The sequence below is a fragment of the Crotalus tigris genome, unplaced genomic scaffold (genome assembly GCF_016545835.1).
Source record: "Crotalus tigris isolate CLP2741 ecotype Arizona unplaced genomic scaffold, ASM1654583v1 scf7180000017628.32516253702:7417878, whole genome shotgun sequence".
NCBI lineage: Eukaryota > Metazoa > Chordata > Lepidosauria > Squamata > Viperidae > Crotalus > Crotalus tigris.
The window spans coordinates 4,981,044-5,037,320 of record NW_024096523.1 but is presented as its reverse complement, the minus strand read 5'-3'; the positions used below and the strand labels follow the sequence as shown (position 1 = coordinate 5,037,320).

Genomic DNA, 56,277 nt, shown 5'->3' with positions numbered 1-56,277 from the left:
CAGGTGTCTCTGTTGAACCCCCTGAATATCCAGGTTTAGTTGAAGGTAACATGTGGGAGATATTAATTAGAGCTGGTGGGAAGAGGACTCTTGAGGCCTGCTATGATGGCTAGGAACAGCCAAGCCCACCTCTATCTTCCCCAGCTTCCAGACGGGCTCTGAGCCTGCTACCATGTATGTACTGATTGGCTACGGAGGCTCGTGATTGATGGCAAATAGCAGAAGAATTAGCTGGTGAGCACCAGGCTGAGAAGACCAGGGGTCCCCAACCCCCGGTCCATGGACCCGTATCAGGCTGCAGCATGTCAGCAACCAGGCCGCACAAACCAGCAAAGCCCCATCCGCGAGATGCAGGCAGCACACAAAACAACGCACCCTCCGGTCCATGGAAAAACCTCTCTCCACAGAACCGGTCCCTAGTGCCCAAAAGGTTGGTGACCTCTGGAGTAGACAGTTCCAAAAGGCAATTACTACATGGTATAGCGGTATTTCTCAACCTTGGCAGCTTTCAGATGTGTGGACTTCAACTCCCAGAACTCCCCAGCCAGCATGACTTTACAGACCTTTATCGACAAGGTGATGTCTCTGCATCTAAAATGTTTGTTAACAGACTTTGGTTCAGTTGCCATGATTTAATCTTTTTAGATACTTTTGGCCTGGATGATTGACATACGTCTCTGTTTTTTGTTGTTGTTGCTCCCTTTAGATCTAATAATAATAGCATGCTTTGGATATTAAAAAGCCCATTATCCTGGACATGCTCTGCTCTCTTTCTCCTTCTGTTTTTTTCCTGGGGTGATTTTGGCATGTCCAAATGAACAAGGAACTTTCAAACCTACAGAGAATATCTAAAACACTCTAAAACAGTTGTTTTAATCTCTTTTGCCCTGCTTTTTTTAAAAAAATATTAATACTGTTCTGGTGCACAAAAGCTGCTCCTGTTTTGCCACCAGCATTTCTAATGACAGTATATGGGGAGACTAGCCCCCCCCCCAGCCCCCAGCACTGAAACGAGGGGATGTAATAACTTGTCATGCTTCTCCGATATTCTTGCACAACTGAGCGAGATTCTAAATGGTAAAGTGGTTTAGCAGCATGCATCCCAGCATCAATTCAAGACTTGCAATTCCCCAGGAAATAAAAAGGAAACTGAACGTCTTCCTATTTCCTGCATTGTGGAATAGAGAAGTGGGATTCAGATCCCAGTCAGAAGTAGAAGCTTTTGAGTGGGAAGATTCTCAGTGTGCTTTTGGGGATGATACATGGAGTTTTGTACATACCTGTCCTCTTTCATGACGGAGAAGGTGTGCTTCTTCCTCAGCTCTCAGACACAAACTGAGACTTACCTTAAAAAAGTGAGAGTGGGTTTTGGGTGTGTCCAGATACTTTCTATGTCATTTCGATAGGCTAGACTGCAGAGTTCCTCAACCTGAGCAACTTCTAAGACCTGTGGACTTCAGTTCCCAGAATTCCCCAGAGAGCACAGCTGGTTGGGGGTTTCTGGGAGTTAAAATCCACACATCTGAATGGTGCTGAGGTTGAGAAACACTGGTTTAAAGCAATTTTCTCCAAGTGAATGTTTTTGATGCAGTTGGCTTGCTGGGTCCAGATAATGGGAATAAGAAGCAATTCATCAAAAGGAACATCAATAGGCTTGGTAATGTCCATACTTGGTTGCAGGGTGTGGATTTGCAGGGTGCGCTCAAAGAAGTTAATATGGTGGCTGGGACAAAGAGAGAGAGGCTTATGTTCAATTGTACTGTTGTGTTGCCATTTTGGCCTTTTTAATCACACCCTGTAAAGTCACCTGGCTTGGACCAGGAGAGGGGAATTTAAATCTTGGATTATATCTCTGAAGTTGATCAGGTGAGCTGAGGTCAACCCTTCTGGTTCCCTCATCTACTTTACACAGTTGTGAGCATCTTCCCCTAAGCAAGGAAAAGAACTCAACGAATGGAATAAACTGCAGAAAGAACAGAATAGCCAAAATGTTTTTTAATTGAACAAGACACTAAGCTGTCTTGAATTGCACATCACACCAAGCCTCACACATGTTGGCAACAAAGTGCATCAGGGTTTGATGTGTTGTGTGAGAAGAGACATTGGGGCGAAAGTGGTTAATCTGAACAGTCAGATTTGTCTGATGTCTTCATAGATTTGCCATCTGAAGGCCTGGTGGAGTGAAGTAAAGGTCAACCATGTATTTCTAGGCAGCATCCCAATGCTTAACTCAGGGCTGTGGGCCTTGAAAGAGTCCAGTCTCAAGATTCATGTTATTTTCACTTGCAACATTGCACTGATTTATGGAAAAGGCCAAGGAATCAAATTGCCTTTGCCTGCTAGAAAGTTCTATTCTGCAATGAACATACAGTGGAAGGTCCTGCTGGGAACTTAAGGTGGTGTTTACACAACATACAGTATTTATAGATAGTCCTTGACTTACAACCACAGTTGGGATGAGAATTTCCATTCCAGTTAAGTGAATCATGCAGTCCTTAAGCAAATCTGGCTTCCCCCTTTGACTTTTGTTTGCTGGAAGCCAGCTAGGAAGGTCACAAATCACAGGTCCCTGGGATGCTGCAATCATTGTAAATACAGATAGTCCTCAACTTACAACAGTTCATTTAGTGACTATTAAGTTACAACAGGGCTGAAAAAGTGACTTATGACCATTTTTCACTTACAACCTTTGTAGCATCCCTATGATCATGTGATCCAAATTCAGATGCTGGTTCATATTTATGACCATTGCTGTGCCCCAAGGTCATGGGATCCTCTTTTGCGATCTTCTGACAAGCAAAGCCAATGGGGAAGCCAAATTCACAACCGGATTTCTAACTTAACAACTGCAGTGATTCGCTTAACTGTGCAAGAAAATTGGTAAAAAGGGGCAAAACTCACTTAACCAATGTTTCACTTAACAGAAATTTTGGGCTCAGTTGTGGTCGTAAGCCGAGGACTACCTGTACATGCACTCTAATTTTTATCATGTGACTGGAGGGATGCTGTGACAGTTGTAAGCACAAGGATGGTTGTAAGTCACTTTTTACAATCCTGTTGTAACTTTGCACTAATTCCCACAGGGCAAAACTCTCCTTGATAGGCAAGTGTCCCATTTCCAGATCAATACCAAGGTCATTGATCATATGAGGATCTTGGGGCAATTATTAAGGGGTGAGCAACATGGCCCTGTAAAATCTGACTTGGAAAAAAAACTGTTATGGTTGGCTTGGAAATTTAGCAGCTGAGGCAAGGCTACTCCCCTGCAGGCTACATCAGTGAATGAGCAAACAAAAGCCACTAATTGTAGGAAATGCTGCTTCGGATTGTAGTTTGGTTGGGTTCACTTGATAGGCTAAGATGTGTTTGGCTAGTTTACTGGCTCAGTTTTCTCTCCATCTGTAGAGTTATGATTTAGTGTGCCGCACAAACCTAGGCAATTGAGTCAATTCAACGAAGCTAATCGTGGGTTAATGTGTTGTGTGAACTCAGCAATTGCCAAGAAAGATCAGCAATAGCAGACAAGGATTTTCTAGGAGATTTGCCCATTCATTGGAGACTGTTAGAACTTCAAAGGAAACCCGGATAAAATCCCAGATACCGTCACCTTCTCAATTCTCCCGAAAGAATTTCAAAACAAGCAATTTACAGTTTGGGAGTAATCAGTGAAAAGTGCAACACTGTCATGTTTAAAATTAGTGTTATTTAAAAGATTGCTAAATGCCTCCCATTTAGGATATTAAAGGATATTTCAAAGTTGTTGTGAAACTATTGACCATAATGAATTTAGCAAGAATAATAATCTGGTTTCTCACTTAGGCAAGGCATAGTCTGTGTTTAAAGAGATATCTGAGCAAAGTTAGTCTGCATCCCCTTTTCTCTCTGCTGAGCTGCCTTTAATGTCAGCACTGAATAATACTACCAACACCGTAAGACTGCATTCTACTCTCCCAACAAGTAAAATAAGCTGCTCTAACAGGGCATTGTGGGAGTTCAAGATGGCAGCTAGGCCAAGGCTGGTTCAGGTTGGACTTTTATTCCTTTTTTAACAAAAGCACAGAGGGCAGCCTTCAGCAGAGGCCAAACCTGATTGCTGATACATTGGCATTGTCCAAACATTTTTCTGATTTATCTAGCTGGAAGCACTTCCTGGTGGGGAAAGATACCCCAAATCAGTCTGATTCCAACGACACCCCCCCCCCCACCTTTCCCTTGGCTCCACTAAGCAGGGCTTAGATAGGAGGGCATGAACAATCACCCATCCCTGCCCTTCCTTCAGCTTTTATTCTCCCCAGTGTAGAACCCAAGACTCTTATGCTGAAGCCTGCTCCCACCTGTTTCCCCCCTCCTTCTTCTGTGCTGTAAAACTCACCCATATATACGCACACACAACAAGAAGGGAAGAAGGAAGAGAGAGAGAGAGAGAGGAATTAATGCAAAGTTGCTTTAAATTAGCAAAAATCCTGACACAGAGAACAATTCTAGCCGGCGCTGCTGGTGGGTCTTGGCAGCCGGTAGAAACTGATGCAATCAGCCGTGATTAACAGTGGGGAGAGGCCGCGTTTGACAGCACTCCCCCACCTGTGTTTGCCATTGTGTTCCTCTTAGCTGTTGCAGGTGTTTGCTGGCGCCAGCCTGTCTGAGCTCCCAGTCTCTGCTCCTTCCACCGCCCCGCCCTGCCTGCCGCCGCTCTCAGCCTCTCGGTTTCCAACTTTCAATGCGCTTCTCTCTTTCTCCCTCTCGCGTTCACACGTCTGCAAACAAGGCTCAAAGAGAATGGGCCAGCGAAGCCTCCAGCCGTCCTCCCCCCCCCGCCCGCTTTCCCTCTCTTCTAGCCCTTAATAGCCTCATTACAAAGGCCATCAGTTATTCTTGAAATGCAAAATCCCTAGCAAAGGCTTGCGTTTAATTTTTTTTAATGGCATCATCCTTTCTTTGCAGGGTTATTGGGGAGGAGGGGGGAGATGGAAAGTCGCCTCTTCTTCGGGGGCCTTTCCGTTCTCTGTTTATTTCTCTCTCTCGATTTGGACCGAGAGGATTGAAATGATTCTCCTCCTTTCCCTCCCACGCCGGTTTCCTCCTTCCTTTTCCCTTCCCGTCAAATCTTTCAGAGAGGAAGGAAAAACCATCCGGGCTGGGTGATTTCAGTTCCCACGTGCATCAGGATCTGTTTAATTTAATCGCTGTTTAAAAATGTGCTGAAGGGGAAGAGCAGGGAGGGTGGTGGTGGTGGAAATGTGACTGAGCCCAGCCCTTAAGTGATTTAAAATCATTTCCAAGAAGATCGAAGGGGGAAAAGTATGTTAAACAGGGTGGCGATTACGTTTTTCCCCCTCCACCCTTGGCAGAGAGATATGCTGTGTCTTCTGACAGCTGCACAAGATGAACTTCCAATCAAGAGCATTTTCCCATTGCTGCATCTCCAGTGAAAGGCAAAGGACAGATGTGTATGTGTAAATAAATAGGTGGGTGGGCTGGTCCTTTGTTGCATTTTTGCTTGCTTTTCCAACAGTTGCTCAAACTAGGGCCTGAAGGGGTGGGATATACTATTAAATTATTTGAATGGGGTGGTTACTCTGGTTTGATGGGTTGGGTCTGAGTTCAAATCCTGAGTTACACAGCTCCCAGGGTAAATGGGCCAGTTCTTCCATTTAAAATCTACTGGGATTGGGATTGTGAAGATTAAAAAAAAAAGTGTGTGTGGGGAATGCTTCTGGGAATGTCAGCTATTCCTCTGGCTGTAGTAATAATTAACTAGACGGAAAAGGGTTTTTTGTTTTCTGCTGTCTCTTTGCACATTTATGTATGTGTGTGTGTACAATCGGCACAAGAGAAGAGAGTTTTGGAATGTGTGAAAATACTGGTTCATCCCAGTTTGGAAGTTTCAGTAGTTTGGGCTAGGATAATGTCATAGCCTACTCTCCAGGTGCCTTCATGCACACAATGAATTGTGCCACCAGAAAGGAAGGAAGAGAAGACTGAGCTTTAGCAAGCTCAGCATGTTGTGAGCCACTGAGTCACAAGGAGCCAATCCTATTTTAGCCTAATGTACTGTGTGAACCCAGCTGAGACTGAACTGCTTACTTGTATTATGCTAACAGAAAAAGAGGAGAAATGCTTAGAAAATAAGATTCAGCTAGTGTACTTCATTACTTCTCAAAAATAAGTTTGTTATAATAATATCAGGGAATACTGGGGTATTGATAATTGGAGAGCAAGACAATGTTGCTAATAACTCCTCCCATCCTTGGTGCTTACCCATAATGGTAGTCCTTGACTTATGGCCACAACTGAGCCCAAAATTTCTGTTGCTAAGCAAAACAGTGAATTTTGCCCCTTTTTATGACCTTTCTTGTCACAGTTAAATGAATCACTGAAGTTAGCAATACAGTTGTTAAGTAAATCTGGTTTCCCCATTGACTTTGTTTATCAGAAGATCTCAAGAAGGGATCATATGACCCGGGGACATTGCAACTGTCATAAATAGGAACCAGTGGCCAAGCATCTGAATCTTGATCATGACACTTTTTCCATTGCTATTGTAACTTTGAATGGTCACTAAATGAATTGTTGTAAGTCAAGGACTGCCTGTAGTTCACCATTTTTCCCATGCTTAAAGTGAGCTCAGTTAAAAACAAAGTTTTTAAAGGTAAGTGGAAGGGAAGGGCCCTTATTAGCCAGGTTGAAGATCATAGAATGCTGTCATACCAGCTCAGACTATGAATCTAAATCAGGGGTGTCAAACTGCCGGCCCATGGGCCAGTTTCATCATACCGGAGCCGCGCCCACCCCATTGCCGGCAATGGTGAAAAAGCTCCGATACGTCGCGCGACGTCACGAGTTTGACATGCCTGATCTAAATAGAGAAGTGTTCTTCTACCAGTAAGTCCTTGACTTATGATCACAACTGGGACCAAAATTTCCATTGTGAAGTGAATTTCACCTGATTTTACAATCCTGTTTGCATCGGTTGTTAAGGTGAAATTGATCACACCGTCATTAAGTGAATCCAGCTTCCCCCATGGGCTTTCCTTGCCAGAAGTCAGCTGGGAAAGTTGCAAAGAAGAATGGCATCCCTGGGACACTGCAACCATCATAAAGACATGCTGGCTTGCCAAGCGCTCGAGTTTTGATTATATGACCATGGGGATGTGGCAATAGTTGTTACATTTTTTCAGTGCCTTTGTAACTTTGAACGGTGGCTAAATAAATGACTATAAGTTGAGGACTACCTCAAATTAGATTAACATTTACACTTTACACTTCAGTTTACACTTCAGTTGTAAACTGTTGTTCAGAGACAGAAAATGAGCTGTTTCAGGAACCAAGATATTGCACGTAAACTGAGAACTTCATGCGGGCTATACCTCAAGAGTAATTTCAAGGTAATGAGACTTCCTTCTGTAAAACTGAAAGGTCGTTCTAATGTGAAATTGGCAATTTAAAGTCAACATTTGGAATAGGGAAATTCTGAGGTGTGCAACTTTCCTTTAGAGTGGGTAGAGATGATCTTTGTTCTGTAAATCATAGTTTGTAGGATTCAGGGGGCTGCTACTTCTACTTGTTTGATTGAATTTTTAACCTCATGCCTGGAAGCAGTGATGGACTGTGCTTAGAAGTTTAAACCAGGGATGTCCAACCTTGGCAACTTTAAGACTTTCAACTCCCAGAATTCCCCAATTGGCAAGGGAACAAATATGGCTGGCCAGGGAATTCTGGGAATTGAAGTCCACAAGTCTTAAAGTTGCCAAGGTTGGACACCCCTGGTTTAAACACTCTCCAGATAAACCCATATGAGTTTTATGTTTCTTGACCAGTTTCTACGTAAAGTTTGCTTCTAGATAGACCTGGAACACCCTCTGCATTAATTAGTGAACTGGAACTGCAGGGACCAATTTCCCAGGTCAATTAACTGCAAAATGTTAATCTAATTTGGGCCCTTGGAGCTTTCCATCGGAATGAAGTGTAACTCTTTGTCACCATCTACTGGATGAAACAAATATTGACCCTTAGATCAATATTTCAGAAAGAGACATTGGTTGTTTTTTTAAACTTTATTAATAGTCTTGGGGATAGATTGTACAGGTCACTTTCTTCTGAAACACTTTTACAGCATAAGATAACATAGTAGTTTCATTGGGTCTTGAGCTGATCTTCTGTAAAATGGGCATAAAATATTTATGATTGTATCTTATGATTTATGAGACACTTTGTTATTTGTATGTACCTTGGGAGCTTCTGCACTGGGGACAAATTCCTTGTGTGTCAAATCACACTTAGCCAACAAAAAATATTCCTATTCCCATAAAACAATCCAGGCATTCCCCCCTCCCCCACCCCTGCACTACTAATCTAATTCCTTGCTCTTTTTTTTTAATTCAGTCTCAGATAGATAAAGAAAAAAACCTGTGTTGGATTAAACAATTGAGGGGGGGAAATAATGTGGCAAAAAGCTAAGATGCTTTTGCATGAAGAAAAGTTAAAATCACAGTGAAATCATCTCTGCACCTGCCAGATAGTGGTTCGCCTAACCCGCCTGTAGTGAATTAGCCCTTGTGAGTTAGGCTTAGGGATCATACACAACCCATGCATCAGACTTTAAAAACTGGAATGGCTTGGCTTGGGTGACATAATTCAGTAGGCCACTTTTTTTAAGCCACTTTTTCACATCTGGTTAGGATCAGTGGAATTCAGGAGTCGGGTTAAAATGCTATGTAACTTCTGCACCTTGTATGTGTGTGTTTATACACACATACCTATGTAATCTCAGCCCCATTCTCCTGCTGTCTTACAGTAAGGATATACCTTATGGTGGACACCACAAATAATAAATAAATTATAGCACAAGCTACTAGTTGCAACACAAACTTTCCTTTGCAACCACCCATCCTCTGGTCCTGTTTTAGATCAATTGCCTTCCATTTTTACCCACCCGCTGGATCCCTCCCGTAACCACGGTTACATGGACCAGGCAATTAATTGCCCCTTCAGCATGCAGCTGCAGGCATCGTTAACACAGTGGCAGCAGCAGGGGAGGAATTAGAGATAATTATAAGTCTGGGTAGTGTCCCAGCTGCAGAGGGTTGTGCCACCCAAGTTAACAGGCTGGCTGCCTCTTCCTGCTCACTTGAAAACAGTTTGCAAAAGTTCCTTCTGAAAAGCATTCTACTTTTTCTTCTTCTTCTCTCCCACCCTACCCCCTAAATATCACCCCACCCCAACTGCACTTCCTTTCCCAGCAGCAAGAATCCCACCAGGCTAGCTATGAAATCTTGAGCAAAGAAGAAGGAGGGATGGACTGTGCCAAAATGTTGGGTGCAATAAAGGCACTGGAGATAAAACATTCCTTGAAATATCTGTGAAGCTTGCCCTGTTGGTCTTCTACAATATGGTGACACAGATGCAGTCTTGAGACTAAAACATATAAAGATCAGTTGCTGGAATTGGGTATGTCTAGTTTAATGAAAAGAAGGATTGGGAGAGACGTGGTGGCAGTGTTCCAGTATCTCAGTGGCTGCCACAAAGAAGAGGGAGTCAAGCTATTCTCCAAAGCATCTGAAGGCAGGACAAGAAGCAATGGATGGAAGCTAATCAAGGAGAGAACCAGCCTAGAAATAAGGATAAATTTCCTGACAGAACAATTAATCAGTGGAACAACTTGCCTCCTGAAGTTGTGAATGCTCCAACACTGGAAGTTTTTAAGAAGAGATTGGTCAGCCATTTATCTGAAATGGTATAGGATTTCCTGCCTGAGCAGGGGGCTGGACTAGAAGACCTCCAAGATCCCTTCCAACTCTATTATTCTGTTAAGCTCACTGCTGATAGCTCAGGAGGCAGACGTCCTTTCTTACAAAGGAGAATATTTGTAGCTCATGGTTGAAATGAGGGGTCCTTGGTGCTCTCTGAGTTTGGTTGTTTCCTTGCAGACCTTTCATTACCCAAACTAGGTAATATCATCAATGCCTTTCTTCCCTGATCTGAACAATCTGAGGGGGAAGTCCTGATGCCCTCAAATGAGCTTTGAGATAGGATATATGCAGGGATTGTCCTTCTGCCCAACTCACCCCATTCATACTGTTGACAATGAAAATACTGAAAGAAATTTCCCAGGATGTTAGGAGAGATGCATGGACAGGGGTGCACTCAGTCCTTTGTGTCCTCTTCAAGGATTCACAGATGTTCAGACAAAGCATTGGCCTGAATTTTCAGCTCAGTACTAAGGACTATTGATGCCTCTCTTTGTCCTTCAGACAATATCCTTTCATTTGATTTTTTAGGAAGAGGGAAGGGCTTATCAGAGATCTCCATTTGAAGGTGGGAGAAAGATAAATTTAAGACATTCCTCTCCTTATTTATTGCTGACTATAGGGTGGTGCTAAGGCAACCCAAATGTTTCTTGGGGAATTTTAGTTTTCTCTCTGTATGCAGGCCTGTATTTCTTTTTCTTTGGATTTGAATGGGTGTAGGACTTTTACTTAGGCCACTTTGGGTAATTCTGATTTAATTTCTGCAGTACAAAGGAAAAGGTGCCATATCAACCCAGAAATCCCCAGTCTTGGCAGAAGTGACCAAACTAGTCGCTTCTCAAGGATGACAACTCCCAACATCCATAAATATTGCAGTCCTCAACTTGCAACTACAATTGAAACCAACATTTCAATTGCTAAGCAAGACAACTGTTAAGTGAATTTTGCCCCATTTTACAACTTTGTTTATCCCAGTTGTTAAACGGATCGCTGCAGTTGCTAAGTGGCTTCCCCATTGACTTTGTTGTCATAAAGTCACAAGAGATGATCCCATGACCCCCCCCCAAGGACACTGCAACCATCATAAATACATGCTAGTTGCCAAGCGTCCTAACTTTGATCACTTGACAGTGGAGATGCTACAACCATCGTAAGTGAAAAATGGTCATAAGTCTTTTTTTTCAGTGCTGTTGCAACTTTGAACTGTCACTAAATGAAAGGTTATAAGTTGAGGATTGCCTGCATTGCTTAGGGCAGATGTACAAGAGGGCTTCTATAAACACTAAGCCATAATTGGCCCCAACCTTCTTATCCTTTCATAAGGGCCTGGCTTTGCCAGTCGGCTTGGGGCCCCAATGGGGGAGTGGAGGTGGTTGACCAAGTAACAACAGATCCAGCCTCTCTCTATTCTGCCCCCGACACCCCCCTCCCCCCATGTCATTAGATTTTAATGTTTGGTTTTAATTTATGTTTTAATCAGTGGTGGGATTCAGCCAGTTTGCACCAGTTCAGCAGAACCGGTAGCTAATTTTTTGTTGCCCAGGCTCAGAATGGATTTCTGGAAGTGGCCTCCACACAGAGAACCAGTTGTTCACATATTTGAATCCCACCACTGATTTTAATGTACATGTATAAATACATTTCTCTGAAGTCGCCCAGTTACCCTGCGGTAAGATGGGCAGCCAATACATTTTATAAATAAATAAATACAGTTAAATAATTGGCTATCTTAGTATGATACAACATTGTCTATTTCTTCCATTGCAAACTCTTCAGCTTTATATTGCTTGAGGTGGGACGTATGTACTACTGTGTGTTATGCTGAACAACTTATCTAGTTGCTTCATTAATAATTGTGTAATTGCTCCATTGGACTTGACTCCAGAAACAAAATCCAAGTTTGAACAAGACCTCATTGATTTCTGGCATACCTTTATTGGAATGGGAAATAAGTACTGAAAGCTCACCCCCCATTATTTAAGCAAATTCCCTTCCTTCAGTTAATGCCAAATTCCCCCCTACAAAAAAAAAAAATCTGGGCCTAGTTGTATTGTTTACAGCTACAAGCGCTTGAGTCCAGTTCTGTGTGTCACTGCAGTTTCCAACTCTGGTATTCAGTATTTTGATGTTCTGCCCCAATGTAGTTAAACCAGAAGACCCTTGTGGAAGAAAAATTAAAAAAGCATTTTGTTGATAGTAATTGCAGGAAACAGATGTCTCCCTAAGCAGTGAGTCTCAGAATGCATTAATGGGAACCAACAGCCAATCCCTGAGGTTTTTTTTTTAAAATAAACCCTTAAAATTGTAGCATACAAAGCTGCCTTTCCCTCAATCAGGTTTATCTAACTGCAGTCCCCATAGGTGTCCCTGCTGGCTGGGGAAGATGGGGGTGGTAATCCTCTCCAGCTGCAAGCCACCTGGTTGGTGAAAACTGAATTAGGGATCATTACAGTAACCTTGCTAATGTGTTAGAACTGCCTAAAAGGTAACAGGCACAATACACTGACACCTGGAGCTTTATATCTGGAGGACACTGGATGGAATAAAACTGGTCTATGCAGTAGAGATCATTGTACAATTGCAGCTGCTTTCCATTTTGTTGGGGTGTTTTATTATCCAATGTGCTAAACTTTGACTGTTTTAAGTAGTTTTGGGTGCTGAATAAACTCATCTGAATAACAGAACAGAATAACAGAGTTGGGAGGGACCTTGGAGGTCTTCTATTCCAGCCCCCTGCTCAGGCAGGAAACTCTATATACCAGTGTTGGCAAACGTTTTAAAGACTGAGTGCCCAAACTGCAACCCAAAACCCACTTATGCATTGTTGAGTGCTGGGTGGGTGTGGCCCATTGGATGGGCGTGGCTGCAGTGGTAATGGCAAACTGGATGGGACTAAAAAGTTCAGTCAATCAATTCCAACTTTGCAAGAACTTTTTTTTCCCCCGCAAGAAGTTGAAATTGACTGATTGAACTTTTTTTTTTTGCACATGGCGGCAGAGGCCTAAAGCGAAAAGGTTTTATAAAACCTTGCTGAAGGTCTAGGACTAGGGCGACGACACGCGTGCCCACAGAGAGGGTTCTGAGTGCCACCTCTGGCACCCGTGCCATAGGTTCGCCACCACTGTTATATACCATTTCAGAAAAATGGTTGTCCAATCTCTTCTTAAAAACCTCCAGTGTTAGAGCAGCCCCAATTTTTGGAGACAACTCATTCTACTGATTAATTATTCTCACTGTCAGGAAATTTTTCCTTAGTTCTAGGTTATTTTTCTCCTTGGTTAATTTCCATCCATTGCTTCTTGTCCTGCCTTCAGGTGTTTTGGAGAATAGGCTGACTCCTCCTCCGTCGTGGCAACCTCTTAGATATTGGAACACTGCTAACATGTCACCCTAGTCCTTTTTTCATTAAACTAGACATACCCAATTTCAACAACAGTTCTTTATATATTTTAGCCTCCAGTCCCCTAATAATCTTTGTTGTTCTTTTTTGCACTCTTTCTAGAGTCTCAGCATCTTTTTTACATTGTGGAAACCAAAACTGGATGCAGCATTCTAAGTGTGGTCTTAACAAGGCATTATAAAGTGGTATTAACACTTCACCTGATCTTGATTCTATCCCTCTGTTAATGCAGCCCAGACTGATCTGGTTACTGTAATTTAAGGCTCAGTGCAAACCCTGAAGATGGAACAATTTATACCTGGAGTTAGGATTGTGTGAAAAGAGTAATGAGCAGACACCTATGGGGCAAGTCAGCACTTTGAAGGCTCTCAAAGTCAAAATGAGTTATATTTTTTAAAAGGAAGCTGATGGTTACATCACAAGAATTGCAGCCAGTCTCTTTCCTGCTTTCAAGTGAAGCAATCTGTGTATATATCTGTATAAGCAATGTTAGGTAGCAATATCCTGGTCTGTTCCTTGTGCACTTTGGGAGCAACAGGCAAGTGGCATGTCTCTTTGGGAAAGATGGGATTAAATGCATCTATGGTTAGGAGCTGCCCCAGTCCTTTATAAATGGATCTTCACTAATTTTGTCTCCTAATATAACATATGCAGTGTGCGTGTATAATATACATGTAAAAATAGGGGCATATACATATAAAAAGGTAAAGGAGTCCCTGTGGATTTTAGTCTGTTAGTCATTGCCGACTCTAGAGAACAGTGCTTATCTCTGTTTCAAGGGCCATTGAGCCAAGTGCTGTCTGAAGACCTTTCCACAGTCATGTGTCCAGCATGACATCACGGAACATTGTTACTTTCCCACTGAAGTACCTATTTATCTACTCGCATTTGCATGCTTTCGTATTGATAGGTTGGCAGGGGCTGACGTGAAGATGGGAGCTCACCCCGTTGTGTGATACTTGGGTCTTGAACCTGGGCTGCTGGCTTTCCAGCCAACAAGCCCAACATCTTAACCACTGAGCTACTACGTCGTCCACATATATATATATATATATATATATATATATATATATATATATATATATATATATATATTCGTTACTCACCCTTATAGTTGGTATGTGTCTTCCTCAACTGCGAGTCCTCTATCAGAAGCCTGGGAGTTTGAGGATTCTGCATGGTATTTTGTTCCTAGTGCTGTGCTTTTCTGGACAGAGAGCTGTGACTTTCCTGGGGTCTGTTGGAGCCCCTTTCCAGGCTTAGGAGTCACAGCCCCAAATGTTCCTACCACCACTGGGACTACATTGGCCTTTACTTTCCACATCCTCTCCAGTTCTTTCTTCAGGCCCTGATACTTCTCCAGCTTCTCATATTCCTTCCTCTTGATGTTGCTTTTGCTTGGCACCGTTACTTCTATCACTACTGCTGTCTTCTCATCCTTGTCTACTATAGCATGATGCCTGGTTGATTGGCCAGTGCCTGCCTGTCTGTCTGGATCTGGAAGTCCTATAGAATCTTAGCTTTCTTATTCTCCACAGCCTTTTGTGGGATCTCCTATTTAGACCTAAGAGGGTCTAGACTGTAGCCCGTATTCCGTACAGATGTTCTGGTACACAATGCCAGCTACTTGGTTGTGCTGTTCATTGTATATTATTCCTGCCTGCATCTTACCCCATGACATTTTGTGCTGGACCATCTCTCTCTGCATAGCCTGCACCTTGGGCCCTGTCTAGTGTGGTAGATCCTTGATTCTACGGATCTGGTGGTTAATGCTTGTTCTTGTGTTACTCTGATCAATGCCTCAGTGCTGTGTTTTAGTCTTTTCCAGACACTGGGAGGGTTTCCCAGTGTCAGCCACCTCAGGTACCTCTGTTCGTGGTATGTCCCCATGCAGTGTCTTGTCTTGCTGTGACACTTCTTTGGCTTGATCTTCCTCCCCATCTGCTGTTGCCTTGGGCATTTTCTCAGCAGCTCATCTTTGGGTGCCATCTTGCTGATATATTCCTGGATCCCCCCCTCTCTCTTTCCCTCTCCCTCCCTCTCTCCCCCTCCCTCTGTCCCACCTCTCTCTTTCTTTCTCTCTCACACACACATTTTGGCTCCTAGACTTTTGCTCTGTGGGTGCACTGTGTGTGTGTGTGTGTGTGTGTATTTTCTGCATTTTAGACAGCATTCCTTCTTGTTGAGCAAAGCCAGAGATTGAACCTACAACTTTTTACATGCAAAGCTTGTGCTTTTCCACTGAGCCGTGTCCCTCACAGGCCTCTCTTCTTCAATTAACTTCTCTGATCAGATCACTCGTGCTGATTTTTCCCGATTGAACACCTGTTTCAAAGAGTGCCTCACCAGCATGCTGAGAGGACTCGGGCATTACATGAACATTACAGAGGACCTATGAATATGCGCAGGCACATTCTTGACTTGGGCACAGTGTATGGCATGTATTTATAGTCCGTCTCATATCAGAAGGTTAAAAAAAAAGGAGAATGTTAACTGATTTCTGGCAGAACAAATAGGAATAACCCACATAATAAAAAGTAATTTTCTTAGTAACTGTCAGGTTTCCTTGCTAGTAATATGGAATGGGAATAGTGCACCCACAGAGTCTCTAGGAGACAAGATGAGTAATATTTTTAAAAGCAGCAAGTCTCCTGCTTTCAAATGAAACAATCTATGTATATACAGGTAGTCCTTGACTTACAACTGTTCATTTAGTGACTGTTCAGAGTTACAATGGCACTGAAAACAGAGACTTATGACTATTTTTCACACGACCGTTGCAGCTTCCCCATAGTCTCATGATCAGAATTGAGATGCTTGGCAACTGACTCATATTTATGACGGTTGCAATGCTCCAGGGTCACATGATCACCTTTTGTGAGCTTCTGGCAAGCAAAATCAATGGGCAACCCAGATTCACTTAACAACCGTATCACTAACATCAACTGCAGTGACTCACTTATCAAGTTGGGCGAGAAAGGTCGTAAAATGGGGCAAAATTCACTTAATTAATATCTCACTTAGCAACAGAAAACTTGGGTTAAATTGTGGTTGTAAGTTGAGGACTACCTGCAGCTCTATAAGCAACCTTAGGCAACAACACTGTGGTCTGTTCCTTGTGTACTTTTGGGGCAACAGGAAAGTGGCTCATCTCTTTGGGAAGATGGGTGAGACATCTCTGTGATTCGGAGTCACTCAGAATTTGTTATAAGATGGGCAGACATATACATGTTCTAAATAAATAAATCTATTGATTGTTTGAATAACTGCTAAACTTACCAATTCTCTATTATTATTATAAGGCTCTTGGCCCTTTCTTCTTCAGAATATTTCCTGACTTATTGTCAAAGGCTTTTGATTTTCAACAGCAACCACTTAGAGAAACTTGGATTATTAAGTGGGGACCAGCTTTGTTCACAATAGCACAGGCTGTGCAAACCCTGAATAATTCCTATGCAATTAATTTGCCAAGCTTAGTGCTAACGTTAAAGATCCCATCCTAGGTTCATACTGATAAACTTGCTAAAAATAGGTGTAATTTAGTTGAACATCTGGGGAGTGATCATCTCAATTCTTCTGAAGAGTTCCATTTGGTGAAATTAAAATAGATATGCCTTTATTTTTCATATTGTAAGATTCAAACTGGCGGTATCATGGACTTTGGTTTCAGCTTTTCCCATGCTTGATTAGGACTGTGTGGGCTAACCTGGAAAGGCCCAACCATATCTACAAAAGTGGCATCCATCCTGTTTCTTAGTTCCCTACCACCGCTGTGTGGTCAAAAGGCATCAGTGCAGTTTCAGCTGACTGCAGAATGAAGAAACATTTGCAACAAAACAAAACAAAAACAGTTTTAAGAGGGTACTTCCCAAACCTTTTTCTTCCTTACCCTAAACTGCTGATCAGAAACTCTTTATTTAAATATCCTTTTTATGATTGGGTAATGAGTTTGTGTGTGGCTACCCAAAGGAAACCCACTTTTACTCAATTTGGAGTAATTTTTCCAGGGAACACGCTTGGACTATTTCCAAAGTTGAAATTTTGCTCAACCGCAATAGTAAAACTGGAATATTACTTATGTTTCCAGGTAATGGATGTTTCATGATTGACTATGCCTGTCATGTTAGCCAATAAGCAAGTCTGCTTATTCTTTTTTCTTTTTCTATGGGCACCCTGATATGAAATTAAATTTAAAATGGGCCCAATTTACAATGCTAAGATGGCAGCATTATCAACTAATCAAAGCCCCCCCATTATGTGCACTGTGCCACACACAAAGCTAAGTGGTGGGACCTGGGTCACAAGCTTATGAGCCCCATCTTGACTTTTCTGAGACCCCCTGCATGTGCACGTGCCAACCTCTCTGAAGGATTATTGAGGAGAAAAATTGGAAGAACGGGATGCTGTCACCTGGAGCTCTTGAAAGAAAAACCCCTGCTATATCTGTATAAAAAAAGACATTAAGATATTCCTTTCTAAAAGCCTTTTCTCTTTTTTTTCAACACAGCTCTACACAGTAAATATGGGTGGCATTATATTACTGATTTATAATGGAATACATTCAGTAATTTGCAGCTATAATTTTGGTCAGCATTTTAGGCTGATTGAAGTGAGTTAAGCACCAGGTGGAACTGGAGGGAAAAACCCCCCCCAGAAAGCTATTTCTGCACTAATTATATTTAGGAATAAGCCTTTACCTAAGAAGCTCTTCAAGGGTAAGTAGATAAGGTTTTCATGTGAAGATGCTTATAATAAGGATGATAGGAAAGCTAGGCATACATGAGCTGGTCTATAAGTTATTTTTCTTATTTAACATTTATGTTTGTACTTCAGCTTGCCTTTTTTTAATATGAGTTTGGAAAAAGATTCATGAACATTTTCTGTATTAGTTTATATTCTTTGTTCCTTGCTATAATTATTTTCTTTGGAGCGGGGAGTACTATAAGAAGCTGATCTTTGATAGAATATAGATTTTCCCTTTGTTATTTGTTGAAATACTTGAAGGTGGGGCAAGGATTTGAGGATGCCTCCATGACATGTTGGATTCAGAATTGCAGTTCAAACTGCTGGTTGTCATCTATAGGTCCTTTCGTAGCATTTCATTTTTTGGAGGGTGGAGGGTGCTTTCAAATCAGTGTTGACTACCGGTGACTGGATAAATCCCTGCAATTTTCTTGGCCTGGTTTTGGAAGTGGTTTGCCATTGCCTGCTTCCTAGGGCTGAGAGAGAATGACTGGTCCAAAGTCACCCAAATGGTTTCATGCCTAAGGTGGGACTTTCTTATGGTCTTCTGTTGCTGCCTGCTTCCTAGGGCTGGGAGAGAGTGACTGGCCCAAAGACACCCAGAATAGCTTCATGCCTAAGGTGGAACTAGAACTCACAGTCTCCTGGTTTGTAGCCTCATGCCTTAATCACCTGGTGTCAATGAAGCAGTAAGTGGGGTTCAGATGACCTTTTTATGCCCAAGGAACCCGTGGCCTGGGGTCCTACAACCTAACACAACCAGTGAAACATCCATCAGCTACTTGTGTAGAATATGCTTTTGATTAGTTTTAAATGATAAAGTTTGTGGGGGGGGGTGTGTTTATGCATTGCAAAAGCATTGGCGAGTTTGTTATTTTATGATTTAGTTCTCTACGCAGATTCAAAAAAGGAGCTGGTTCAGGAAGCTGGAGTAGGCATGTTGTCTGCCTACAGCAAGAAGGATGTTGAGGGTTGTACAGAGATTAGATATGTCACTGTTAAAACTTTTTCTAATAAGCTTTTTCTGCTATTTGTGGTATCATGCATGCATAAAGAATATCTGTTGGTACCCAACTGTGGTAAGCATGGAAATCTTCCCCCACAACCAAGGTGATCCTGACTGAGCCAAGATGCACCATCCTGTAGCTCAGGGGTTCTCAACCTTGGCAACTTTAAGACGTGTGGACTTCAATTCCCAGAATTCCTCAGCCAGCAAAGCTGGCTGAAGAATTCTGGGAGTTGAAGTCCACACGTTTCTCCAGTTCTTGGATGAGAAGTGAAATGTTTTCAAGGAAAAAAAACAAGTTGCCTATTGAAAAGCACCTTTGGGACAACTATGACCTGGACAATTGAGAATCTCCATAGATATCACACAAGGTGAATTGTGTTGCCAGTCTATGTATGGCTGGTACACAAGTTGCCTGTGTCATGGTTCCGATAGATGAGATCATTTAAAAGAACTTCAAGGCAAGAAATTCTTCCTTCAAGAACATTTTTATTTGGCTACAAAGGTGAACCCAAGACTAAATTCCCTTCCCCTTGGTTATAAAGTTGCAAGTTGCAATTTCCATCCCAATTTGCTGTCATAAATCACATTCACCAATGAATTCAGCAAAATGCAGGCACTCCTCCCAGCAACCGGCCAAAATGTTATCAGCAATGACCTTGGTTTCCATACATATGAATTATTTTGGCTAACTGAGAATTACACCCCCCTCCTCCTCCTTCTAACTAAATATGTGGCAATCAATTATGTGGCTTCGTTTCGGTTTGTCACAGGGTTGACAGCCTGACTTATTCACCAGGCAGAATCCCACCTCTCCTCTATGTATGAAAAATGTTTGTAGGAAATCCCTTCCTCCTCAATTTTTTCCTCCTGGCATCTGCTGCCTTCTTTCTTTCGTCATGTTGCCGGCCCACCTGCATTGAAGGGAGCTCTGATGTCTGTGAGGTCACACTCACCGGGTTCTACAGGAGTGGGATGTTCAAGTGATAGTAGAGGTGGTGGACTTGGCAGAGAGAAAAGGATGGAGAACCCTTATAAGGGCTCGCTGGTTAGAGGCTGCTTCTTGAATTGAATGGGTGATGGTGGTGGTGGATGGGTGCATCGTCTCCTTCCTTGGGTGATAGCAACAATTTCAAACTTCATGAAGGGTTTGATGAGCTGAAGAGTTTGGGAACCTCACTTCTAAATCGTCCATAGTCTGCCATGGCACATGGTTTATTTATTTGTATCCCACCCTTATTATTTTTACAAATAACTCAAGGCGGTGAACGTATCCAAAACTCCTTCCTCTTCCAGTTTTGCCCACAACAACAACCCTCTAAGGTGGGTTGGGCTGAGAGAGAGAGAGAGAGAGAGAGAGAGAGAGAGAGAGAGAGAGGGGCCCAAGGTTACCCAGATGATTTTCATGGCTAAAGGGGAAGTAGACCTCAAGGTCGCCTGATTTCTAGCCCAGTGCCTTAAGCACTAGACCAAACTGGCTAACTTTAAGGTATTTAGTGACTGATCCCAGGAAATAAGGATCCCAATTCCTCCACCATCCCTGCACCCCAAATTTTTAGAATGGGCTGCAGCATGTAAACGGTGAAAGTTTTCTTTCCCACAGCAGAGTGATCAGTATTATCGGAAGAGTTCCCTTAATGAACTGGAAACGCCTCTGATTAGCTGCAAAGACATCATTCGGGCCCAGGTATGCTGTTTTCCCCTTGTGGCTTTCTTTGAAGGGCTCTTTCCTCCTTTCTTGGTGTGTTTTGGTGATGGAAAGAGGATTTGGGAAAGTGATTCATTACATGGGATAGTTGTAGAGGGAGAAAACAGACAGCTGACACTAAGACTAAAGGGGTCCCTTTGCTGCAGCAAAGAAGATGAAAGGCTCAGGAGGGTAGCTTTCATCCAGGCAACACAATAATAGAGCATTCACACATTAAGAGGGCTTGATGGTTTCTTCTTTTTTTTTACACAAGTTTCACTACATCTGTGCAGTATTGTAGGCTGACTCTGCCTGCACAGTTTTGATTCTCACTGGCTCAAGGTTGACTCAGCCTTCCCTCCTTCCGAGGTCGGTAAAATGAGGACCCAGATTGTTGGGGCCAATGTGCTGACTCTAAGTGCTATTGCTATTAGCAAATTAGCACTGATGATGTTACCTAGTTTGGTAATGAAACTACCAAGTTCAAAGAGCACTTGGGATCCCTCATTTCAACCCGGAGCTACAGATATGCTCCTCTATCAATATACTAAAGGGGAAGGCAGCTAAAAATATTTCAGGGTATGCCCTGATTCTTGATAAGAACAAGGAAAGAGATTTTTGATTGGAGAAGAAATAAAACAGAGAAAAAAAATCATTTCCTGTCTGAGCAGACCTGGGATGCTTCTTTAATTTGCTGTGATGGAGGACAACTTAATTTTATGTGTTCTTTTACATATATCATGGCTCCAAGAAAGTCACACCCAGTTGTACGGCACACATAAATTTAGAGTCCCTTACCATTCTATTTTGTAATTTCACTGGGCCAGTTGTTCTCTTTCCTATGTAGGAACACTATCACTTAGTCTGTGGTTTGCTTTTCTTTTTTTAAAAAAACTAGGCAATACAGATAGTCCTCAAAGTTCGACCACAATTGAGCCTAAAATTTCTGTTGCTAAGCAAGGTGGTTGTTAAGTGAGTTTTGACCCACTTTATGACCTTTGAACAGTCACTCAGCAAATGGTTGTAAATTGAGGACTGTTTGAGCAGGGGTCTTCAAACTTGGCCCTTTTATGACTTGTGGACTTGAACTCCCAGAATTCCTCAGCCAGGGACGCTGGCTGAGGAATTCTGGGAGTTGAAGTCCACAAATCATAAAAGGGCCAAATTTGAAGACCCCTGGTCTGTAGTAACAGGACTTGGTCTCCTATGTTAAATCGCTTCACCTTCTGCCCTTGATCTTAATGTTTTTTCTGGCTTTCTCTGGCAGTTGCTAAATGTTCCTGGACAAATGTGTCCTAGGGCAGCACCTCTCCCAACCTTTTGGGCACCAGGGACCAGTTCCATGGAGAGAGGTTTTTCCACAGACCAAAGGCGTGGTTTTTCATGCTGCCTGCATCCCATGGATGGGGCTTCACTTGTTTACGTGGACTGGTTGCTTGCATGGTGTGGACTGGTGCCCGTCCACAGACTGAGGGTTGGAGACCCCTATGCTAGGGCTTTCAACTTATTACTTTGCGTTCAGGCGAGTCAGATAGGTTTTTCAGCCTTCTAAGTTTCCACACCAGCTTTCTTTAACGATGTCTAGAACACCACAAGGTTGTCTTCCATACACTAATTCAAAAGGGCTGAATCCTGTGGATGCCTGAGGAAATTCCCTGTAAGCAAACAATAGAAAAGGCAGCCATGTATCTCAATGTTTTGGGTCATGCCCTGCATATTTCTTGAGCATACCCTCTAGAGTCTGCTTCATCCTTTCCATAAGACCATTGGCCTGTGCATGATAAGGGACCTTGGAGTCTTCTAGTCCAACCCCTGCACAAGCAGGAGAACCCATACCATTCTGGACAAATGGCTGTCCAATCTCTTCTTGAAAATTCCAGTGTTGGAGCAGTAACAATTTTTGAAGGCAACCTGCTCCACTGGTGAATTGTTCTCATCAATAGGAAATTTCTACAGTAGGTTGCTTCTATACTTGATTAGCTTCCATCCATGACTTCTTGTTCTGCCTTCTGGTCCTTTGGAAAATAGCTTGACTCCCTCTTCTTTGTGGCAGCACCTCAAATATTGGAACTGTCAATGCTGCAAATACTGTATATTCTTGCTTTGACAATATGCAAAACTGTTTGGCATTTATTGGGTTAATACTTAGCTTAGACTGGGTGGGGGAAAAAGCCCGGGAAAGAAAGAGGAAGTAAACTTTTGACCTTCTCACTAATTGGATAATGTGACCTGTGACTGCATGAGAAGGGAGGGGTTGAGCAAGGAAAGCTTGATGCCAGCGACCGGAAGTTCAGATTCTGGCATCAACTAGTCCAATGGTGACCGGCATAAATTGTAGCTCTGCAAATAAAGACTTTAGGAAACATGCCTGAAAGTTCTTTGAAGTGCTTCTTTAGTCGGAACATGTGACATCATGCCAGAATCCACACTTTTTTCAAACGATCTACGTCCCGATCTATCAACAGCTGCCTTTATGCCTGAAAGGAGGTGGCAAAGTTTCGGGGGAGATCTCATCATGGAGAAAGAAAGATTGCCTGAAACCAGCCCCGTAGCTGCAGCAGTTTCCCCGGGGGGGGGGGGGGGAAAGCGACAGCCAGCAAGCTGGGGGAGAGAGAAATTTGGCAGATTTCCCAGCTGAGAGCGAAGACTTCAAAAGCAGCATGGACAGATAACACAGTTATGGGTGAGTCATTGGAAAGATTTCAAAACTTAGAAATGAGAAACAGAAAACAGTCCCTACAAAGTGAAACCTTCATCCCTAAGAGAGAGAATCCCAGTTTGAATCCTCTGCAACAAAGGGGAAATTGGGTTCCCCAGCAAGTGGCTGATCCACGTCCTCTGAACTTACCACAGCCAATAGAGGCCTTGCAATGTCTTGGGGTGGTACAGAAGCCAGGAAATCAGCAGCTGGGGGGAGAACAGCCACAGCAAGGAGGTTGGCCACAGCCCCCAAACGTGCAACCCCTGGGCATAACTCTGCAGCCAGGTTGGGGCCTACAGCAACTGGGGTGGCCACAGGAGCAGTGGGGAGCCCAGCAGGAAGCCTGTCAGACCCTGCCTTTGCCAGTCAGAGACCCCAACCCTGAAGAGAGGGTGAGTTCCAGTCTGAGGCATCTGCAGCAATGGGTAGATGGGTTTCCCCAGCAGATGAATGATCAGCAGCAGCAGAGGGCACCACCACCCCCTGCAGTCCAACAACAGAGAAGACCACTACAACCCCCACTTGCGCAGCCACCATTGGGAGGCCTACAGCAGCAGGGGGTACCATCCAACCCCGCTGGCCAGCAGCAGAGGGCCCAGCAGCCATGGAACCAGCCCCAGTGGGGGCCACAGCAGCCTGTGTTTGCACCACCCTTCAATGCAACGTTCGATGGGGACCCAGAGAAGCTGATTTTTTTCCTCAACCAAGTGCGTTCTCATTTAAATCGCTGGGCCTATCTCTATCCAGAACCAGGGGCCATGGTTGACGTCGTTGGGGCCAACCTGGAGGGAGAAGCATCTGAATGGCTGAACAATCTATATAGCGAGCAAGCCCTCGAATTGGAGGATCCCCATCTCTTTCTCTTAGGACTGAGAGAACGATTTGAAGACCCATCCATCGGCCTCAAAGCAGCAGGACAAATTCACAAAATAAAACAAGCAGGGAGGCCTGCCCTGGAGTACGTGCGAGAGTTCCGCAAGATGGCAGGTCGAATAGAGGGGTGGCCTGAGCAGTCCCTCATCCATCACTTCATTGAGGGATTAGATGATCACCTCTCCCAGGCTTGCATCTATCGAGAAGTACCTGATCGGCTGCAGGAGTGGTACCAGACGGCCGTGAAGCTGGATGTTAAGCTCTCTCGCTATAAAAAGCCTCCCCCACAGGAACCCGAACAGCAACCAGAGCTACCTGAACAGCAATCACCCCCACGAAAGCCTTCAACCACTGCGAGGGCTGAGAGAACCAGGCCATCTGCACACCCTTCCTTCGGGTGTTTCCGGTGTGGACAAGGAGGACACCGAGCGGCCACCTGTCCAGTCCCCTACCCTCGACTGCAGAGCAAGCCAGGACCGGCGAGGCAAAAGAAACCTGCTCAGCGGCCAACAAGAGAAAAATCCAATCGACTCACGCAAGAACCAGTTGCCCAGGTTACACCCCACACACAGGAGGATGCCAAGACTCCAGGTGGACCTGCCCCTGCTCTTCCCTTCTTTGATAGCGACGATGAAGGAGAAAACGACCCAATGGTGAGTCAACAAATCCCGCCTTTTTCACTGCCCACCAAACTTGTAATCCCTACGTCTGGAGCACAAATAGACTTAAACGTACTAATTGATTCGGGATGTACCCGCTGCATTATTAGTCTGGCGTTTGCCATGAAAATGGGCATAAGGGCAAAACAGCTTTCCAAACCGATGAGATTTGAGCAAGCCAATGGCTCCCTGATGGGAGGGACTCTTGTTACACAATTAACTGAGCCTTTACGCCTAGAAATAGGTGCACACTGGGAGTTTATTCGTTTCCTGGTGGCTCCAAAGATGACCGAGGCAGGGATCCTGGGACTAGCCTGGTTGGACAAATGGAAGCCATTTATCTGGTGGGAGAAAGGAATGAGAATTGTGAGACTACCTATAGGGCCTGATCCCCCCATTGATTCAACAGATGTTACCGGGCATCTCAGACCACCCAATGAGCGAGCGCACATGGCCGTCTCACTGACCCCAGGTGAACCAGTCATCCCCAAAGAATACTTGGACCTGGCGGAGGTGTTCAGTGAAAAAGAATGTGATGCCCTACCCCCTCACAGACCCAATGACTGCTCCATCGAACTGGTGCCCGGAGCCAAACTCCCACGTCCGAGGATGTATGCTATGTCCCCCCTCGAAATGGAGGAGATGCAGCGATATGTGAACAAGAACCTAGCGAGGGGGTTTATTGAACGGGCCAAATCTTCCGTGGGAGCCCCTGTGTTGTTCAAAGAGAAAAAAGATGGGTCTCTTCGTCTCTGCGTAGACTACAAGGGACTCAATGCTGTAAGTGTGGAAAATAAATACCCCCTCCCCCTCCTAAAGGATTTATTGACCCACCTGGCTAAGGGGAGTGTCTTCACTAAGTTAGACCTAAGAGAGGCATACTACCGGGTGAGAATAAAAGAGGGAGACGAGTGGAAAACTGCCTTCAACTGCCCTATGGGGAGCTATCAGTTCAAAGTCATGCCATTTGGACTACAGGGGGCCCCAGCTGTATTTATGCAGTTGATTAATGAGGTTCTACATGATCACTTGTACAAAGGGGTTTTGGTGTATCTTGATGATATCCTGATATACAGCACAAACATGACTGATCACATAAAGCTAGTGAGAGAAGTGTTAAAGAAGCTATTGAATGCCAAGCTTTATGTCAAATTGTCAAAATGTGAATTTCACCGAACCCAATTAGACTATCTTGGCTACCGAATTTCCAATGAGGGTATTGAAATGGATCCGGCCAAGGTAAAAACTATAATCGAATGGCAACCCCCAAGGACTCGCAAACAGCTCCAAAGCTTTCTGGGTTTTGCCAACTTTTATCGTCAATTCATCCCTTCTTTTGCCGAGATTGCCCTTCCTCTTACAGAACTACTCAAAACAGGCAAAGGAGGAGGGAAGCCACGACCGGGCCAACCACTAGCATGGACAATGAGCTGTCAAACAGCTTTTGAGAATTTAAAGAGACTATTTGCCGCTGAACCGGTTCTAAAGCACCCCTGCCCAGGGGAACCCTTTGTGATTCAAGCCGACGCCAGCGATGTGGCGGTTGGAGCAGTGTTACTTCAAAAGAACAAAAATGGGATCCTGCAACCCTGTGCCTACACCTCTAAGAAATTCACTGAGAGCGAGCGAAGATGGGCAATCTGGGAAAAAGAGGCCTTCGCAATTAGGTGGGCGCTATTGAACTGGCGACACTATCTAGAAGGGAGCAAGGTGCCATTTGAGGTATGGACTGATCACAAGAACCTAGAGGCATTGAAAACTCCTCGCAAATTGTCACCAAAGCAAGTATGGTGGGCACAGTACTTTAACCGCTTCAACTTCACTCTAAAGTACATACCAGGAGGAAAGAACTTTCTAGCTGATGCGCTATCCCGGTTACCCCAGTACAAAAGTGAACGAGAGCAGGTTAACGAGGCAATTATTCCCAATCCACAAACTGTCACTCAACTTACACCTCGCAGGGTCCCCAATCCGGATGACCCTGGAGTGAAGAAAATAAAACGAGAGCTCCTCACTGACCAATGGTTCAAAGATAATCAAGCGTCCCTAACATGCAGGGATGGCTTGGCTTACAAAGGGGGGAAGTTATATTTGCCAGAAGCGCTCCGTCTAAATGCTCTCAACCACAGCCACGATGTAAAGCAGGCTGGACACTTCGGATATTTGAAAACCCTACACCTCACCCGCCGGCAATTCTGGTGGCCGGGGCTGAAAAAGGATGTGGAAAACTATGTAAAAAGTTGTACAGTATGTGCTACAATGAAAAGAATCCCGGGGAAAACTCCTGGGTTACTGCAACCCGTGGCAGACCCTTCTCAACCCTGGGAAGAAATAGCTATGGACTTTATAGTGGACCTACCTGAAAGTAAGGGAAATACTGTCATTTGGACTGTGATAGACCTGTTCTCGAAACAAGCTCATTTCATCGCCTGCAAAGGACTCCCATCCGCCCAACGCCTGGCCAAATTGTTCCTGAAACATATCTACCGGCTGCATGGTGCCCCTAAGCGAATAATCTCAGACAGGGGGGTGCAATTCACAGCGAAGTTTTGGAGAAATTTCCTTACATTGATTGGATCATCTCAAGGGTTATCATCTGCTTTTCATCCAGCCACCAATGGGGCCGCTGAAGCCGCTAACAAAATGGTGGAGCAATATCTTAGGTGCTACGTTTCCTACCAACAGACGAACTGGACTGATCTCCTCCCTTTTGCGGAGGTGGCATACAATAATTCCGTGCACAGCAGCACCGGCTACACGCCTTTCAAAGTAGCCACAGGGAAAGAATTCAACCCAATACCTGAATATCCTCAGTTGCCCTCCGCTTCACAGACACTTGATCAATGGGTGAGAGGATGGGAAGAAGTTTGGAAAAACACAAAAACTGCTTTAAAAAAGACTTTTGAAACCTATAAAAAGCAGGCTGATAAAAAGAGGGCTCCCCAAAGAACATTCCAAGTTGGGGAAAAGGTCTATCTGTCAACTAAATATCTACGCCTCAAATTGCCCAGCAAGAAATTGGGACCAAAATTCTTGGGGCCTTTCCCCATAGTAAAGGTCATCAACCCAGTCACAGTACAACTAAAACTCCCTAAACTGTTAGGGAAAATTCACCCAGTTTTCCATTGTAGTTTGTTGAAGCCTTATCGGGGCTCCACTTTGAGACCTCCTCCAAAGAAGGCACCTGGACCCCTCGTAGTGGCAGGGCAGACCCACTATGAAGTGAAACGTATTCTTGACTCCAGAATCTTTAGAGGGAAATTACAGTACTTGGTACAATGGAAGGGATACCCATTGTCTGAAGCCACCTGGGTGAAATCTAGTGAAGTGAACTCTGACAGATTGATCGAAAAGTTTCATGTGAAACACCCCAACAAACCGAAAGATAACCCTTAACATATGCTTTTGTTTACTTTACAGGTTCTGTCCTTCTTGTAAGGGGGGCCGGATGTCAATGCTGCAAATACTGTATATTCTTGCTTTGACAATATGCAAAACTGTCTGGCATTTATTGGGTTAATACTTAGCTTAGACTGGGCGGGGGAAAAAAGCCCGGGAAAGAAAGAGGAAGTAAACGTTTGACCTTCTCACTAATTGGATAATGTGACCTGTGACTGCATGAGAAGGGAGGGGTTGAGCAAGGAAAGCTTGATGCCAGCGACCGGAAGTTCAGATTCTGGCATCAACTAGTCCAATGGTGACCGGCATAAATTGTAGCTCTGCAAATAAAGACTTTAGGAAACATGCCTGAAAGTTCTTTGAAGTGCTTCTTTAGTCGGAACATGTGACAGGAACACTGCTATCATCTCACCCCTAGTCCTTCTTTTCACTAGACTAGCCATACCCAATTCCTGCAACCGTTCTTCATATGTTTTAACCTCCAGCCCCCTGATCATCTTTGTTGCTCTTCTTTGCTCTCTCAACATCTTTTTTATATTTATATTTTTTACCATTCAGTTTACTTATAATTATGTGGACTGTGTATATATGTTTATTTCTCTTCTGACATGTTCTCATCGTATGCTAAATTAATAATCAGAGAACCACACCACTCTTTCTCCAACAGGATGACTGGGATGTGGAAGAGTTTATCTCAAAAACCTGCATGGGCAGGTTCCTGCATCATCCAGCTTTCAAGATTCTGTTAGCGACTCTTGTAATTGGCAACGCCATCGTCATTGCTCTCCGAACAGAGCCAACACTAGAAGAGGTTGGTATACTGTGCCTGGCAGGAGAACTGCTTCCTGCTAAAATGTGGGAGGTGGGAGAAGACCTGTGCTTCTCCAGGGACTGTCCTGTGTCTTCTGATGATCCTTGGACTGCATAAACTCCCCCAGTCCCATTTTTGGGGCCACAAATGATACAGAAATTTGATAGCAAAAGATCACTCTCAGCACTGCAAGTTTGAAATGTTTAGTAAAGACTCAATATGGGCGACATAACCTCTTCAAGCTAGGCTGCATTAACAGAGGGATAGAATCAAGATCACATGAAGTGTTAATACCGCTTTACAATGCCTTAGTAAGGCCACACTTGGAATATTGCATCCAGTTTTGGTCACCACAATGTAAAAAAGATGTTGAGACTCTAGAAAGAGTACAGAGAAGAGCAACAAAGATGATTAGGGGACTGGAGGCTAAAACATATAAGGAAAGGTTGCTGGAATTGGGTATGTCTAGTTTAACGAAGAGAAGGACGAGGGGGGACATGATAGCAGTGTTCCAGTATCTCAGGGGCTGCCACAAAAAAGAGAAAATCAAGCTATTCTCCAAAGCGCCTGAAGGCAGAACAAGAAACAATGGATGGAAACTAATCAAGGAGAGAAGCAACCTAGAACTAAGGAGAAACTTCCTGACAGTTAGAACAATTAACCAGTGGAACAACCTACCTCCAGAAGCTGTGAATGCTCCAACACTGGAGATTTTTAGGAAGAGACTGGACAGCCCTTTGTCTGAAATGGTATAGGGTTTCCTGCCTGAGCAGGAGGTTGGACTAGATGACCTCCAAGGTCCCTTCCAACTTTATTATTATTGTTGTTGTTGTTGTTTTTGTTGTTAACATGTTTATTTTGATTTTTTAAAAAGAAGTTCTCTATAACTTTCCCAATGTAATAAAACAGTAAAACACATGGATCCCATGAGCTGGCAGAAAATCTTATCCACTGCCGCCCTGGCAGGCTGTTCAGAAATGTGCTCATTACCTGTAGAAATAGTGCCTATCCCTGCAATAAGTAAATAATGGATGGGACGTGACTAATTAGTTGACCCCCTCCTCCTCCCTGTGCTTCCTGCTCCCCCTCTGCCCATCTTCTAATTTATATTATTGTACTCCCCTTGTGTATTTTTATTGTTTCAATGCTTTGCTATTGTTATGTGTACATTTTTTAAATTATTTTTTTCCATTTTACTGTTATAAATATATATTGTCTCATTCTGCTATATATGGAATGAGACAATTTGGCGTGGCCAGCTCGGCGTGGTTAACTCACCACTGCCAAGTCGCTGCAGGACAATCCCACATGGCCAACTGGCTCTAGGGACAACTCGCCATGGGTGGCCCGGTGCTCAACATGGCGGTGGCGACAGGTATGAAAATGGGAAGCTCCTGGCTGCTATCAGCGCTCCGCACTCCGTCCACCCACTCACTCACCTGCCCGTCCAGTTCTCCCTCTGGCTGCCCACAGCGAGTTGTCCCCATGGAGAGTTAGTTGTGTGGAGTTGTCCTGTAGTGACTTGGCGGCAGTGAATTGGCAGAGGTGACTCGGTGGTGGCGAGCTGACAGTGGTGAGCTGGGCATGCTGAGTTGTCTTAAATCTTCGCCCAGCGTAGCCCGATGGTGAGATGGGTGGCAAATAAATTTAGCAATTAAATAAATAATCAGCTTACTGCTCTATCCTGGCCTCATTAGACGCATGCAGATGTAAGCATTATTATGCAAATGAGGTTAATACCTAAGCATTAAAGGCAAAGTATGAGAACTTTAAAAAAATGTTATAAAAATGGAGGCATGCAAATCTCTTTTCGTTTTTCTTTTCCTTGCACAGAAGTACTTTGGCTTATTCTCTGCCATTGACACGATTGTGCTGTCTTTTCTGATCTGTGAGGTCATTCTCAACTGGTACTATGGATTCTGTTTGTACTGGAAGGTGAGGGGGCCAAGGGTTTTGTCTTAAGGCTTAGTCCAAAGAAACCTTATTCAGGCATTGAAACTTGGTGCAAACAGATACATACAGGTAGTCCTCAACTTATTGCCACAATGGAGCCCAAAATTTCTGTTGCTAAGCGAAACATGTTAAGTGAGTTTTGCCCCACTTTATGATTTTTCTTGTCAGAGTTGTTCTTGCCACAGTTGTTAAGTGAATCATTGCAGTCAGTAAGTTAGTAACACGGTTGTTAGTGAAACTGTCTTCCCCACTAACTTTGCTTGTCAGAAGGTCACAAAAGGTGACTCCAAGACCTTGGGACACTGCGACTATCATAAATATGAACCAGTTGCCATCTGAATTTTGATCACATGACCATGGTGATGCTGCAACACTTGTAAGAGTGAAAAATGGTCCCAAGTCACCTTTTTTCATTGCTGTTGCAACTTTGAATGATCTCGAAAAAAATGGCTGTAAGTCGAGGACTACCTTTAATGTCCCTCTCCCTTGTTGAAAATTTTATTGATGATATATATATATAATGTCAGAGCATGCACAGTCTTATTGTGCTGAGATAACCCAGGAGAAAACACAGTAAACAGTAGTCTATATTAAATGGTGGTTTACGCTATCTACAATATTATACACCAGGAACAATATACATACACATGGTAATACAGCAGGATCCAACACACAGCAGTTACAGCAAGCAAACGGAACAGACAGACACTCCAGCAAAAGCCTTCCCTTTTATACTCAGGCTCTTAAGAGACCCTGCTTGCTCGTTAAGAGACACAGACCCTGCTGAATCATTCCTATCATTGCATCATCCACCTTATATTACATTACATCATACACCTCACATTATACAAGCTGGTTAGCTGTTAAATTATTACCTTGACATATAAGATATTTGCTCTGCTATAACCCACATGTGATAGAGTCTTGGTGCAGAGAAAGAAAATTCTGCATATTTGGTAGCCTCCTGGCTGTGAGCACGGAATGAATCAACTCCCCTAAGGTCTTCTTAGGAAATTCTATCTAGAACCCTGATGTTGGATTACTCCTGCCTTCCTTCCAATTTGGATCTGAAATTCCTAAAATTGCCTTACTCCCGGACTACAGAATTTGGAGAAACGTCATCCTTCCATATACCTAACCTTCCTTGTCTCTCAAGAGTTTGTTCTCTCCCCTAAACAGGATGGCTGGAATATCATCAATTTTTGTATTGTTTTGTACCTATGCATCGGTTTGATCATTCCTCTATTGGAGAATGAGACAGTTTTTCGAATGGTCAGGTAAGCACATAAAATAAAAAGGTAAGATGAGTGCTATTGGATCAGGCCAAAGATTTATTTAGTCCTTGTTCTGTGTCATCCAACGCTCAACTCAATGTATCTGTGAAATTTATAAGGACAGACACAAAAACAAATGGTCTCTTTAACCAATATTCTTAGCAACTGATATTTCATGCTGGTTTCGATTCAGAAGATTCTCAGATAACTCCCAACCTCTTTTTATACCCATATAAAGATACATCTTACATTCTTCCAGATGGACTGATCCAATGTAGAGTTGAAATAGTGTCAAACTGGATGGCAGTAATGTAACAGGCAAGAAGCACAGCTCTGTGGAAGAATACATGTTTTCCATGTATTATTCTTGGATTCAATTCCTGGTTTTGTCTGCTTAAAAAAAAAAAAGAAGCAGTAAAAGATTTTCAATGGGGAAGCCAGATTTGCTTAATGACCAGGTTATTAACTTATCAACTGCAGTGATTCACTTAACAACTGCAGCAAGAAGTGTCATACAATGGGGCAAAACTCACTTAACAATGTGTCTCACTTAACAACAGAAAATTTGGGGGTCAATTGTGGTCATAAGTCGAGGACTACCTGTAATTAAGGTTTTGTCAGTTTCCAGTTTCTCCTGCACAGTATAATATATTTGTCAACACTGTGACAATTGAGGAAACTGTAGCCATTTTACCTTTTGCTTTCATTGTGCTTATTTCTGCTTTTTGGAATTTTAGATGTAGAAGGGGGGTAGAGGGAAATGTTTGAGCATTTCCAGTTAGCCATAACAATTACAGCTGTGTGTGAACTCAAGGGCAATATTAGATAAAGTTTTGGTGGGCTGAGAAGTTGAGCCCCATTTTGGATTAATTGGTGAATGTGATTTATGACAGCCTTTCTGGGGTGGGAATCGCAACTTGTTACTTTGTATCCTGGGGGAGGGAACTTTAGTCTTGGGTTCAACTATGTAAGTGCCAATACTTTGTTTCCTGAATAAAATGTTCTTTAAGGAAGAAATCTTTGCCTTGAAGTTCTTTTAATTGGTTTCATCTATTGGAACCATGACAATATTATTGTGTGAATTTCAATGAATGATCTACTGTGCGCCCCAGAGTAGATGAAATATTAATTCCACATCTTCTGTTAAACTAGTGTCTGTGCTTCCCTAACATTGTCCTGGTAGCCAGTTACACCTTAATGGTTGGATTCTGAAATATGTCCGTTGACTGTGCTGGTTGTGACAATGGGTGCTGAAACCCAGAACATCCAGAGGGCATCGGATTGGGAAAGAATGATTTAAGACCAGCCACTCCTTGGAGCTGTCAGCTTTATGTAAACGTACATGGACACATTTTCCATTTTTCCTTCTAGAGTCATGAGGCTGATACAAGTGTGTAGCTTGGTTAGTGGCCTGGCAAGAATGATCCAGGTGATCTTGCAGTCCATTCCTGACATGGCAAATATCATGATCCTACTTTTTGCCATCATGCTGGTAAGATGCCTTCATCAGATCTCCTCTCCATACCCCAAGCTAAATTCTTTTGTTTGGAAATGAACTGACAATGGAAAGAAGGACCAGAGGTGACATGATAGCAGTGTTCCAATATCTAAGGGGTTGCCATAAAGAAGAAGGGGTCAACTTATTTTTCAAAGGACCTGAAGGCAAGACAAAAGCAATGGAGGGAAACTAATCAAGGAGAGAAGCAACCTAGAACTAAGGAGAAATTTCCTGACAGTGAGAACAATTAATCATTGGAATGATTTGCCTTCAGAAGGGTCAAAATTAAATGAGTCATCAGAATCATTACATTCTAACGAATGATCTAAATCCAACTCTTCTTGAGTTCCATTAACCCTTATCTGGTGCCCATTTAGTATTGAACTATGGTTGACTAGACTCTTGTGTGTAGGCTTGACCAATAAATCTTCTGAACTACTTAATGTAATTAATTGAACAACTTAATATATGGTCTGGATTCTTCACACCTGGCAGAAGGTATCAGAGAGGGAGAAAAAAATGGCTCTTTAACTTTGCTATTAGTTGCTTTCTTCTGCCTACAATGCAGTCCTTAGCAGAAAAAAAATCTATGTCCTTCTCCTAGCATGGAAAATAGTCTGAAGAATGATATGGTTATTTCAGATGGTCTACAACAGAGGCCCCCAACCCCCGCCGCTGGGCTGTAGCCTCTTTGCAAGTTGATCTGTGTGCCCATGTGCACATCGTCCTGCCACTCATGTGCCCCAGTTTCCCTCTTCCCCCCTGTGCTGGGCTGCGAAGCCACAAAAGTTGGGGACCGCTAGTCTACTATGTTCTCTTGTGATTTTCCAGTTCAAGGGGGAAACTGTGTCCCAGAAAACAGATATTTTTGCACCATTCTCACTGTGTATTTTTGCAGGTCTTCTCTGTGTTTGGAGTGACTCTCTTTGGCACCCTTGTTCCAAAGCATTTTGGGAACCTGGGAACGGCTCTTTATTCCCTTTTCATCTGCGTCACCCAGGATGGATGGATTAATATTTATAATGACTTTGAGTGAGTAAAATCTTTTTCTACATCTATCTATCTATCTACCTATCTATCTGTCTGTCCGTCTGTCCGTCTGTCCGTCCGTCCATCATCTATCTATCTATCTATCTATCTATCTATCTATCTATCTATCTATCTATCCATCCATCCATCTTCATCATCATATTTTCACACATTACAGATGGTCCTCATCTTATGACTGCAATTGGTCTGGTCATAAGTTGTTGTGGTCATAAGTTAAGATATCTCGTGACCTGACTTGATTTTATGACACTTTTTGCGGAGGTCATTAATGGCACAATGCAGTCTCTATAATTACACACACACACCTCAGACAACTTCCTATAAATTGGAGAAATGAATTACAAAATGGTTTCAACTTGGAACACTTTTATCAAAAGATCAAATGAAATATAAGCTTCTGCTGAAGTCATCACTTCAGATATCACTGCTAACCAGATGAATGCAAGGATAAAGTAGTTAAATGAAAGTGAAGTGAAACATGACTCAAGTAGCCCTTGAATCATAAAACTGCCCCAAAGGATTCCATGTTCATGGCTGGCTAGCACTCCTTTACCTAAGATTACATTTAACCAAAATTAGTATGTCAAATAAATTCTCACCCAGCTTCCATCTTTTTTTTTTGGATCACATGGCTATCTTTTGCATCTGCTGTGCAGTCCTTGGAAAGATTATACTGGATTTAGAACATAGAACATAGAATAACAGGGTTGGAAAGGACCTTAGAGGTCTTCTAGGTCAATTCCTTATTCAAGCCAACAACTCTGTACCAGGGTTCCTCAAATCTGGCCACTTTAAGACTTGTGGACTTCAAATCCCAGAATTCCCCAACCAGCCATGGCTAAGTTTGAGGACCCCTGCCCTATACCATTCCAGACAAATGGCTGCCCAATCTCTTCTTGAAAATCTCCAGCTTGCCCACAACTTCTGGATTCAAGCTGTTCTGCTGATTCAGGGGTGTCAAACTGCCGGCTCACAGGCCAGATGCGTCATCCAGAAGCCATGCCTACCCCATTGCCGGCAATGGCAAAACCGTCCCGATACATTGCGCGATGTCACAGGACATCGCGAGTTTGACATGTCTGATTGATTGTTCTCACTGTCAGAAAAATGTAGGTTGGATTTCTCTTTAATGATTTTCCACTCACTACTTGTCCTACCCTCAAGTACTTGGAAGAACAAATCAATCTCTTCTCTGTGACAGTCCCTCAAGAACCAGAAGACTGTTATCACATCCCCCCTAGTCCTTGACTTTGTTAGACTAGACACATCTAGTTTTGTTCATCCTATGATTTAGCCTCCAGACCTTTAGCCTTATCATCTTTGTTGCTCTTCTCTGTACTCCTTTTAGAGGCCCAACTTTTTTTGGTATCATAATGCCCAGAATTGGAGAGAATTTAATTTAAGGATTAAATTTAAGAAGCATTCGAAAACCCAGCCAATGTATTTAGTCTGAAGGAATCAAGTGCAACTTGATATATGCAACTTTCTTCTCCAACAGAAAGGAGGGTCTTATCTCTTGGTCACCTCCCTGTCCATAAAGATAAGGCTGGTCCTGAGCCCCAGGAGGGATGAACAAGCCTGACTCAAAGCCATATTACCTTGAGATATTTACAAAAGGCTCCTTTAATGACTGCATGTCTTCTTTCCCTCACAGACATGAAGGTAAAGCCTTAGAGATAGGTGGGGCCCTCTACTTTTTTATCTTCATCACTTTTGGGGCCTTCATCTTTGCAAATCTGCTGGTGGCTGTGGTGACAACCAACTTGGAACAATCTATGGCCGCGTATCATGAGAAGAAGCAATTGAAAACCAATTTTCCTTCCCTTGGAGGCTTTGCTGGATTTGATGTGAGTTTGTAATGTCAAGACTTGGGGAAGCCAAGTGGGGAAAAAAAGCACTGCATGTAGGGCAGTATGCCTAGTCTCTGGACCCTGAAAATGGCACAGGAGCTTGCAAGGGTCAGATCAAATAAATTATATGTAGAAGCCGCTCATTCAATAGAGGGGCAGCCCTACTTTATGGTGTTTGGATGAGTTGAGGGCTGCCTAATCGTATGGATTTTTGAGCAGGATGGCACCGATGATGACTTCACTGCATCCCAGTCAGAAGCGGTGCATATAAAGGAAGTTATTCAGGGAACACCCATGGTCCATCATCAGGAGTTGCTCAGCTTTGGCAATTTGGCCAACTTGAATGAGACAACTTGTGAAGATCTCTGCCTTGTCTTGGAAGCGATCCATGAGAACTTAAAGGAATATCAAATGATCAGGGATGAATTGGACCAGTAAGTCCTACTATTCCTTTGTTTTTTCCCCACCTTAGAATGGAAGCTATTCTAATGTAGCCAGCTAACAACAGTTATCTATAGTGCAATCATACCACAACTTGATTACTACATTGAGATCTCTGTGGAACTGGACACATCATGACCTGCAAATGCAGTAATTATATTTAGTTAATCGCAACATGAAGCTTAGTTTATGTAAAGCCAGATTTTAGGTTTAATTTTATTTAATATTTTTACCATTAGCCCTTATGGTAGGAAGTTGGGATACGAACTGAAAAAAAAAACACAGTAACATTCTTCCAAATATATAACTCTACTGGGCACTTAATTTCCTTTTCTATATAAAATTCCTTTCCTTCCTTCCTTCCTTCCTTCCTTCCTTCCTTCCTTCCTTCCTTCCTTCCTTCCCTTCCCTTCCCTTCCCTTCCCTTCCCTTCCCTTCCCTTCCCTTCCCTTCCTTCCCAAATGGGCACATCTTGGTATATATACATAAATTTACAAGTTTTTTTGTGCCTTTGACTCCTGGCAGCCACTTGGACTAATTGCTGCTGATGTTTTTGGGGGACAAGATTCCAAAAGTGATTGGCCATTGCTGCCTTCTTTCTAGGGGTGAGATGAATACTTCCCCTTTGCTACTACACACAAGGAAGGAATGGCAGAAAAATAAATGTAGGACGATAATCTATCTTTCACTAATCTAGATTTAACTTAATTTTTTAATCTTTAATTTTGCACTTTAGCTCCTAGTACAAATAGAGAAGACGATCAGCTATTTCACTATGCTGTTCCCCTTTGGTCTTGAGACCCTTATGAAAGGAAAGGAGGGTTGGGGCCAACCTCACATGGGGTGAGTGTAAGATGTTACAGAGGGCAGGAGCAACAGCAGAGAAGTCCCTCCTCCTGGACCCCCCAGCCAGAATAATTGGGCTGATGGGACCCGTAGCATGCCTCCTCTGCTGGCATGATGGGAATGAATCCCCTCTCACCCTAGGGGGTGGAGAGAGAGGGCTCTGGGGAAAGTTCAACACACATCTGAGCTTGCTCCAAGGGGAACAGGACCACGGCCAGTTAATTCAGGCCAGGTCTTTGCCAAGCAAGCTTGTTGTGTTCTTTTTGCCATGAACTCTAATTAACTGAGTTAGAAGTCATGCTGGTAAGATTAATTTCTGTTGCTCAAATTCTATCTCTTTTGTAGACATCTTCACATTATAAGGAGCACATGTGTTGATTCCAACTGACATCAGAGTTGCTCCTAGCAATGGAAATGGAACTGAGAAATGTTATATAGATGGTCATGGACTCATGGGGAATGAGTCATAGGAGAGGGATTAGACAGTCTACTCTAGACATGCAAGTCTATTTTAAAATGTCAAAGCATTGCCCAAGTTTACATGCTATTTGGTGCCAATGTAATTCATGGAAATCATCCCTAGATTTATTTGATTTTGGACTTTGATCTCCATAGAATAGTCCAGGAGGTGAGGTCCCTCAAATTCAATGTAGATCAGGAGCAGGAGATTGTGCTTCGAAACATCCGTGGGGCAAACATTTCAGAAACAATGATTGCCAACAATACAATTTATGCAAAGACTGGTGATGTTCTGTCTACGCTGATGAACCTGGAGAAGGTAGAGTTTCAATCCTATGTCGAATGATTATATTGGGAGCAAAGTAATTTACCCATGGGCAAGACGCATTATTGAACAACTGAGACTACACAGTACCTACAGCTAATTACTGAATTAATTCAGCTTCTAGATGTGTGCATGTATTGTACCACACACGAATTAAGGGGGCTGGAAAACTGAAACCAGAAATTCACATGATATACAGAAAGTCCTTGACTTACAACCACAATTGGGACCAGAATTTCTGTTGCTAAGCAAGATGATTGTAAAGTGAATTGTTACCCAATTTTACTTTTGTCGTCTTATTAAGCAAATCACTGCAGTTGTTACATGAATTGTGCAGTCATTAAGTGAATCCGTTTCCCCCCCCCCATTGACTTTGCTTGTCGGAAGCTGACTGGGAAGATCACAAATGACAGTCATGTGACCCTGGGATATTGCAGCCATCTTAAATACATGCTAGTTGCCAACCACTTGAATTTTGATCAAGAGACCAGAAGGATTCTTGACAGACACTGTGAGGACCAGTTGCAAGTCACTTTTTACAGTGCCACTGTGACTTTGAACAGTCACCAAAGAAATGGTTATAAGTCAAGGACTACCTGTACTAACTTACCTCCCTAGTTAGCGCTAACCAGCTATAATGTTGTGCTAATACAGGCACTGGGTTTATATTTTACTTGGTTCAATATATATACTTTGTCCTATATTGCAGAGGTCCCCAACCTTTTGGACACCAGGGACTGGTTCCATGGAGAGAGGTTTTTCCATGGACCAGAGAGTGCGTGGTTTTGTGTGCTGCCTGCATCCCATGGATGGGGCTTTGCTTGTTTTGCGGACTGGTTGCTGGCATGCCGTGGCCCGGTACTGGTCCACGGACCAGGGGTTGGGGACCCGTGCTATACTGTACTGTATATAGTTTCTAGGAGCTCAGTATGTTGCATGAGCACAACCATTGGCGCTTCAGAATAAAAAATGCAATTATATTTTTCATGTATACCATCTTGGATCCCTTGTTCACCTTTTTTCCCTTGGGTATCTTTCTTGCACAGTCACACTTACTTGATAGAGAGTACCAGAAAGGAGAGATAAAATCAGCAGCCATGAGAGCCTTGCGACAATCTGCAGTAAGTAGAAGAGTGGGCTTGGTTGCCCTGCCTGGGTTCAATTCACATTGGCACAGGCTAATGTGGGGTGGTGGCCAGGACTCTCTAATTCTATAATGACCCCATCTTTGTGTTCAGTTCCTAAAGCAGTGATGAAATTCCCTTTGGTGCCTGGGGCTACACCTTATTTTTGGGGGGGAGAAGGAAGGCCATGGGCATCGTCTGGGGGACAATTCATGTCACATGTATCATCACCTCACCTCACATTACTTCATTTCATTTCATTTCACTTCATCCATGCATGCATGCATGCATGCATACATCCATTCATATCCTATAGCTGCCCAAGTCCATCAAGTGACTCTGGGCTTCTCTGTGGCAAAGGTCACAATCGATGGGGCAATAATTCAAAGTGAATAATGCACTTGTGGGGTTTTTTTGGGGGGGGGATACTTTTTCTCTTTTAAAACCATATTGAATATACTGCAGTGCTTGCATTACAGATGTTGTATTTTCTGCCTCAAAACAATGGGAAAGATGAATGACTGTGGTCAGGAGCTTTTGTGGGTTGCAAAAGGAGATGGGACTCTGTACATGCTAGTGAGCATAAGGTTTCATCCAGGTCCTGTTCACCAAACAGTATATGGAGAGCATTAGAACTCAAAGGGATAAGGATGATACACTTCACGTTAAGTCCTGACATCTCTTGTTCTCTGCTTTTCCTACCCTGCAGCTGGACGAATCTACAACGGGACGCCGACAAACTTTGGTAAGAATATTGGACTGACTTTTGGGCTATTTTTGCCTTTCTCCTATTGGTCTGCAAAAAGCCCAATGAAGCTGGTGACACAGCAGAAGCTGTCCATTTTTCTGCATCCAAAGGCAGATGAAGTTTCAATTAAGCTGATTTGTTGCTAAAGGCCTATGCTCAGGAATCTTTTCAACAGTTAGCACCTGGTTAGAGTTAGATAAAGGGAGGGTTGCACTTAATTTGCTTGTGGCTATGTAGGGATTCTAGGCTAAGCCCTTTTTTTCACCCCTCCCCGGGTTTTCCCTTTCCTTCTCCCATAAGAAATGAATGGTTGTTTGGTCAGTTGCTGCTGATTTTCCTTACTGAATTTTAGATTTTGTAAGTCACTTGGAATCACAAGATAGAAATGTGAGGCACGCACTTTTTAAAATTAAAGGATGATGAATGGATGGATTTTAGAAAATGTGCATGTAAACTTAGGAAAGAGGTGAAATAGGAAGTAGTATTTAAGCCCTGGATTCAGCTACCCAGACAGCCCTTCCAGAGAAGTCTCATTTGTACCAATGTTCTTTGCCACTTATCAATTTCATTTTCACTGTTTCTCCCTTCTCTAGCCAGCAAAATTCGACAAACAACAGAGGAACTCGGTAAGAATTTCCTGGGTGGCTCTCCCTTCAGCCATTGTGGGAGAGATGCACCACGCTTAGTTCCAGAGGAAATGTAGTCTCTCAAAATAGACGTTCCATGCATGTTCATGACGACACGGGGATTTTTCAACTTGTTGAGTTTCATTCACTCCAACTTGAGAACACTGAGCATTGATTCACTAAATCTTTTATGAATAAAGATAAGGCCTGTTCTTGGCCTTTAGAGGGGCTCTAGGGTCCCTACTTGGTGTTTTGGGATGAGGAGGGATTCCTTTTCCACCTCCTCCTATGGATTTCTAGCTTATCTTTCCCTGAGAAGCTCAAGGTGGCTTCATAGTCCTAAACCCTCCCATAACCAGTTGTGAAACAGGTCAAATTGAAAGACTGACTCTCTAAAATCACTCATGAGTTTCATGGTTGAGGCTGACTAAAACCTGGGTCTTCTCGCTTCTAACCTAACTGCATCACAGAGCCTCTTAGGGATTCACATGGAGTGTAAGGACCCACCCCACTTTGCATTTTAAGAAGACAGAACTCTTGGAATAATTCTTCCAACAGGAATCCTTTATTAAGAGAAAATGGTTGCAGGCATTCTAGACAGGACTTGGGGTCCAAGCTCTCCAATTTAAGGTTTTAAGGGGTTCCCCAGTAGTTCCACCCAATCACCCCCCTCTTCTAGTGACAGTTTCAGGCATCACAATCCCACCCCTTTTTTCCTTTCTGCCGGCTGGATGGAGACTTCAGAGAAAACTACATGAAAGGTAAATAGCCTCCTTTGTTATGATAAGGCCTTTTGGTGCTATCCACATTCAAACCCTTTGAAGTTGTACTGAAGGAAGTGAGGGCCATAAAGCCCCTTTGTTCACCCCCTTCTCTTTCTTTATGACAGAATCCAGAGAGGGCAGAAATGGGGTTTTCTATAATTGATAACTGGGGATGAAGTATAATTGGATTCTGATATCTGGCCCCCTTAAAAATAAGAGAGATCCACCTGAAAGAAAACAAAACAGGTATAAAAGTTAGTCAGGCTTGTTAGGATACTCTGTGTGAAACTTCTTCAATAGCTTCGGGGCTCTGACATGACGTTTATGGACCCACTCGTTTTGTGAGGGAGGGAGATGTTTCAGGGCAACTAGGTACTGAGTCGCTCCATGATATCTCCTAGAGTTAAGGATTTCCTTTATTTCGAAGTGTTGTTCGCCCTCCACCATGATTGGAGGTGGTGGTGGGGGGGATTTTTGGCCGTAGAGGTGACTGATGCTCTCTTTTCAGCAAGTTGCAATGAAAAATTGGGTGTATTTGCCTGAGATTTTTGGGTAATTCTAATTCTACTGTTACTGGATTTATGATTCTCTTAATTGGAAAAGGTCCTATATAGTTTGGTCCAAGTTTTTTACAGGGCTGTAGGGATTTTAGGTATTTTGTAGATAAGTACACCATTTCTCCTATAATGAATGATGTAGGCTCAACACTTTTTTTATCGGCTTGTGCTTTGTATGCCTGCATAGCTTAATCTAGTGCTTTTCTAATTATTGGCCAGGTGTTTTGTAGTTTTTCCATCCATTCTTTCAGTGAAGGGATCGTTGGTTCGTTTGGGGTTAACTCTGGCATGGGGTTGAAACTTTGACTGGTAGCTATTTGAAAAGGAGTGTAACCTGTGCTGGAGTGGACTGCATTATTGTAGGCAACTTCTGCAAAAGGGAGTAAGTCCGCCCACTCGGTCTGCTGGAAACTAAGAAAACATCTTAAATATTGCTTAAGTACGGAGTTCATTTTTCAGCCCCCCATTTCCTTGAGGGTGGTGGCTAGATGTCAGTCCCTGAGTGGTTCCTAAGAGGGATAAAAATTCCTTCCAAAATGCAGACGTAAATTGCACCCCCCTGTCAGAGATGATGCGTTGGGGTGCCCCATGCAATCTGTAAATGTGTTGGATGAAAAGGTTTGCTAAGGCTTTTGCAGTGGGAATCTTTTGGCAAGGGATAAAGTGCACCTGTTTGGAAAACAAGTCCGTGACCGTCCAGACCACAGTATTCCCTTTGCTTTCTGGCAATTCCACTATAAAATCCATGGCTATTTCTCTCCAGGGGGCTGAGGGACTTGCCACTGTTTGCAATAGTCCTGGCGATTTCCCTTGCAACCTCTTTGCAGTGGCACATTTTGGACAACTGGCCACATAACTTTCTATGTCCTTTTTCATGGATGGCCACCAAAATTGCCGTTTAATTAAATGTAAAGTTTTTACAAATCCAAAATGCCCTGCTGATTTTGTGTCATGGCAAAGCTGCATGAAAGTGACTCTTTGGGTTGTTGGTATATATAACTTTTCCCCTACCCAGGGCAACCCTTCTCTCATTGTGCACACATTTTTTGTTTTTCTGGAACCATTCATCTGTTTCCAAACTTTTTCTGAATTCAATTCCAGTTTGGCTGTCCAGTTGTGGTTTTAATTTGGCTTGGGTTCTTGTGGTTACTGGTGCTGCCAGTTGTGACTCTGCCATCATTGGTTTAGAGTCTGTGGCTCATGTGCTGTTATATTGGGGTATGCAAGATAGTGCATCTGCCAGGAAGTTCTTTCTCCCTAGTAAATGTTTGAGCTTAAATTGGAACTGGTGAAAATGCTGGGACCAGCGGGCTTGTTTGGGATTGAGTTTCCTGGACGTTTTCAGGGCTTCCAAATTTTTGTGATCAGTCCACACCTGGAAGGGGATTTTGTTGCCTTCCAGGAACTGTCGCCATGTGAGTAATGTCCAACGTATCCCTTATGCCTCCTTCTCCCATATGGGCCAGCGCTGTTCTGTTTCCGTGAGTTTCTTGGATGTATATGCACAGGGTTGCAATACTCCATCATCATTTTCTTGTAATAGAACAGCCCCCACTGCCACATCACTTGCATCTGCCTGTATTACGAAGGACTTGTCCATGTCTGGGTGCCTTAGTACTGGTTCAGCAGAAAAAAGTCTCTTTAGTCTCTCAAACGCTGCTTGGCACTCCATTGTCCATGTTAGTGGCTGGCTAGGTTTTACTGAGGATGCTCCCTTCATTTTTAGTAAGTTAGTGAGGGGCAAGGCTATCTGTGAAAATGAGGGGATGAATTGGCGGTAAAAGTTTCCAAAGCCCAGGAAACTTTGTAGTTGCTTTCTTGTGTGGGGTGGTGCCCAATCTAATACTGCTTTGACCTTCTCTGGGTCCATTTCAATGCCCTGGGGGGATATGCGATAACCTAGGTAGTCTATCCTTTCCTGGTGGAATTCGCATTTTGAGAGTTTGGAATATAGGTGGGCGGCTCGCAGTTTCTTTAAAACTGCTCTGACAAGGTTGACATGTTCCTCTTTTGTTTCGGTGAAGATAAGAATGTCGTCCAAGTAAACAAGGACCCCCTTAAACAGGTGCTCTCTTAGAACGTCATTGATTAATTGCATAAAGACTGCAGGGCCCCCTTGTAATCCAAATGGCAAGACTTTGAATTGATAGCACCCCATGGGGCAGTTAAATGCGGTCTTCCATTCGTCCCCTTCCTTAATTCTCACACGATAGTAAGCTTCCCTTAGGTCTAGTTTAGAAAAATTTTTCCCTTTCGATAGGTGTGACAGCATGTCCTGCATGAGGGGCAGAGGGTATAGGTTGCTTTCACTGATTGTATTCAGGGCCCTATAATTCACGCATAAACGTAAAGAGCCATTCTTCTTCTCTCTAAACAGGACTGGGGCAGCCACTTTAGGCTTGGCTGGCTCAATGAAACCTCTCTCTAGTATTTTTTTTATGAATCTTTCCATTTCCTCCTTCTCCTTTGGGCTCATGGAGTATAATCTGGGCTTCGGGAATTTTGCCCCAGGCTTGAATTCAATGGTACAGTCCGTGGGTCGGTGGGGGGGGAGCTCATTTGCCCTCTCCTCACTGAAAACTTCAGCAAGGTCTCTATATTCCTCTGGTATTTCTGTTAATCTTTTTTCCTCTCCTATGGATGCTTTTTCTATTCTTGATTCTGGTAGCCTCCCTTGGGGTTTTAAGTCCATAGGGTCCCCTTCGGGAATTTGATTTCTGTCATCCTCCAATTTACCCAGGGGTTCCATTTTTTCAACCAGTCCATCCCTGGGATCATTGGGCATTCCATGCCTGGGGTCACCACAAACATTATGTCCTCCTCATGTTTGCCCAGGGAGAGGTGTATTGGTAGAGTGGCTAGGGTAGCTGGAACCCCCCCTGCTATGGATCCATCTAACTGGCCAAATGAGATTGGTTGTTCCAGCCTCCTCGATTGGATGCCCAGATTCCCCACTAGTGTTGGGCTAATGAGGCAGCGAGTGCAGCCAGAGTCTATTAAGGCTTTCACCTTCACAGCTTTGGGCATGGGGGGAATTAATATAGTCATTGTCTTGAGGATGGGTGTGATGTGTCCACTTACCAGGGGTTTGCCCTCCGAGCTGTCATCTGAGGCATCCACCGGCCCTGTGGTGTAGGCTGGAGTTCTTTCCCCTTGGTGAGCAGAAGTGGGGGGTTCCGCAATTTCCATCATTCTCATGGCAGTTTCTTTTGGCTTAGCTGAAGACTTTCTTGAATTGTTGATTGGGGATCTGTCTGGGTTGTGCTGGGAGGCTTTGGAGCGGCATTCTACAGCTCGATGCCCTTCTCTTCCGCACTTGAAACACCCCATTTGCTTCTTGGCTGTAGCCGATGATTTCACCGGTTCGTGTGTCAGCTCAGGCGGGGGGGCGGCTCCATTGTTTTCCTCAGCGGTGTCTTTTCAATATGTCGATCTCTGTTTCCTCTGCCAAGATGTACCATTCCTCAAGTTGGTGTGGGTCCCCTCGGGGCAGGCAAGCGTCATATAGATCATAATTTAGTCTGTCTTTGAAATGGCTAAGGAGGATGTCTTCTGGCCAATTCAGTTTGCTTGCAATGGCCCGGAATTCTTGTGTATATTCAGCCACCGGGCGTTTGCCTTGCCTCATCGTTTTTATCCTTTCACGGGCTTTGCGATCAGCCAGGGGGTCTTCAAATCATCTTCTCAGAGAGGACATGAAACGGTTGAAGTTACTGAGTTCTGGGGCCTTGGAGTCATGCAAGTTCACCACCCAATCTGCAGCCGGTCCATCCAGGGCAGATTGCACGATCCGGATGCGGGCTTTGTCGCTGGGAATGTCCTGCCCGTGTTCCTCCATGTAGCTGAGGACTTGGGTTAGGAAAAACCCCAAGCGTGTTGGCTCCCCTTTGAATTTCACCTCCAACGGCGGACGTCTTGGAATGGATCGGTGCCTCTGTTGTTGGTGGTAGTGTCTTCCGTCCAGATTGCCTGGACTACTGGATCAGCAGATGTCCCCGGGGTTGCAGGTTCCACGTCCCCCTCGGTATCTCTCCCTTTGCGGCTCCAGGAGCTGGGGCGGCCGTAGGGCTCAGGATTCTCCTCTCCTAGGGAGCTGAGAGTTCTCTTCATCAGGTCAATAGCTTTCTCTAGGATCCAGTCTGAGTACGGTGCCCAGCTTTCTCCCTCTTCACTTGCGTGCAGGGATTTCTCCATCTCCTGCTTCCATTCTGGTTACTTGGTCCCCTGTCTCAGGGTCAACTTTCTTGATTCCTTTCCCCACTCACTTTTCTTTCCAACGCCCATTGACCAGTGAGGCTTGTGGTCCCGTGTCTCCACCACTTCTTCTCCTGAGGAATCTGACCTCTCGGATCCCAACATCTGACAAGGTTCCAATTTGGTCAGCGGCTCTCTTTCCAGGGAGTTTTCCCCCTTTCTTGCTCCATTGTCTGACATGGTAATTTTTTGCAAAATCCCCCGGCAAGGGTCTCCCTTCCAGGTGGATTAATTTTGCAAATCCTGTCTAATGTAAGGACCAACCCCACTTTGCATCTTAAGAAGACAGAACTCTTGGAATAATTCTTCCAACAGGAATCCTTTATTAAGAGAAAATGGTTGCAGGCGTTCTAGACAGGACTTGGGGTCCAAGCTCTCCCATTCGAGGTTTTAAGGGGTTCCCCAGTAATCCCACCCAATCACCCCCCTCTTCCAGTGACAGTTTCAGGCATCACAATCCCACCCCTTTTTTCCTTTCTGCCGACTGGATGGAGACTTCAGAGAAAACTACATGAAAGGTAAATAGCTTCCTTTGTTATGATAAGGTCTTTTGGTGCTATCCACATTCAAACTCTTTGAAGTTGTACCAAAGGAAGTGAGGGCCATAAAGCCCTTTTGTTCACCCCCTTCTCTTTCTTTATGACAGAATCCAGAGAGGGCAGAAATGGGGTTTTCTATAATTGATAACTGGGGATGAAGTATAATTGGATTCTGACATGGAGCTTGGATTCTTCAGATATGCACTCCGCTTTACAGACTCATGCCAAAAGTCAAAGAGATGGATTGAAAGCATTCTCATGTGCAGTGGTACCTCGGTACTCATTGTTAATTGGTTCAGGGAAGCGTGATGAGTACCAAAAACAATGAGTACAAGCAAAATTTTCCCATAAGGAATAATGTAGTGAGTCACAAGGCAGCTGCCACTGACAAGTTCTAGCTTGTGGGTTGAGTACCAAACAAACAATGAGTATGGGAACAAAATTTTCATGTCAAAATATGTTGACTACCAAATTTGGAGTTTCAAAGCAGTTGAGTACCAGGTTACCACTGTAAATAGTGGACAGAGAAGAAGGACAAAGGAGAAAGCTTCTCCTTTGCATCTGCCATCCCAAGCTGGTACCTTCTTAGATGTGTTGGACGATAATTCCCAACATCCTTAGTTCTGATATGGAGGATGCTTTCTTCATAAAGACATAACCATAAACATGAATTTGAACATCCCTTCCTCTTTTTCTCTCCTGTTTGCTTCTACTCTTAACATTTGAGTTTATAGAGTGCACTTAACCCAGTTAAAAAGTTGATCTGTTTTACTGATTTGCACAATGCATTAACACACTAAAAATGTACCCAAGATTAAAGCTAAGTATATCAGGTCGGACAAAAGACAATCTGTATCCCAACTGTAACACAGCTATGCACATGGTCCTCAATGGCCACAATTGGGACCAGAATTTCTATTGCTAAGCAACATGGGCCTTATGTAAGTCGTGCCTGATTTGCGGACCTTTTTTGGTGCAATTTGTTAAGCTAATAACTGCAGTTGTTAGATGAGTCACTCAGTTGTTAAGGAGAATCTGGCTTCCCCATTGACTTTGCTTGTCCAAAGCCAACTGGGAAGGTTGCAGGTGGCATTCACATGACCCTGGGACATTTCAACTGTCCTAAATACATGCTAGTTGCCAAGCGGCTGAATTTTCATCAGTTGACCGTGGGGATTCTGTGATGTTTCTAACTGTGAGGATTGTAAGTCAGTGTTCAGTTAATGTTTGTTTGTCAAGGACTGCCTTAGTTTTATTGTGATGCTTGATACTTTGTTTTTGTAGATGCCAGGAAGCTATCCAGAAAAGGTCCAGATTCGTCGAACAACTTTGGTAAGGAGATAATAGCAATATATCTAGGCATGTATATGTCCCTCAATAGGTACATATCCACATACATATACAATCTTTATTGTTCAATCACTACATTGTGTCCAACTCTTCATGACCTCATGGACTGCAGCAGACCGGGGCCCCTTGTCCTCCCGTCTCCCGGTGTTTGCCCAAATTCATGTTCATTGCATCGATGACACTATCTAACCATCCCATCCTCTGCCGTCTCCTCCTTTTGTCTTCCATCTTTCCCAACATCATGTTTTTTTCCAATGTCCTCTCTTCTCATTTGGTGGACAAAATATTTGAGTTTCAGCTTCAGTAACTCTCCTCCAAAAGAACACTCAGGGCTGATTTCCTTTAGGATTGACTGATTTGATCTCCTTGCAGCCCAAGGGACTCTCAAGAGTCTTCTCCAACCCCACAATTCTAAATTTTTCCATATGATTTAATTCTCACAGCCATACATTATTACTGGGCAAATCATCGCCTTGGCTATACGGATCTTATATACAATCTATTCTCCGCAAATCTCTTAATGTTGTTTGGCTCCTCTTTTGCATGTTTGAAGCGGGGTTTTGAAATTGAACATACTATTGAATAGTGCTTTAGTTGATGTCCAAGGTAGTAAACAACCACACAATCCCCCCAAAGATGGCGGAATACTAGGGACATCATTGGCTGAAAAAGAGAAAGCTCATTATCTTGAAAGAGGAGAAGGAGGTAGCAAGAGATGCACTGATGATGTTACCTAGTTTGGTAATGAAACATCTGCAGCAACCAAGCTCAGAGAGCACCAAGAACCCGTGAATAGGGCCATCTCCAATTTTTGGTTATAAACACAATTCTTTCTTCCGCACTGAGTACCTGGGGTGGGGAAAGTGTTGACAAAGGGATACTGTAACACAATTACAATGTAACAGGTATTCTTTGACAACTCAAGTTTCCCTACTCACTATTTCCCATCTTTCTCTCTGCTAGCCTGCAGGAATGACTCAACGAGATACCTTGCAGTCAAACGTGGTAAGATTGCAAGAGGGGAATAGTTTTTTTAAAAAAATCTGGGGACTCATTTTTTCCCCTAAGCATTGCAGAACATAGCAGTAAGCAATAGCACTTGGACTTATATACCACTTCACAGTGCTTTACAGCCCTCTCTAAGCAGTTTAAAGAGGCAGCATATCATCCCCAACAATCTGGGTCCTCATTTTACCAACCTTGGAAGGATGGGTGGCTGAGTCAACCTTGAGCTGGTGAGGATCGAACCCCTGGCAGCCGGCAGAATTAGCCTGCAATACTGCATCCTAACCACTGCCCCACCACAGCTTTTATTATCCTGACAATAGGAGGAAGTCATCAGACATGGGGCCACCTTTGTGGCTGTGTGGAAGGAGGGGTTTGTAGGTGATTTTTGCCCTTTTATAAATAATCCCTAGAATAATGCATCCATATTCATGGTTAAAACTATTAAATTTCACCAAAATTGGACACCCCTGATCCAGTACGTCCTTCAGATTAGAACCACCACCTGATTTGTATCTTCTTCTTTGTCTGTCCTTCTTTAGACTGAAAGTTCTATGGATTCTGGCCAAAACAATGAAATGAGTGCAGTAAGTCTCTATACTTGGATTTGGCAACCCTTGGCCAATGTGTGGCTTAAAGCAGAGGTTCTCAACCTTTTCTTCACCATGGACCCCCTTTAAATACCTTTTGTGGCCACGGACTATGGCCATGGACCCCCAAGAGTTAAGATTTAAATCATAACATTTCTTCAAGCCTTTGCGAACCCCATGGCATCACAGCCCCTCAGGTCTACAGACCACAGGTTGAAAACCACTGGCCTAAAGGATAAGTTGCATCCATTAAAAGTGGCCTGATTTTTCCATTGGAGGAGCAGCTAATGAGTAAAACAGGTACCCCAAGCCCCTGTAAAGCTGAAAGCATTGATTTTGTCTTGTCGCCCATCTGAACACCTGGGCCTATGTCCCTTGTGCTTCTCAAGCCAGGCCGTCATGCAGGCACCAAGCTGAATATCTTCCTCACCTTTATGGGAATTTTGTTCCCTTTTATTCAGTTGTGTCCAATTTGCAGAGACTGTGTGTGGTTTACTTGGCAAGGTTTTCAGAACGAGGCTTGCCATTGCCTCCTTCAGGGCCTGAGATAGAGTGATTGGCCCAAAGGCACCAGCTGGCTTTGTGCCTAAAGCAGAACTAGAACTCACAGTCCCCCAGTGTTTAGCCTGATGTCTCAATCTCTATATCAAACTGGATCTCTATAGGAAATATATTAACTTTATTCAAAATCAGAATTGACCACAAATTTCTGTTTTCTCTGCTCTTTCTCCACTCTAGCCTCCTCCATCTAGAGCATCTACAGATCAAAGCCAGAGATACCCAGACAGCCTGGTAAGACATTAGAAGGGTACTGAAGATAGTTGATACTACCTAAAATCATATTTCCCACTTATGTTGTACTTTTTGATTCCCCCCCTTCCCCCAGTCTGGAAGTAGTGAAGACAAGAATCAGTACAGGAAGAATCAGTAAGTCTCCAGATATTTATATAAAATGTAATTTCTTTCAAAATCAGAGTAACAAAATAATTTATCTTTTGTTTTCTTCTCCCCACTCTCACCTCCCACCAGCTAGCAAGCAATCCAGACCAGAAGCACTGAGTGACCCAGGTAAAGCTTTAAAACCTAGTTGGAGAAACCAGCATTTGCATCTTTGCAGGGCTGACAATGAGGAATGCTGGGAATTGTAGTACAACAACATTTTGAAGGCTCAGAGACCATTTGCCAGGGGTCTTCAAACTTGGCCCTTTTATGACTTGTGGACTTCAACTCCCAGAATTCCTCAGCCAGCACGAGGAGTTGAAGTCCACAAGTCATAAAAGGGCCAAGTTTGAAGACCCCTGCTCCAGGCGCTTGTTGGAAAAGTTCTCTTTATTCATAACCAGGCGAGCCCTGCTGATTTTTAAAATGTGTTGTGACCAGAATGGAAACACTTAAAAAACAACACCTCCCAGAAGCCATCTTTGATGTGCAGCCCTATAAAGTTGTGGGATTTTAAACAATCCAATTCTGCCTTAGCATTATTTGTGATTGGGCTTGTCCAACAAACCATGGATTAGCCAGTTTGGTATAGTGATTAAGGCACCAGGCTAGAAACTAGGAGATGGCCAGTCACTTTCTCTCAGCCCAACCCACCTCACAAGGTTGTTGGGGGGGGGGGGAGAAGGGAAAGAAAAAAGTATTAGGTATGTTCACAGCCTTGTTATTTCTAAAAAAGTTTAAAGGTGGGATAGAAGTAAATAAATACAATTAACCCTTGAGGTAGGACATGGCTGTGTTTGCAGGACATACCCAATGATGAGGTTATCCCAGTCTCTCCATTTGCATAACCAACTGAACCCCAAGCTAATCAAAAGGCCTAAATTTGCACAATATGCAAAACCACTCACCAAGGTTAACTCTAATGAATTGAAAGGTGTTCCATAGAGGCAGCTGCAGGGTCTCTATTGACCTGGTTAACCAAACCATGCAAATCAGCTGCTAGAGATGCAGACCCACAGTCCTAGCTTGAACAATGATCTTATTTTCCAGAATTTTTACACATGCTGTTGGGCATAACCATGTTCGGTTTTCAAATTTCCTGCAAATGTGGAAAATAATATTAATACTATAACTAAACACACTGAAATGCAAATGCAGTATAGGATGTAAAATATCTTGACCACCTTGTATCTAGTCAAGTATAAGATGGGCTGATTCCATGATTGAGGATTGCTCAAAAATTGTCTTTAGTTTCTTGAGAAAATTCTTTCCACAAATTGAATAAGAATTTCTAGAAAAGTGGGAATTTCTTTGCCTGCCAGTACCAATGTTGGCATGGTACTGGCAATGTCAACTCAAGCTCGGCTTACTGATGTCTGTGAAATGGAAATCAAGAAATGGAAACTACGAATAGCTTTGCTCTGTTATAATTTAGGCATTAACTTAAAAACTTCAAAGCTTTATACTTAGTTGGATACATTGGTGTGTCTGTGTGCGTGCCTGTAGATACACTGAGAAAAGTGTCTCATGACTTATGGCTATTTTTCACACTTATGACTGCTGTAGCCCCCGTAGGGTCGCATGATCACAATTCCGATGCTTGGCAACTGATTCATATTTATGACCGTTGCAGTATCCCAGGGTCATGTGATCCCTTTTTGCAAACACCTTCTGACAAACCAAGTCAATGGGGAAGCCAGATTCACTTAACAACCATTTGACTTATTTAACAAGTGCAACAATTCACTTAACAACTGCTGCTAGAAAAGTTGCAAAATGGGCCCAGGCTCACTTAACAGCTGCATCTCTTAGCAAAAGAAATTTGGGGCTCAATTGTGGTCCTAAGTCGAGGACTCAGTTTATATGTATGCATATCAGCACATCACTAAAGTTCCTAACAATCAAGATGTCTTTGCATACATGGTTTCTTTTTAAAAACAAAAAACAAAAAACACGTTTTATTGTTTTTTTCATTTTACAGACAAGTGCTTACGAAACAACGTGGTGGCAGGGCAATCAATTATCCACACAACAAAGTCATACTCATAAAATTCAGATTAAATGATTAAAAAAACCCCTCTCTTTTCCCTCTAATAACATATTATATTCAAATTGATATATTTCAATACAACTCGATCAATCCTATCAATCCTCAATAACCTTTCATCTAAATAGATCCACAAATCCAGATCCTGTATGAAGTTTACTTATTTCAATTACTATATTCCATATTTCTAATCTAAGTACATAGTTAACACTTCGGGAGTCTCCTTTTTCCTTAACATATTCAATAAACATTTATTAATATCATTTCTTATTTTTCCCTATTCTTCTTCCGTTACAAAGTAACTATCAGTTCTAATGTATATATATAAAAGTATATTAGTTCATATCAGAAAAGAAAAAGAACAAAGAAAAAAAACAAAGAACAAAACGGAAAAAAGTGAAAAAAATACCTTTCTGTTTCTATTCTACTTTATAATCTAACAATCAATCCCTCAATATCAATATCATATTTCTTTAAAGTTACTATATCCAAAACATATTAATAAGTAGACAAACACCTTATTATTAAGTTCAGACCTTTAATTAATTTTTATTCAATCTAACATCTTATTTAACTGTCATAAGCCATAAATCAATCCATATCTAATAAGCCTTTTAAAATCATTACATAAAACCTTCAATCACATTCTTAAATCTTATTCTAGCTTTCCTTTTATGCCAAAAAGGTTTCCATAACAACGCCACTATATCAATAAGCAAGTCATTTTTTATGTCTTGTAGTGTCCTTTGAATCAAACAGAGACGGCTTCTTTTCTGTTTTAGAAACCTAGCTCCTTTGTAAATAATCCCTTGTTTGACAAAGTCCAATCTCCACGTTTGAAACTGTTGAGTGGCCGGCTCATTTACATCCAATTTTATAGCTAATAGTTGTTTATCCAAGCTAGCATCATTCTCAGTTCATTGGGCTTGTCTATCCATTTCTGTTAATTTTAGGGTTGTAAGTGGTTTAATTACAGACCTTTTTAATTCCTCAGAGATCTCATCAGCCTGCGTATGAAGTAAAATGGAATCTTCTTTACCTTTAGTTAAACCCATTTCTGTTGTTTCTTGGTCCATAGAGTGCTCAGACAAAGTCTGGGAGTCAGTTTGTAAGTTCAAAGCAGGATTTCTATTTTTTATTTCCATCGTAAATTCTTTTATTTGCAAACGTATTTCATCAGTAGTTTCATAAAGTTTTTCCAGTATAAGTTTATAGTCAAGTTGAACCAAGGGTTGCTCCATTTCAAAGATAATCAAAAACAGTCTGTATCATTTAGTAGAGGCTGTGTTCGGAGAACATTTAATCAGTGTCTACCCCCACCAGTACAGCTGTTAATTTTCTTTATATTTTCCCTTTTATGATAATCTGAAAGTCAAGATCAGTCCAATCCTCAAAAGAGAAAGTTGCAATTTTAACTTTTTCCACAAGGTGTCCTCAGTACAATGTAAAATCTTCTCCCAGAGACCAGGAATCTCATAAACAAGATCAGGAAACAGAAAAAAGAAGCATTCAAGTCCAATAGCAGATTCAATATTCACAAAATTTTCCAAGACCCCAAAGTGAAGGGAAAAAAAATAAAAATAGGAAAAAAAATCACTTTAAATGAATTCAGTCCATTTAAGCTTCTTTTCCCCACACTCACAAACGCCGCCTTCTTAGAGTAGGGAAATCATTTCAAAAGTGCTCTTTACGGGCACAAAAAAAGAAACCCAAGAGAGGGAGAAAAAAAAGTCTCACCCGGTCAACCACGGTGGTTCCTGTGCTTAGATGTTCTTCTGACTTCTGGTTGCAGCGGCTAGATGAATGGCCATTTTACTGGCCGTTGTTTCCACCATCGGCTCAAAGGTGCAATCTCAGTCCCTGGAAGAAGTTGCCACTCTCCCAAGGACGACGAGGACCTCCTCATTGGTAGCCGCCCCTCCAAGGCGGCTTTTTGACCCGATTAAGGGTCTACCAGCAGCGGAGAATCAGCTGGCAAAGAGAGCCGTCTCCTTGCACAGTTGTGAGCGCTGTGATCCGGAACCGGAAGTCCATACATAGTTTCTTCAGATCTCAGTCCTATCAATTGTATTTGTCCATATATGAAGCTGGGTTAATTTTAATCTTGGCTGGCTTTTATGGCTTATGTTAATGTTATGTTAATCCAGCCCTTCCAGTAAAGTTTATGATTCAGTTCCTTGTGCAAACACCAATAGGCTAAATCAGCAACTAGATTAAGAATACTGCGCAAATGGGGTCGGTTTTCTCTCTTAAAATCATCAAACAATTTAGGGGAGATTCTCAGGTCACATCCTGATTCATTGATGTCAATTTATATATATGCTATTAAAGGCATCTTTCAATCATTTGAGATTTTCATTCTTCTTTAATTAGGTGGCATCCGGACCTAGTGAAACAAGCTTTAACGACTTTAAAACAGGATTACTCAAAAATGGGTATCCCAATTTAGTTGGAGCTTTCCTGGAGAACTCAAATTATGGCAAATTGATATTAGGAAATATATTTCTGTAGCTATTTAGAAATGAGGTCATCTAGATTATTTCATCGAATAAAATGGATTAGTTTATGAATCCATTTAAGATTATATAAGCTTCTCAACTAACATAATTTATTTCTTATTACCTACAGTATCCTGGAAAAACTGGTGTTTGAGAAGAGATACATCTTTAATGAAGACCTCAATTTATTGTATTATTTCAGTTTCATTTAATTGCTGTGCTCTGATTTATCTGACTAACTTGCAAATTGCCTTAACAGCTAAAGATATATTTATTATAAAAATGGAATAAAGCAAATTGAAATTACGTAACTTCTAATCTAATATCTAATAAGGACAGTAGCAGCAACATTCTAAAAACAAAGGATAAACCTAAATAGGTGCTTGTAAGTTATTAACTCACTTGGAGATTTTTTTTAAAACCCAATAAGCAATCTTCACAGGTATCAAAGATAATATTCAGCCTGGTACTGAAAAAGTGGGGGAAGCAGAAAAGTGACAGCAGTCATGGGAAGC

General features: G+C 42.9%; 1 protein-coding gene across 4 annotated transcripts; it reads left to right on the top strand.

Moving 5' to 3' along the window:
- The first annotated feature begins 19,882 nt into the window (after positions 1 to 19,882).
- CATSPER4 (cation channel sperm associated 4) lies at positions 19,883 to 56,038 on the top strand. 4 transcript variants are annotated; one of them, XM_039334147.1, is made up of 20 exons: positions 19,883 to 19,943; positions 20,499 to 20,582; positions 28,882 to 29,025; positions 30,859 to 30,960; positions 32,158 to 32,255; positions 33,624 to 33,744; positions 34,649 to 34,782; positions 36,455 to 36,647; positions 36,870 to 37,084; positions 38,553 to 38,715; positions 39,768 to 39,842; positions 40,555 to 40,590; positions 41,187 to 41,219; positions 48,618 to 48,665; positions 49,647 to 49,688; positions 50,231 to 50,275; positions 51,017 to 51,070; positions 51,165 to 51,205; positions 51,308 to 51,346; positions 55,893 to 56,032. In XM_039334147.1, the coding sequence occupies exons 1-19, from the start codon at positions 19,917 to 19,919 to the stop codon at positions 51,309 to 51,311; spliced, it is 1,659 nt and encodes a 552-aa protein (XP_039190081.1). In that variant the 5' UTR covers positions 19,883 to 19,916; the 3' UTR covers positions 51,312 to 51,346; positions 55,893 to 56,032. The 4 variants fall into 4 exon arrangements, with proteins under 4 accessions (XP_039190081.1, XP_039190078.1, XP_039190080.1 ...); XM_039334144.1 differs by having other exon boundaries at positions 19,914 to 20,218; positions 55,893 to 56,034; XM_039334146.1 differs by lacking the exon at positions 51,165 to 51,205 and having other exon boundaries at positions 19,914 to 20,218; positions 55,893 to 56,038.
- Positions 56,039 to 56,277: the final 239 nt, after the last annotated feature.

What these genes read in the sequence shown, in the direction of transcription:
- CATSPER4 (XM_039334144.1), top strand. Translation starts at nt 20,099, where the DNA reads ATGGCACATGGTTTATTTATTTGTATCCCACCCTTATTATTTTTACAA. An exon ending in ACAAACAACAGAGGAACTCG is followed by an intron (nt 41,220 to 48,617) that starts GTAAGAATTTCC and finishes TTGTTTTTGTAG; the next exon opens with ATGCCAGGAAGCTATCCAGA. An exon ending in AGATTCGTCGAACAACTTTG is followed by an intron (nt 48,666 to 49,646) that starts GTAAGGAGATAA and finishes TCTCTCTGCTAG; the next exon opens with CCTGCAGGAATGACTCAACG.